The sequence below is a fragment of the Pistacia vera genome, unplaced genomic scaffold (genome assembly GCF_008641045.1).
Source record: "Pistacia vera cultivar Batoury unplaced genomic scaffold, PisVer_v2 Contig377, whole genome shotgun sequence".
NCBI classification, from domain to species: Eukaryota; Viridiplantae; Streptophyta; class Magnoliopsida; order Sapindales; family Anacardiaceae; genus Pistacia; species Pistacia vera.
In genome coordinates this window covers 452,085-513,032 of record NW_022196198.1, presented here as the reverse complement: position 1 = coordinate 513,032, position 60,948 = coordinate 452,085, and the positions used below count along the sequence as shown (strand labels likewise).

The 60,948-nt window shown below is 36.4% G+C and overlaps 6 protein-coding genes and 1 pseudogene across 9 annotated transcripts; 3 read left to right on the top strand and 4 right to left on the bottom strand.

Annotated features, from left to right (window-relative positions):
- Nucleotides 1-3,436: 3,436 nt before the first annotated feature.
- On the top strand, nucleotides 3,437-9,144 carry LOC116140756 (pyruvate dehydrogenase E1 component subunit beta-1, mitochondrial-like). 2 transcript variants are annotated; one of them, XM_031426334.1, is made up of 16 exons: nucleotides 3,437-3,596; nucleotides 3,771-3,843; nucleotides 3,942-3,995; nucleotides 4,360-4,440; nucleotides 4,531-4,557; nucleotides 4,668-4,730; nucleotides 4,931-5,017; nucleotides 6,037-6,162; nucleotides 6,361-6,494; nucleotides 6,592-6,664; nucleotides 6,810-6,875; nucleotides 7,983-8,021; nucleotides 8,109-8,233; nucleotides 8,327-8,441; nucleotides 8,668-8,773; nucleotides 8,919-9,144. In XM_031426334.1, the coding sequence occupies exons 2-15, from the start codon at nucleotides 3,793-3,795 to the stop codon at nucleotides 8,734-8,736; spliced, it is 1,110 nt and encodes a 369-aa protein (XP_031282194.1). In that variant the 5' UTR covers nucleotides 3,437-3,596; nucleotides 3,771-3,792; the 3' UTR covers nucleotides 8,737-8,773; nucleotides 8,919-9,144. The 2 variants fall into 2 exon arrangements, with proteins under 2 accessions (XP_031282194.1, XP_031282193.1); XM_031426333.1 differs by having other exon boundaries at nucleotides 3,751-3,843.
- A 1,614-nt stretch (nucleotides 9,145-10,758) lies between these two features.
- Nucleotides 10,759-17,461, top strand: LOC116140754 (uncharacterized protein At2g33490). The gene is made up of 12 exons (XM_031426330.1): nucleotides 10,759-10,797; nucleotides 11,837-12,058; nucleotides 12,430-12,502; nucleotides 12,662-12,736; nucleotides 13,425-13,486; nucleotides 13,580-13,648; nucleotides 14,200-14,228; nucleotides 14,319-14,526; nucleotides 14,620-14,850; nucleotides 15,788-15,841; nucleotides 16,333-17,311; nucleotides 17,395-17,461. The coding sequence occupies exons 1-12, from the start codon at nucleotides 10,774-10,776 to the stop codon at nucleotides 17,415-17,417; spliced, it is 2,049 nt and encodes a 682-aa protein (XP_031282190.1). The 5' UTR covers nucleotides 10,759-10,773; the 3' UTR covers nucleotides 17,418-17,461.
- A 114-nt stretch (nucleotides 17,462-17,575) lies between these two features.
- LOC116140755 (uncharacterized protein At2g33490-like) lies at nucleotides 17,576-22,057 on the top strand. The gene is made up of 6 exons (XM_031426331.1): nucleotides 17,576-18,060; nucleotides 18,151-18,358; nucleotides 18,452-18,682; nucleotides 19,621-19,674; nucleotides 20,166-21,144; nucleotides 21,696-22,057. The coding sequence occupies exons 1-6, from the start codon at nucleotides 18,020-18,022 to the stop codon at nucleotides 21,704-21,706; spliced, it is 1,524 nt and encodes a 507-aa protein (XP_031282191.1). The 5' UTR covers nucleotides 17,576-18,019; the 3' UTR covers nucleotides 21,707-22,057.
- Nucleotides 22,058-22,601: 544 nt separating this feature from the next.
- Nucleotides 22,602-24,787, bottom strand: LOC116140762 (leucine-rich repeat protein 1-like). Its single transcript, XM_031426340.1, has 7 exons — nucleotides 24,551-24,787; nucleotides 24,285-24,417; nucleotides 23,756-23,827; nucleotides 23,366-23,509; nucleotides 23,183-23,254; nucleotides 23,033-23,104; nucleotides 22,602-22,921 (listed from the first exon to the last, which is right to left on the bottom strand). The coding sequence occupies exons 1-7, from the start codon at nucleotides 24,630-24,632 to the stop codon at nucleotides 22,843-22,845; spliced, it is 654 nt and encodes a 217-aa protein (XP_031282200.1). The 5' UTR covers nucleotides 24,633-24,787; the 3' UTR covers nucleotides 22,602-22,842.
- Nucleotides 24,788-29,880: 5,093 nt separating this feature from the next.
- On the bottom strand, nucleotides 29,881-31,519 carry LOC116140770 (leucine-rich repeat protein 1-like). Of its 3 annotated transcripts, XR_004129699.1 has the most exons (7): nucleotides 31,355-31,519; nucleotides 31,067-31,199; nucleotides 30,903-30,974; nucleotides 30,608-30,751; nucleotides 30,421-30,501; nucleotides 30,291-30,343; nucleotides 30,108-30,145 (listed from the first exon to the last, which is right to left on the bottom strand). XR_004129699.1 is itself a non-coding variant. In XM_031426349.1 (6 exons), exons 1-6 carry the CDS (start codon nucleotides 31,428-31,430, stop codon nucleotides 30,096-30,098), a joined length of 528 nt encoding a protein of 175 aa, XP_031282209.1. In that variant the 5' UTR covers nucleotides 31,431-31,519; the 3' UTR covers nucleotides 29,881-30,095. The 3 variants fall into 3 exon arrangements, 1 of the variants encoding a protein (XP_031282209.1); XM_031426349.1 differs by lacking the exon at nucleotides 30,421-30,501 and having other exon boundaries at nucleotides 29,881-30,145; XR_004129698.1 differs by having other exon boundaries at nucleotides 30,100-30,145; nucleotides 30,291-30,501.
- A 2,083-nt stretch (nucleotides 31,520-33,602) lies between these two features.
- LOC116140746 (leucine-rich repeat protein 1-like) lies at nucleotides 33,603-39,706 on the bottom strand. The gene is made up of 6 exons (XM_031426325.1): nucleotides 39,538-39,706; nucleotides 34,411-34,543; nucleotides 34,223-34,294; nucleotides 33,960-34,103; nucleotides 33,804-33,881; nucleotides 33,603-33,654 (listed from the first exon to the last, which is right to left on the bottom strand). Exons 1-6 carry the CDS (start codon nucleotides 39,704-39,706, stop codon nucleotides 33,603-33,605), a joined length of 648 nt encoding a protein of 215 aa, XP_031282185.1.
- Nucleotides 39,707-53,803: 14,097 nt separating this feature from the next.
- Nucleotides 53,804-54,704, bottom strand: LOC116140745 (annotated as a pseudogene).
- Nucleotides 54,705-60,948: the final 6,244 nt, after the last annotated feature.

The window sequence follows — 60,948 nt, the reverse complement described above, 5'->3', positions numbered from 1 at the left end:
ACGGACGTAGTACCTTGTGTGAGATTAACAATCTCTTGATGGATTCCATAGATTCTTGTACCACTCACTTTATGATATTGCTCTTGTAGATCCTGCCAAACTTGATACGCATTAGTGGAATTTCCGATGCCATTGAATATCTCTTTTGATACTGCATTAAAGATCCACGCCAAGACTAGTGAATTGCATCGTTCCTACTGTGCTCCTAAGCTCAAATCGGATGGTTTCTTGCATGGACCATCAACAAAACCAAGTTTTTTGTAGCCCTAAGTGAGACTGTCATGGTTCTGCTCTAGATTCTATAATTTTCAGTAACTGTAAGTTGTTCAGTTACCAAAACAGCCCTCGGAGTATCAGATGAATGAATATACAGTGGCGAGTTCGTGTTTGAGAGATTCATCATTGATTCACTGTTGGAATTCATCATTGTAAGCTGATTGTGCATAATAGGTTTAAGCTTAAACCAGATCAGAGAAATTGATGAGCTAATCAAGATCAATTATTGACGAAAGGAAGTGAATTCTTAGGAGATCAAACCTTAAGCTCTGATACCATATAAGATTTTCGTTAGAGAGGAAAGTTGTAGAAAGAGGAGTTTTCTTCATATTATCGAATAATGTTGTACAATACACTTTAAGCAGAAATAAACTCTAACTAACTGAACCAACTCAACTAATTTAGTTAACTATAGTTACATTTAACTAAAGCAACATTAATAAGCTATACTTGATAAGTTGAGCTAAGCTGGAGTATACTGAAGTGGACTGTATCTTCAATACAATAGATTCTTTAAATTTTAAGACAGAGAATATTTTTTTTCAAGAAAGAAATTTAATAGGAGAGATAAATCATAAATAAAATGCATAGAAACTTGCAATTTATTATTTGAAATTAGGATAGAAAGTGAAATTTGACTCTCCAAACTCTCTAAATATGGAGAGTCAAATTCACTCTTTAATTTATATTTAAAGAATAAAGAGTATGTATGACTTTTATTTCTGTGAAAAAACTCTTTATAATAAAGAGTTTAGGTCATGTAAAGAGTCTTTTGAGGATGCTCTGACTCTTTAGATTTAGAGAGCCAAACTCATTCTTTGATTTATATTCAAAGGAAAAAGAGTCTATTAGACTCTTGTTTTTATGAACAAACTATTTATAATAAAGAGTTTGGGTCATATAAAGAGTCTTTTGGAGATGTTATAAGTCTCTTTCTATGCATTGGCTCTTCGCATCTAGAAAGTCTATTGGATTTGAATAAAAATTTTGTTCTTATTAAGAGCATCTCTAATGATGCTCTTTATTTTAAAGAGCATCTCTAATGGTGCTCTTTATTTTAAAGAACATCTTTCATAGAAATAAGGAGTATATTCGTTAATTTCTAAATATAAAAAACAAATTTTTTATTCAAATCCAATAGACTCACTAGATGTAGAGAGCCAATGCATAGAAATAGAGTTACTAGGAGAGAAAATTAATAAATGAAATATATTGAAACTTATAATTTATTAATTAAAACTAGGATAGAGAGTGAAATTTGACTCTCTAAATATGAAGAGTCAAACTCACTATTTAATTTAGAGCATCTCCAATGATACTCTTTATTTTAAAAAACATATTTCATATAAATAAAGAGCATCTTCATTAATTTTTAAATATAATAAACAAAATTTTCATTCAAATCCAATTGGCTCTTTAAATTTAATGAAGATGCTCTTTATTTTCAAGAAAGAGACTTAATATGAGAGATAATTAACAAATTAAATGCATAGAAACTTGTAGTTTATTAGTTAAAATTAGGATAGAGAGTGAAATTTGACTCTATAGATGTGAAAAGTCAAACTCACTCTTTAATTTATATTTAAAGGATAAAGAGTCTATTAAACTCTTATTTTTATAAATAGACTCTTTATAATAAAGAGTTTGGGTCATATAAAAAGTCATTTAAAGATGTTCTTATATTTAAAAAATAAAGAGACTACTAAACTCTTGTTTTTATAAATAAACTATTTATAATAAAGAGTTTAAGTCATATAAAGATTCATTTAGAGACGAAGACATACTCAATCTTTGTTAAGCTACACTGTATTTATTGCTTGTAAACAAGTTAATAACGAAAGTGTCGTTGACCAGCTAAGGTGTTGTAGGAGTGCCACCTAGGCGAAGTCACAAGGTAGGCATGTGGCGTAACCCAAGCTGAGTATAAAGCAACGACTTTTGGTTAAATTTAGCCAAGTAGAAAACAAAACAAAGAAGTAGATAGAAAGCATGCTTTTTCCTTACTTAACCCTCTTGAAAACACCAATGAACACTTACTAATAAGTTTATCCTTGTATAAACATATTAAATATATTATACAAGCCTTGATAGACCTAATAGGTGATCAAATTTTCAGTTTTACTTTTTCGTGATTTACCTAGCCGCCAGTAGTACTCCTACTAGCCCCTTTGACCTATGTTTGTGCTCGTAGGAAGATAGCAGGGTGAGAAGACTCCTAGAATTGGAGGCATTGAGCGTGAAAAGACCAGAGGCCCAAGCCTACGAGTTTTCAACATCAACGGTACTATTGATAAATCAACCAAAAAACAAAGTTAAAATAACATGAAGAAATTCTCCATAGAACACCAAGGTTGACAAAAAGAATTTCTAACCGTGTTTGAATGAGTTGTATGCTAAAATTATAAAAACATGAATAGACCCAAACCAAGGTTGGTTTGGTTAGTACATTCCCCAATTGGTTAGTAGTTAGGAACGTTTCGGGTGGTTGTTCGGTGCGCACACCCTACCTCACCTACTTTCACTGTTTTTTTATTCAGCGTTAAATTTCTTCATCAACGGCTGTCGTTTGTTGATTATTCTCTGCGGCACTGTGGGTCCTTCAAGTGTCACATTCAGTTTCTCATTTTTTGACCCCGCTCAGTAGTGCTCTACCAAATATGCCCTCATATACTTTCGTAAATGACCACAACGTCCCTGTTACATGTCCAAAAACTGGTATTAAACTAGCAAAAGATATTTCGAAGTGCAGGCCATTGGCGAATCCAATAGGTACACCCACCATATTCAACGAATCGGCATTGGAGGCAATTATTCTCTGCAACAGAGATCATAATAACTGTTACTTAAGATATCTTATCTTTAAAAAAATATTTGATTAGATTGGAATATTACATCTATCATCATTTTAAAAATAATTAATCAGGTTAACGGCACTGGTATGTCCAATGTATTTAGACCGTTCAAAAAATTGTTAGATCTTTATGAATGTTAACCGACTGATTGTACCCTAGGTGACGTAAGATCAAATCTTGACCGCACAATGACTAGGCAATGTAAGTGACGAAAAATGCCTACTCTAAATCTCAGCTCATGTGATAGTTATCCGCGAAAGGCAAAGCAAAACTACAAAATGCTAAAGAAAAGAAAAGATTGGTCTAAAGGCTCTAAATGGAAATATAAAATAATTAAAATAAAAAATAAAAAATAAAAATTAATATCAGTTCTAAGTAGTGGTAGGTCTGCTCATTTCATAATAACTCTTTTCGGCGATCGGATCGTTGCTAATTTTCGTCTTTAGCCATTTCAAACAACCAAACGAGGTGCGTCTGCGTTCAAATCTCTTCGTTAGATTTCATTTTTCTTGCTTTCTTTTGAGCTCGATTTTATTGCTTAATACCTAACACCAGTCATTCGTTTGATTTGCGTATTAATTAATTTCTTAATAATATTTTGTTCTAACAATTTTTAATTTATGTTGTTGTTAATTGGAGCAGCTTTTAAAGGAAAGAGATAAACATGTTGGGAATTATTAGACAGAAAATGACTGCTGGTCTTTCTCCGGCTATGGTACGCCTTTTTCAGAATTTTTTTTTTTTTTTTTTTAATTTTGTGTTATTTTATAGGCTTTAATGTTTTTATTTTTTATTTCATTTTTCTTTTATCAGAGAATACGTCCGGTGGCGTCGGCGTTGAGGAGTTATTCGTCTGCAGCTAAAGAGGTGATTGTGCCTTCTACCTTATAGTTTTTGCATTTTGTTTTGAATTTGGCATTAGGATGATATGTTTGTTTTATGTTCATATATAGTTGACATTGAGTATTATGTCTCTTTTTGTTCATATTGGTTATGGAATTTTGTTAGAGGACAGTGTTTTTTATATGGCTTTTAACTATCTGGATTTGAGAAGTTACATGTTTATTTTTTGTAATTCTTATGTATATTTCCTTTTCTTTTCGTGTTAAAAAAGTGTTAGTCTGTTTTGGGAGATGTTATTGGAGAATTCATCTTTTGTTTTAGTCTTTCTGCTTTAAGGCATGCTGTTTTACCTCCTAAAATAACTGAATTATTGATTTTGTGGGAGCAGATCAATGTTAGAGAGGCTTTGAACTCTGCACTTGATGAGGAGATGTCTGCGGATCCTAAAGTTTTCCTGATGGGTGAAGAGGTGAGGAGAAATGATCAGGAATTATGTTTTGTATAAAGTTCTTTCTTTTTTATTTATGTTATTAATTTCATTTATGCCTTTTGAGTGCAGGTTGGGGAATATCAGGGTGCTTACAAGGTTAGACTTTCTTCTTGAGCAGATAATCTTTAATTCTCTGTGTTTTTTCAAGGCCAGCAAGTGTATCTACTTTCTTCTGCTTATCAGATTTTACTTTTTGTTTTGTACAGATATCCAAAGGGCTTTTGGACAAGTATGGTCCTGAGAGGGTCCTTGATACCCCAATCACCGAGGTTATTGCTTTTATTTGACTTGATTATCGTTTGTTGTTACTAAATCAGTTGAGGAATTAGTGATGATTATCTCCCTCTCTCGGTGTAGTTTACTGCTAAAGCTTATATCAATCGTTAATAATAATGATATTGAATTTAATTGTTTCAGTTCTTGGTGACAATTGTTTGCGCATTTTAATTTTTGTTACATGGCTTTACAGGCTGGTTTCACTGGGATTGGAGTTGGGGCTGCTTACTATGGTCTCAAGCCTGTTGTGGAGTTTATGACGTTTAACTTCGCCATGCAGGTCAGTTGGTTCCATGTTAGATTGCCTATAGTTTATTAAACTGCTAGTCTATTCTCACAAAGGCTAGAATCATATATGCTTAGTTAAAGCATTTTATTTGGAAACGAATATTGGGTCCGTTTGGTTTATTATTTCATACCCTATTCCCAATCCTATTCTCAAAGTAACTATTTGTTTAATTATTTAGGAAATACTATTATATTTTGTTTAATTATTTGTAGACCCCTTAAGTTTATTAATTTAATTAAACACCCCCAGAAAAAAAGTTTAAAAATGAACAAAAACACCCCCACCCACCCATAGTTGCCAGATTCCGGCAACCACCGTCGGTGGTAGTCGGAATCTGTCACAACGGCCTACAAACGACCAGAACTGGCCTGTAATTCGCCGATCTGGCCTTTTCCGGCCAAATCCACAGTGGATCTGGCCTTTTGCGGCCGTCGATGGCCAGATCCGGAAAAGGTCAGATCGACGCACGACCGGCCAGATCAGACCGGTTTGCGTCGTAACGCCAGATTCTGACCAAATTCCGGTGGTGGTGGTCGGAATCTGGCACTGTTGGTGGGTGGGGGTGTTTTTGTCATTTTACAAAATTTTTATATATTGGGGTGTTTAGTTAAATTAGCAAACCTAGGGGTTTTTTTTGTTAATTTTTAAATTTTATCTCGTAATAATCACCCTATTCAACTACTTAATATTATTTTCAAAATCCTATCCAAAATAACAAACCAAACGACCCTTTGATGTTCTGAAATGATTAAGTAGGATATTTGTGTTTCGTGATCTTATCATTGTAATTGCAATTTTAGTAATAAAATCCTTGTAAACTATGGGATGATTGAGGCATGGGCATAGCATTTATAATTCCACTTCTATGTTGTGTCAATCTTTTACATTGGCAGTGATGGATTTTAATACCTGCTTAATATGATTTTCACTGTTTACGTTTGTAGTATTTCCTAATGATATTTCTTTTGATGAATATCTCTTGTTGATAGCTGTTATTGATTCTATTACAGGCGATTGACCACATCATAAATTCTGCTGCAAAATCAAATTACATGTCTGCTGGCCAGATAAATGTTCCCATTGTTTTCAGAGGGCCTAATGGTGCTGCTGCTGGAGTTGGTGCTCAACACTCTCACGTATGGATCCCCAAATATTCTTTTTATCCTATCACCTTATTAGTTATCTTTTCCTTCCAAATCTAAATTGTGTCTATTTATATCCTGTATGAGACCCTGTGTTCACCCTTAATTGCTTATGATTTTTCTAATGCACATTTGGTTTTCAGTTAATGGGGGCCAAGTATTCAATAATGCTTCTTTTGGCTTCCTCTACAGTGTTATGCAGCTTGGTATGCCTCTTGCCCTGGGTTGAAAGTACTGTCTCCGTATAGTTCAGAAGATGCCCGTGGACTGCTAAAAGCCGCTATAAGGGATCCCGATCCTGTTGTTTTCCTCGAAAATGAGTTGCTGTAAGTAGTTTAGCTCAGTATTCGATTATAATGTATAATTAGGAATCATCAGTTTTCTTTTACAAAGATTTTGTGAACTGGAAATTTTGTGCTTCAGATATGGCGAGTCATTCCCTGTTTCAGCTGAAGTTCTTGATTCTAGTTTTTGCCTTCCAATTGGAAAAGCTAAGGTAATGGTCCTGAACCCTTGGAGCTTCTGTTGAGTCTTGCTTGCTGTTGATGTCTCTGCCATTAGTGGTTCTTTGTTTCTCACATTTTATTATGTTGTATTGTCTTTACACTTATATTTACCTTGCAATTATCTACATCTAACAGATCGAGAGAGAAGGAAAGGATGTAACTATCACAGCTTTCTCAAAGATGGTGGGCTTTTCACTTAAGGTTTGTTTTGCCATTCTGTAGCTCTTTTAAATGCAGACTGCAGTATTATCATCTTGTATTATGTGCTGTATTTTGAGTAATTAGATTCAATCTATTGAAAGAAAATTTGTCTTCGGAGGCACGTAAGTAATATTGTGTACCTTATAATGGTTTTGACAATCGAAAGTAAAATAGGATGTTCTAAATGGTTTGGGTGAATGAGACTTTATAAGCACCCATGATGTGGCATTCTTCAGGATCCTTAACAGTAATGGAAGTGAATACGGGGAAAAGTCTGTTATGATCCACATTGGAAGGGAAAAGAGTGGGCATGTGGGTTTATAAGGCTTGGGCACCCTCCCTTGGCAAGCCAGTTTTTCAAGGAGAGCTACCCAAGCCCACAAAAGGCCCCCCGCCCAGCTTAATTGTTTGAGTTGTTAGATGGGTATCTGTCAAATTGTATCAAAACATGATCTTGTGCCTACGTGGTAGTGCATGCATGGCATGCTGACTTGTGGCAGGCTTAACTTAGGCCCGGGCTGCTACCCCAAGAAAGGGCATGGAGGCCTGAGCGAAAAGTGATCCGCGTAGTCACCCAAGGGGTAAAAAGGCTTATGGGGGGTAAAGAGGCCGACGTGGACTTTGGTTGCGGAAGCGTGGTGGTGTGTTAGGATCCTACATTAGAAGGGAAAAGGGTGGGCATGTGGGTTTATAAGGGCTTGGGCACCCTCCCTTGGCAAGCCAGTTTTTCAAAGAGAGTTTTACCCAAGCCATGAAAAGGCCCACTGCCTAGCTCAATTGTTTGAGTTGTTAGATGGGTATCTAAAAAAGCCTTAGTGCCTTTCTTTGATTTAACATTATATGAAGATTTGGGCTCAGGCTCATATCAACAACACCTTAAATAACTTTTTTGTTTCACCTGGTTTGTTTTATATTTTTATATTTTCATTTACATAAATAACTGGACCATGATACTATATATCTCATAAGCCGGTGAATATTGCTGCGCTTTTAGTTCATCTGCGATTAACTCATGCAATTCCATTGAAAAGTTTCCTTTTGAATTACGTCAGTTCGGTGATATTATTCTTTTATTCATTGGGTATATTTTTATTGCTTCTTGTTCAGGCTGCTGAGATACTGGCAAAGGAAGGAATCAGCGCTGAGGTATATTGATACCGGAATGATCAATATGTACTTCCAAATGTCTCGTTTTTAGTTCATAGGATTTGATAACTGATTCTGTTAATATAGGTAATAAACTTGCGCTCAATCAGGCCACTAGATAGAGCCACAATTAATGCTTCGGTCAGGAAAACGAACAGACTGGTAACAGTTGAAGAAGGGTTCCCTCAACATGGAGTTGGTGCTGAAATCTGGTTTGTTTTCTTCCCACTTAGATATTTAAATTCTGCTGATCAGTTTTCAGGTGCCTTGATACACTTGCTGAATATGCTTTTTTCTCCAAACAGCGCTTCTGTTGTTGAAGAGAGCTTTGGATATCTTGATGCAGCGGTTGAGAGGATTGCTGGAGCTGATGTACCCATGCCATATGCCGCCAATCTTGAGAGAATGGCTGTCCCACAGGTCATCTATGTTTCTACTATTCTTCTTGTTTGATCACTTTTACTTGCTTCTGATGCATTCAGCTACAGGCCATCTTACTGTTGGTAGATGTTTTGAAAGCATGATCTATGTCTTAGTATCTTATGGAAATTGATATATTAGATGTGTATTTAGGTTAAAGAGGTTTTTTTTAATGCCAGTTACTGTTTTTGTTATAACTTATTTTCTTGGTTCATTGTTTTTGCAGGTTGAAGATATTGTCCGTGCTGCAAAGAGAGCATGCTATCGATCTGTGCCAATGGCTGCAGTTGCATAGTTTTACTGATTGAGCCCATAAGTGGTGTCAACTCCAGGTTGGTTTTATTGTTGTCTCTTTCGTGAAGTAGTTTTGTCTAGACGCTTTTTTCTTGTAGCTGTTGATTAAAAGCTCGTAACTTGGGTTTTAGTTTATTTGTTCTTTGATATATCTGACAAACCAACAAAAAAAAACTTTTTCAGGAACAGGTAGAGGGATCGTACATTTTTTCCCCTTCTCAGCTCTTTTGGGGAGGAATTTCTTTCTAAATAATTCAGAGATTGTTGATGATGACGGGAAATTTTGTTGCTCTGTTTTGTCATGTTAATGTGGCAATCAATTTGTAACATGTTCAAATCGTGGAAGCCAAAATAAGTTTTATTTGGAATCTCTATGTATGGAGTTTCCTGTTTACTGAGCTTGTCATTACATGATACTTCGTTTCTATACAAACTGGTGATTTTGTGGCCATAAGCAATTTATTGATCTGAGGTTTTGAATGCATTTGTACTTCTTTTGGATTGTTAGAATTCTTAGGCGAGGCTGATGCAGGATTATTAAGGGGTTGCCGGTGTTTTTTAAGTTTAATAATATTGGATTAACCATTGAAAAAGAAGTATATGGTTGCGTGGTCAGGTTTCCTGACTTAATGTGTCTGATTTTCTGTAATTATACTATATGTGGATGAAAAACCAGCAGGAGTTCCAGTACTTTGATCCGGAAATTGCTAAGTGGGTAACGTTACTCCTTATTGCTGAACTTTTTGTATTTACTTAACTACCATGGATCATAACTGGTAAAAAAAAAAAAAAAAATCTAAAATCCTGTTCATGTATTTTACCCTATAATTAAAATTATGGCTAAAACGTGTGGCTTCTGTATTACTAGTATTCTAATGGAAGCCATTGAACAAAGATTGAACATGAATACAAGAGCATTCTTCTGATGTTGAAGAGCACTTATTGTTTCCCTTCTAAGTAAAATTGAAAAGATAAAGAGACTATTTTTCTTTTGAAAAATGATACAGTTACAGAAAAATGGATATTGAATTTATGCACCAATAGATGTAGCATCATTATACCCTTCAATTAATTATGAATTTTTTTTTTTAAAAAAAAAGAGATGGTGCTATGCCTGTGCTTGATTTTTTCTTTTATGTTCTTTCCTTATCTTGTCTCAAAATGTTTTGTCAATAATCATTCATTCGCCTGACGCCGTAGGCCTATGGCCCGTTATAAACGTTTTGCCTATATTTGTTTCTTTGTTTGAGAATTTAACCATTGTTTCATAAGAGCATATACGAGAAATTGCTTACTAGCTTTAGAAGCCATGTGAAAGATGCGCCGTGTGCAGCCCTTTTTTATTTGGGTCATCAGCATTCTTTTCTCCGCTTTCAGTTGTGCAATATATCCTGTTACGTTTTTCTGGTTCTCCACTAGATGCATAAAAAAAAATTATAACCACTGGGCTTCATTAATGCCAATTTTTTAGAATTGAAGTAGTCTCTGAAATTCTAGTTATTATCTTTTTTTCTTATGATGGCTTTCACTCTAAATTTAACATCTGTCCCTTTTAACCAACCAAACCCCAGAATTCAAACATTTCTTGTGCTTCTGAGATTAATTAATCATATTTTATGAGAGCTGTATCCGGAAAATCTGATGGGTATGAATAATTTTTTGATCTTTGTCTGAAAAAGCAAAATATGGATAATTCAATTAATCTCAATAGCCAACTTGTTTTCAAGCTTTTGAACTTGAAAGCTCTTGTTAGATGAGATGGTTTTAGTCTTTAGAGTTGCGGTTTCAACCTCTTGTTTTGGACCTTTTTGCTTTGGTGGTGTTGGGACCAAATGATTACCCACTTCACCACGATAGAACACACCCAAGAATAAGATATTAGACATCGAACACTGGAGTTTTGACCAATGCCCAATCTAATCAAATCTAATTGGCTGGTTGGTTTTTGTCTAGAAGCTAAAGGGTCCCATCAAGATCTACGCATACGCAATCGTCAAACCTTACAGTCCCATACTGATCATTTGCCCCTCACTACACTATGTATTATGGAAATGCGATACAGGTATTTCATAATGTTTGCCCCCCACGCTCTGTTATTGCTTTGAATTTTGGTCCAAATTTCTCAACACAAACTTCAACGGCTCCACTATTGTTGAATTTCTCGTCATAGTATAATATTAATGCCAACATGTGGATGTGGATGTGGCCAAATACACATGAAACTTCTTAAAAAGCATGCAGAAGCCCTTTTTTGTGGGCTTTTTTTTTTTTTTTTTTTCTGAATTTGAAGATGCAGAAGCATTTACATTTACAGATCCTTAATCTCCAAGAAACGCGTTTTGTTGACCGGAGAAAGTCTCCAGTCTTCCGTCTTCCCTAATTATTTCGTTCAATTCGTGTGTTCTTTTGGGCTTGATTGTTGCTCATCTAATTCCAATTAAATAATCATGGCCCCATCACACATTTGAATTTTGTGGAAAACATTTCTAATTTTATGGGAAAAAAAGCAACATCGCTTTGTTAGTTTGTCATCACCTAATACTCGGCAGTCAACTCGGTGACATTTTTTTTTTTAATCTTTTAAATTACTTAAATTATTATAAATTAAAAAGTATTATGTATGACATAAGTGAATGTTACATGAATTATTAATATATCATTTTCATTTAATTATATAATAACTTCCATATATTTTGGTCAATAAATTGCACTGTCTTAAAATATCTTCTTCTCCAATAACAAGGGAAAATTGGAGCTTGATGAAGATTAAGTGGCTATAATTACCTTTATTTGGTACAAGATAGCGACTCACATTATCTAATTAAACTTCAACTTCTCTATTAATGACGTATGACTTTTAACCAGTTTACCATAAAACAACAGAAATTATTATTATTTAAAAAAAAAAACGAAAAAAAAAAAAACCGGAGTCTAAGGTACCAAGAAGTCAAGAAACAACAAATCAATGTTACTGATAATATATTTTATTTTATTTTATGACGTAACCCTACCGGGAATGTAGTTTGAACTTTGAAAGATAGAAATTGTATCATTTCATTTAAAAGAAAAATAAAAATAAAAATAAAAATTGTGCTATCTAGATTCGCGACCAACACAACAAGAAGAGGAGAAAATTTTATCATTTTCGTTTCCCTGAGGCCTTGAAAAGAAGAAGAAAGAAAGGTGTGGAAATCAAATCAAGAATGAAGACTTCGCTGAGAAGATTTCGAGGCTTCACATTTCATCACAGGCACCATGATTCTAAGGACCGAAGAGATCTTCGCCCTCTCGCTCAATTGGACGAGTTCGCTCTGGCTTATCAGGTACACCTCTTTTCTTTGTGCAATTTGTTTTGTTCATTTGCTCCGTGAAAAAATTGAACGATACGATTTTTTTTTTCATTTCCAGTTGCCAAACGTGCGGTTAGGGTTATCTTTTGTGAAATGTGTTAATGTTCATGAATTTAGAAGAAAGTGAATCATTTATGTTCTGCTTTTATTTAATTATAAGATAATTAAACTTTTAGAGTTGGTTCTGGATCTGGATGATTGTTCAATGCTAAATTGAAGCTTTTAGCAGCATCATTATCGTTGAGGCATGTTGTGGAAAGGGGAAAAAATTGAATGGTTAATTATAATAATTTAACCATGTAAATACATATATGCTTTTATTAACTCGGATTGTGTGTTTGTAGGATATGCATGACATGAGAGACTGCTATGATAGCTTACTTTCGGCAGCTGCAGCAACGGCAAATAGTGCTTATGGTAACTAAATTCTCATATTTGTAGTATTATCTGTTTGCGTAAAGAAAGCTAGCATGATGATTTTAATCTCCGTTTAGTATATTAGCATTATCTTATAATCTCTGTTTAGTACTTTTGGGTGATCTCAAGAATTATACTATGTGTTCCTTTTTCTCTCAGAATTCTCGGAGTCATTGCAGGAAATGGGTGCCTGTCTTCTTGAGAAAACTGCGTTGAATGATAATGAAGAAAGTGGTAAGTGAATTTAACTTGCCCTTCTGCTATATTTTCATTTGATAATCCATTGTGAACATATATCCTGGGATAATTTATTTTAGTAGTTTTTCTGTTTCACCTTAAGATTTAATTTGATAGAATTTTATGAAAAGATGAATTTTTATTTGTAGGTTCATATTTAGTTCTGGTATCTGTTTGAATATACATTTTTAAATGTAGAGATTTACTCCTATTTTATTTATTTATTTGCCTTTGTTGCACTCCTCAAATCTTATAAGGAGAAGAGTTATTAGGCCTCAGAATTTAACATTTGTTTGAAGCTAGTACAAACCATAGTGCTTACCATATTTTTGTGAATTTGTACTCTGTAAACCACATCTTAACTGATGTCTCTGATTATGTAAAATAACTTCACTCTCTATTGATGATGTTTTAAGTATTCTTCAAATGGAATAATTCATTTGCTCATCCACTGTGAAGCTACATTCACAATGAAGTTGATGTTTCTCCAACATGGAAATTGCGAATTGTTTCATATTCTTGTTCTTGTTATGATTCAGACAGTTGTAATTATTTAATGACAAGTTATTACTTGGTCTTCTTACTCCAAAATAAGTTATTTCTTGGTTTTCAATTTCATATGTTGTTTCTCAGCATTCAGAAAGAGAGAAAATGAAAAGATTAAGTTCTTTGTGTTTCTGTTCAGGAAAAGTTTTGCTAATGCTGGGAAAAGTGCAGTTTGAACTCCAGAAACTTGTTGATAACTATGTGAGTCTTCTTTTTTTTTTTTTTAACTTTAAGCTGTCACAAAAATGTATATCTGACCCTACCCTGGTAATAATAATTATTTTCATATTCCAGCGCTCTCATATCTTCCAGACAATCACAGTCCCGTCAGAGTCTCTTCTTAATGAACTTCGAACAGTTGAGGTTTGTGCTTTATGGACTCTTTGGTTTTTGACCTGAGCATCCAATGGCAAGTTTGATGTATTATGCCATACTTAAAACCTGCCTGTTAACTTTTTTATCATCCTATGTTGCCAAGAAATTTGTTGTTCTTTTTCATAAGTGCTCTGGCTGCTCATGCTTTTGGTTTAATAATTTAACTAGAATTAGGCAAAGAATGCCGGCAGCTCAACCAAGGTCTTTAGTTGTGTTCAAACACCCTAAATTTTGTGGAAGATATACATATATATTCTTCAATGCATAGGAAATGATTGTTGAACATTTTTTTGTTGGAATTTACAGGCATCTCAATATTTTCTTTACGAGGGCTACTATTCCTTCCAACATTTTGGCTTACCATTTTCTTAACTAGAAAATGACATTCCCAATCAATGAATTTTCCATGGGAGATTCTATTTCATTTTTATTGTTGTTTTTTTTTTTTTTACATGTATTAAGCATTGTTTGTGTATCGCCTGTTTTAGCATTTTACTAAATTAACATAAAGATTGATTTGTTATTTTATGATGATGCAGGAGATGAAGCGACAATGTGATGAAAAAAGGTTCAAAATTTATTTTTTAAGTGCGCACTAACATGAACACAGTCAACCTTTTAGATAACCTGTTTTCTCATATTGGTAAATGATCTACAGAAGTGTATATGATTACATGGTGATGAGGCAGAGAGAAAAAGGGAGGTCAAAAAGTGGGAAAGGAGAAACTTTTTCTATGCAACAGTTGCAAACAGCTCATGATGAGTATGATGAGGAGGCAACCTTATTTGTTTTTCGTTTGAAGTCTCTGAAGCAAGGACAATCCCGGAGTCTTCTTACACAAGCCGCTAGACACCATGCTGCTCAGGTTTTTACTTTCTTTTCTTCCCATGTCTTCTTTATCAAATGTTCTTGTGTTGGATAATGTTTAATATGCTTCTTTTCCTCTGCTTGGAAGCAGATGTGTTTCTTCAAGAAGGCTCTTAAGTCTCTCGAGGCAATAGAGCCACATGTGAAAATGGTTACAGAACAACAGCACATTGATTACCAGTTCAGTGGACTTGAAGATGATGATGGGGATGATGGTGATGATGATGATGAAAGCTCTGATACACATGGTGACGGGGAATTGAGTTTTGACTATGGACAAAATGACCAGGAGAATGTTTCTACTTCGCGAAACTCAATGGAGGTGAAAACATAATGCATTCTGTATCTGGCAGAGAAAGCTAATTAATTTCGTCTCTGTTTAATCCCTTATGGATAGAACTCATCTGAATGCTTGCGATCTTAACATTCTGAATAATAGATGGGATGATATATATGCCATATCTTGATATTTTGAGTCATTGCTAGGATAACAAATATGCCCGTACTTAACATTTAGAATCATAGTTAGGATAACAAATATGCCCTGATCTTAACATTTTGGATCATAGTTACGATGATAAATATACCCATAACTTAACATTTTGAAAATCGCTAGGACAACAAATATGCTCATATCTTACATTTTGAACCATAGTTAGGATAACAAATATGCTCATAACTTAACATTTTGAATCATTGTTAGGATAACAAATATGCCTGTATCTTAACATTTTGAATCATTGTTAGGATAACAACTATGCCTTTATCTTAACATTTTGAATCATTGTTAGGATAACAACTATGGCTGTATCTTAACATTTTGAATCATTGTTAGGATAACAAATATGCCTGTATCTTAACATTTTGAATCATTGTTAGGATAACAAATATGCCTGTATGTTAACATTTTGAATCATTGTTAGGATAACTAATATGCTCATACATCAATTCTGACAAGTCTAATAATCATCTAGCACTTTCATGCCAAATGCCAAATGTTTTATTTTGCAACAAATGAGAGATCAGTTGAATGTATATGTGAAGCTAATTCATGCATGAAAAGCAGAAATTGTCTTCTTATTGATCTATCAGCATTTATTTTCAGGGTCGAGAACTACTCTACCCCTAGAATATTTATATAATTACTGTTTTGGACATCATAGAGTGATCTACCGTTACCTTGTGGATCATAGTTTATTTCTACGTCTAGAGATGAATTACATTTAACCTGTAACTTGACCATATACTGATTTATGCAGTTGGATGAGGCAGACATTACATTTCCCCAAGTTGCTCCTGTGGAGACTGCAATGGTAAAGGAATTTGCTCTATTGACAATTTTTATGTGCACAGAAATCAGGTTATGCATTGAAGATCAATATGATGCAAACATAGCCCTATGGGTCAAATCAGAAAGTTATTCGATCTTTTTCTTCATAATGTTTTTTCTAAGTTGTAATCTTATACACGATTAACCCATACAGTTGACCTAGCAAAAGATGGTTTTCTGACTTCAGATAACCTTTATTCAAGTATATTTTTTTTGCCATTTTATTAAATTATTTCATTAATCAAGTGATTTGAAAATGATATTACTACATACTTGGTTACATATGAATATATAATAAACTTCATCCACTAGAAATAGTTGAGTTACTGCTAAACAGAAAACAAGTTTTTTCTTCCCCAGTACCACAAAAAATAACGAATCTGTCTCTGTTATTTCATATTTTGTGCATCTGATCTTTAAGGTGCAGCGAAGAAGTATCAATGGTTTCATTCTTCTTTTTTGGCATATTTGCAGGAAAATCTGGATAGAGGCTATAGGAGATCCATTTCCTTTAGTAGGGATGTTAGGCTAGGAAGCCAGTCAGCGCCAATTTTTGCTGAATTCAAATCTGACCCTATTGACAAGGTTAAGCAAATGCAACCGTCATCTTCACGGAAGTTCAACACATATGTACTACCAACACCAGTAGCTACAAAGGGTTCAACTTCTTCAGGACCAGGTAGTCCAGTTCCTCACCCAGTGAAGTCAAGTTTGAGTGGATATACTCATAATGTGTGGCATTCATCCCCCTTGGACCGAACAAAATTTGATAAAAGTTTGAGTGATGAGAAAGTCTCCAGATCTTTCGCACAGTCTGTCCTCAGAGAGAACAACAATAATACTGCATCAACTCGACTACCTCCTCCTTTGGCAGATGGGTTTTTATTTTCGCGGTTTGATCCTCCAGGTGCTTCTGATTATAAAAAAATCAAAAGACAATCTTTTTCTGGTCCAATTACAAGTATACCCTCAGCTATGAAAACTGTCTCAAAGGAACATCCCCAAATGTTATCTGGACCAATTTTACGAAGTCCGATAGCTCAACCACCAACCTCATCCCCGAAAATTTCTCCAAGTGCTTCCCCTACTTTTACGTCTTCACCCAAGATAAGTGAGCTTCATGAACTTCCAAGACCCCCTGCCAATTCTATTTCCAAGTCTTCAAGATCTATGGTGGTTGGTCATTCAGCTCCCTTGAGGCCCAAAGTTCAAATGCCTTACGCTACCAATAGATCATCGGTGTCAAATGCAGCATCTCCACTGCCAACACCTCCTGAGGCAATCACTCGTAGTTTTTCCATACCCTCAAGGGATCATAAAATGACTTCCTTAGATGTTTCCAAGCCACACAATTTAGGGATGGTATCGCCTCCTCTATCACCATTAACTTTAACTAACAAGAAGTCACCATCAACTGGTTCAGAAACTGTTGCCCAGGTTGTTGAAATTACAGGTAATTTAATAACCAAGTGCTGTTATTTTTTTTTTTTTTTTTAATCAGTATAGTTTATTTCACCTAACATGTCAATGTGACAGGACTTGAGGTATCTTCTGGGTAAGCACCAGAGATGATATATTAACCAATCTCTACTGTTCTATCGGCTAGTAATCAATTTTCATAAACATATTGAAAAATAAATATGTTATTGTTAGATATGGAGATAGCAGGCAAGTTTGATGTATTATGCCATACTTAAAACCTGCCTGTTAACTTTTTTATCATCCTATGTTGCCAAGAAATTTGTTGTTCTTTTTCATAAGTGCTCTGGCTGCTCATGCTTTTGGTTTAATAATTTAACTAGAATTAGGCAAAGAATGCCGGCAGCTCAACCAAGGTCTTTAGTTGTGTTCAAACACCCTAAATTTTGTGGAAGATATACATATATATTCTTCAATGCATAGGAAATGATTGTTGAACATTTTTTTGTTGGAATTTACAGGCATCTCAATATTTTCTTTACGAGGGCTACTATTCCTTCCAACATTTTGGCTTACCATTTTCTTAACTAGAAAATGACATTCCCAATCAATGAATTTTCCATGGGAGATTCTATTTCATTTTTATTGTTGTTTTTTTTTTTTTTACATGTATTAAGCATTGTTTGTGTATCGCCTGTTTTAGCATTTTACTAAATTAACATAAAGATTGATTTGTTATTTTATGATGATGCAGGAGATGAAGCGACAATGTGATGAAAAAAGGTTCAAAATTTATTTTTTAAGTGCGCACTAACATGAACACAGTCAACCTTTTAGATAACCTGTTTTCTCATATTGGTAAATGATCTACAGAAGTGTATATGATTACATGGTGATGAGGCAGAGAGAAAAAGGGAGGTCAAAAAGTGGGAAAGGAGAAACTTTTTCTATGCAACAGTTGCAAACAGCTCATGATGAGTATGATGAGGAGGCAACCTTATTTGTTTTTCGTTTGAAGTCTCTGAAGCAAGGACAATCCCGGAGTCTTCTTACACAAGCCGCTAGACACCATGCTGCTCAGGTTTTTACTTTCTTTTCTTCCCATGTCTTCTTTATCAAATGTTCTTGTGTTGGATAATGTTTAATATGCTTCTTTTCCTCTGCTTGGAAGCAGATGTGTTTCTTCAAGAAGGCTCTTAAGTCTCTCGAGGCAATAGAGCCACATGTGAAAATGGTTACAGAACAACAGCACATTGATTACCAGTTCAGTGGACTTGAAGATGATGATGGGGATGATGGTGATGATGATGATGAAAGCTCTGATACACATGGTGACGGGGAATTGAGTTTTGACTATGGACAAAATGACCAGGAGAATGTTTCTACTTCGCGAAACTCAATGGAGGTGAAAACATAATGCATTCTGTATCTGGCAGAGAAAGCTAATTAATTTCGTCTCTGTTTAATCCCTTATGGATAGAACTCATCTGAATGCTTGCGATCTTAACATTCTGAATAATAGATGGGATGATATATATGCCATATCTTGATATTTTGAGTCATTGCTAGGATAACAAATATGCCCGTACTTAACATTTAGAATCATAGTTAGGATAACAAATATGCCCTGATCTTAACATTTTGGATCATAGTTACGATGATAAATATACCCATAACTTAACATTTTGAAAATCGCTAGGACAACAAATATGCTCATATCTTACATTTTGAACCATAGTTAGGATAACAAATATGCTCATAACTTAACATTTTGAATCATTGTTAGGATAACAAATATGCCTGTATCTTAACATTTTGAATCATTGTTAGGATAACAACTATGCCTTTATCTTAACATTTTGAATCATTGTTAGGATAACAACTATGGCTGTATCTTAACATTTTGAATCATTGTTAGGATAACAAATATGCCTGTATCTTAACATTTTGAATCATTGTTAGGATAACAAATATGCCTGTATGTTAACATTTTGAATCATTGTTAGGATAACTAATATGCTCATACATCAATTCTGACAAGTCTAATAATCATCTAGCACTTTCATGCCAAATGCCAAATGTTTTATTTTGCAGCAAATGGGAGATCAGTTGAATGTATATGTGAAGCTAATTCATGCATGAAAAGCAGAAATTGTCTTCTTATTGATCTATCAGCATTTATTTTCAGGGTCGAGAACTACTCTACCCCTAGAATATTTATATAATTACTGTTTTGGACATCATAGAGTGATCATACCGTTACCTTGTGGATCATAGTTTATTTCTACGTCTAGAGATGAATTACATTTAACCTGTAACTTGACCATATACTGATTTATGCAGTTGGATGAGGCAGACATTACATTTCCCCAAGTTGCTCCTGTGGAGACTGCAATGGTAAAGGAATTTGCTCTATTGACAATTTTTATGTGCACAGAAATCAGGTTATGCATTGAAGATCAATATGATGCAAACATAGCCCTATGGGTCAAATCAGAAAGTTATTCGATCTTTTTCTTCATAATGTTTTTTCTAAGTTGTAATCTTATACACGATTAACCCATACAGTTGACCTAGCAAAAGTTGGTTTTCTGACTTCAGATAACCTTTATTCAAGTATATTTTTTTTGCCATTTTATTAAATTATTTCATTAATCAAGTGATTTGAAAATGATATTACTAGATACTTGGTTACATATGAATATATAATAAACTTCATCCACTAGAAATAGTTGAGTTACTGCTAAACAGAAAACAAGTTTTTTCTTCCCCAGTACCACAAAAAATAACGAATCTGTCTCTGTTATTTCATATTTTGTGCATCTGATCTTTAAGGTGCAGCGAAGAAGTATCAATGGTTTCATTCTTCTTTTTTGGCATATTTGCAGGAAAATCTGGATAGAGGCTATAGGAGATCCATTTCCTTTAGTAGGGATGTTAGGCTAGGAAGCCAGTCAGCGCCAATTTTTGCTGAATTCAAATCTGACCCTATTGACAAGGTTAAGCAAATGCAACCGTCATCTTCACGGAAGTTCAACACATATGTACTACCAACACCAGTAGCTACAAAGGGTTCAACTTCTTCAGGACCAGGTAGTCCAGTTCCTCACCCAGTGAAGTCAAGTTTGAGTGGATATACTCATAATGTGTGGCATTCATCCCCCTTGGACCGAACAAAATTTGATAAAAGTTTGAGTGATGAGAAAGTCTCCAGATCTTTCGCACAGTCTGTCCTCAGAGAGAACAACAATAATACTGCATCAACTCGACTACCTCCTCCTTTGGCAGATGGGTTTTTATTTTCGCGGTTTGATCCTCCAGGTGCTTCTGATTATAAAAAAATCAAAAGACAATCTTTTTCTGGTCCAATTACAAGTATACCCTCAGCTATGAAAACTGTCTCAAAGGAACATCCCCAAATGTTATCTGGACCAATTTTACGAAGTCCGATAGCTCAACCACCAACCTCATCCCCGAAAATTTCTCCAAGTGCTTCCCCTACTTTTACGTCTTCACCCAAGATAAGTGAGCTTCATGAACTTCCAAGACCCCCTGCCAATTCTATTTCCAAGTCTTCAAGATCTATGGTGGTTGGTCATTCAGCTCCCTTGAGGCCCAAAGTTCAAATGCCTTACGCTACCAATAGATCATCGGTGTCAAATGCAGCGTCTCCACTGCCAACACCTCCTGAGGCAATCACTCGTAGTTTTTCCATACCCTCAAGGGAGCATAAAATGACTTCCTTAGATGTTTCCAAGCCACACAATTTAGGGATGGTATCGCCTCCTCTATCACCATTAACTTTAACTAACAAGAAGTCACCATCAACTGGTTCAGAAACTGTTGCCCAGGTTGTTGAAATTACAGGTAATTTAATAACCAAGTGCTGTTATTTTTTTTTTTTTTTTTAATCAGTATAGTTTATTTCACCTAACATGTCAATGTGACAGGACTTGAGGTATCTTCTGGGTAAGCACCAGAGATGATATATTAACCAATCTCTACTGTTCTATCGGCTAGTAATCAATTTTCATTAACATATTGAAAAATAAATATGTTATTGTTAGATATGGAGATAGCATAATAATCTTCTGCAATTAGGCATTTTCACTTTCCAGTTTGAAGTTGAAGATGGTTGAGTGAGAATTGAATTTGATAAGTATATTGGAGAAGTGGAACTTTTATCTTTGCAGATTTAAAATGTTAATGGTGAAGGGAACTTAGAGTAAACTATTCTTTTCGAGGCATATGTTGCAACTAAGTGATGTGGATTTTATAGAATTTGTTTTAGGACTAATAACATATGTCATCTTTTGTTTTATTTGTATAACCACGGTTCATGAAATCAAAGAGTAATATATGGTCTCGATGATGTGGCTTTTTCTGATCATAATTGTTGTTATATATGGTGGACGCAGGTGCGGAGTAATTCTTTTGGTCGGTAGGAATTTTTCCTGACTTGACAGAAACATTTATGGGGGTGAGATTGTCTCACAAAATTTCGTACAGGCAAAAATGTGTATATATCTTCTCGTCTATTCTTTCGTTTCGGTCTCTACTTTGTCATCCTTCTCCTTATTTATATCTTGAACAGTGGGCATAAGTTAATTAAATAATTGCCCATGTGTTCCATTATTCAAGGAGGAATTTTGTATCTTCACATAGGAATTAATAGCAAATTCCCTTTTTATTATTCCCAGCAATTCCTTTTAAATATTTCTAATTCTGTTGTAGCAGTGTATTGCACCTTAAGAAAATTCTATTGACACGTTGTTCACAATTTAGAATTACGAATTGTATAATGTTCTCGGTTTTTATGATTGGGGGTTATGATATCATGTAATTAGTTAACGATTTGGCTTGTTTTGATTGAGGGTTTGTTAGAAGCAACCTGTGTAGTGCCTTGGTACTTTTGAGGAAAACTTACTTAAACAGCCCATTTTAAGGGTTGAATTAAAATATGATAAACTTTTGAGGACTTTTTTTAAGAAAGGCTCTTCAAACTGAATTTGGAAAAGATCGTTTACTGTCTTCTTCACCAACTTGCCAAACGCATCTGTTGATGCTGAGAACAATAATTTCTTATCCAACCTGTTTCTGAACTGTGGCTATTACATAAAATATTGCTGGATGCGGTTAACCAGAAATTCAGCAAAAGTTCGGGTTGATGTTGCAAGGTAAACAACCAAGACTAAAAAATACGAATCATGATCAAGAAAGGACAGAAATTTACAGAAATTTGACGACTGAAACTGAATTTCTGGGTGATTGAAAGAAATAGTGGTTCTGGTTTATCAAAGACCTACTCGACTGGACATTATGAAGCAAAAGATATATACTATATTATTTATATATATATAAGAGGAAAAAAACAAATACAGATGGCTGAAACTTAATATCACATGCGTGAAGATAAGGATATCTCCGCTAAATTACAAGAACACTATCTTGTTGTAATGCCCTAATCAGTCACTAAAATTAGAAAAATATGTAGCCATTTCCATATAAAGAGACATTATTATGGAATTGGTCAAGGTGGTTGTTGCCTCTTTGTTCTTTGGTGCGTCATTTACAGTCTCCTCCTACATCGTATCTCACAAATCCCATCAATTCTGGTCCCTCTAGTCTTGGATTATTCATAAAACTGCATCCAGAAAATCAATAGTTATGCAAACCCAACTCAGGATTTAAACCAAAAAAATAGCTAGCTATCTACTCTTAAAACTAATGGATGGGTTGAAATCAAATCTGTCACCTTTCCTCTGAGAACTTTGAGAACGAGCCCGATGTCGGAATTGTTCCGCACAAATTATTGTTTGACACATCACTGTAAAATTTCCAGATTAATATGAGAATTTAGAGAGATATATAATTCATATTGTAATTATAATATGTTAAAACTCACAGGATCTTGAGGCTTCCAAGTTTGGTAAGATCCCTTGGAATCCTTCCAGTCAATCTGTTACCGTTAAGTCTCCTGCATGGGAGATCACGTGAAGCATTATAGATTGCTTCTTAACCATTTGATTCCGATCAGACGTCAATCAATCAATCAAATTAAAGATTCAGAAGGGTATTTCATGCTTACAAGAATTTGAGATTAGAGAGGCTTGAGAGTGAAGAAGGGATGGGCCCGGTAAGGTTATTGTGATAAAGATCAAAGCTAATAAGGCTCTTAAGTCCTCCAAGTGCCTCCGGTACAGGACCCACCAAGTTGTTCATGTATAGTTCCCTGTACAGTTAACACACACCAACCCAGTCATATTCTATTAAATGCTCTCTGTTTCATCAATCATGGCCGAATTTAAGACCTTAATCTATCGCTCCTCGATCTGACGGTGATGCCATCACTAAGAAAAGGACATCATTTATTGCACAACCTAATTTCATTTCTTTAATGCTTCATATTTGTCTCTTCTGTCCCAAGGAATTAAATAATAATAAAGAGGTAGAGCTTCGAAATAAAAAATATGCTTACAGATATTGCAAACGTTCTAGCTTCCCCAGCTCGGGGACTAGTCTGCCCGACAGCTTTCCATTTCCAAGGTCTCTGCAATATATATATATATATATAAATTCTATAAATTACTGGCCCGATAAATCTGAATAGACACAGTTTCACATTGCTTTTTAAGTTTAAAAATGACAGGTTCATGTACATATCTACAGTTTTGGAAGAGTAAGGTAGTCGTAAATTCAAGAATTAAATCACATGCATGCATTGAAAGCATTAACAAAGTGAAAGCCTGATTGTCCTTTTGTTTTGTCTGAATTTGACTAATTAGATTTCTCGGGTTGCTCACATGCGGATGGTTTTGAGGCAATATAACACAACCCCACTTACGTCCGGCTCATGATTTTCCATATATACATATCACTATATATGCTGTATGCATGAACAAACAAGTAGTATCAATTTTACAGGTAAGGGTTTGACTACTTGTCCATGACAAACAGTGGATAAATAAACACAAACAGAGGAGAAAAAATGATTATAAGAAACTTACAGACGGGTAACCCGATTATCAGAGTCACAAGTGACATGAAACCAAGTACAAGGATCCACCAGAGTCGGATCCCAGCTTTCAAGAACACCTTGTGGATCCTTAACAGCTCTTCTCAACGCGTATAGAGCATCCCCTTTTCATTTTACACAGCCATAAACAATGAATAATATCAACAAAAAGTCTATATATGATTGAAAAATAATTATGAAAAAATGTTAAAACAATCATTTAAAACGACACTCAGATTTTATATCATCCATGTATACCTTCTGTGTTAGCGTTTGTAGTAGCCAAAGCAGTTGATAAAAGTAAAACAAAAAGGGGACCAAGCAGAGTCGAGATCGCCATTGCAAACAAAACTTTGAAAGTTGAAGGTTATTCTGAGCTACTTTAAAAGAGTCAAGATGCTACTGGGGAATTTTGAGATGGAGACGGAGATGGAGAGAGTTGTGGTAGTTATGTTTGTTTAAAGCATGGAAGCAAGGAATCAAGCCTTTGTTGTAGGGGAATTTATAGAGCCCCATAAAAATTTAAAATTGGGACCGGCTGGCTGGCTTTATGGCTATACAACAATTACAAACCTTTAAATTTTTTTCATAAAAGGTACATTTGCCTAAGGCCTATCCTATCCTTTGTTTAGTTGTTTTCATGTTCAGACCTGCAAGTCCAAAAATATCCCTAGTCACTAATCTATAAGACGATTCTGTCCCCGTTGCCTCTATATCACCAATTTTTTTAAATAATTAAATTTATTAGCCTTTGAGAATTACTGACGTGTGAATTAGAGTATCAGAACTTAGAAATGGTAATAGGAGTTGAAAATACACAGAAAATAAAGTTGAGTTGGGGCAACATTTCCAGTAAAATTTGGACCACCCATGTTGCTCATATGGTTGCGTTACTTCACTGAGGAACAAAGATTCAGAAACCCAGTTGAAGTCATAGTATTTTCCTATAATTTTTTGTAAGATAAATTTATATTATTTAACTTGAACCATTGAAGATAATTTTGTACAGAGGGGTTGCGTGCATGTCAGCATTGACAAGGGTGATGTGGTTGGGGAAAACCAGGCAAATCTTTTGAACTCTGTTGGAGCCAAAACAGTATATGCAAGAGAATAATTGAGACCTCAGCATGTGTGGACTGACATCTGCTCATTTTTTGCAGTTTCAATGTTGTAAAAAATAATGTCTTTTATTAAAGTGTATATGTATTTTGCAGTTCGGATTGTTTTGTTGACGAGTGCTGTAAAGAGCATAGGCATAAGAGAACAATGTTTACTTTGGAAACGTGTGGTGGTCGGATACACATTTATTTTACTTCCTCCAACGAAATTTCTTTCTGTGCTAACCCTTTGTCGTATCTGGTAGTTTTTTATTTATATAAACAAGTTTATCACACTCCAGATTCGGTATTCAGTGGCCTAACTTTAAAGATGACAATTTTTTTTTTGAAGAAGTCAACTAAATGAACAAAGGAATTTACTTTCCTGGTCTGATAAGCCATTTATGCTTCGAAAGAAACTTTCATAAACTACTACTAATCAAATGAAAGCTTGAATGATACTGAAACCTGTCTAATTCTGGTTCATATTCTTTTCTCTCTTCAGATTAATAAATTCAAATCCCATTTACAATCAATATTTGACAATAAAATAACATTTTTCTCTTTTCCGGATTTGCTCGTTTTCCGCTTTCAATTTTAATTACTGTCATTATGGTTCAACGTGCTGAAGTTGATAATTTACCAGATCGCTACTGAACGGTATTTAATACGACTTTGGTAGATGCTTGGGAAGATGAGAAGCAGCTGGGCAATTAATGGGTGTGTTTGGTTTATTATTTTGGATAGGATTTTGAGAATAATATTGGATAGTTGGATAGGGGAGTATTACGAGGTAAAATTTAAAAATTTATGAAAAAGCCTCTAGGTTTGCTAATTTAATTAAACACCCTAATGTATAAAATGACAAAAATACCTTCACCACTTGTAGTGTTATATTCCGGCCACCACCGCAAGAATCTGGCTGGAAAATCGCGTTACGACACAGACCGGTCGAATCTGTGTCGTAACGCATCGTTATGGTCTTTTTCGGCCAGATCTACCACGGATCTGGTCGGAAAAGGCAAGATCCACGGCCTGTCGTGGCCGCGACGGCCGGAAAAGGCCAAAACGACAGCCAAAGATATGGCCGTCGTTGACCGTTAACGATGACCATTTCTTTGGCCATCGTTACGGTCAGATCTGGCCTTTTCCGGCCAGATCGGTGAAATTCCAGCCATTTCTGGTCGGCAAGTAGGCCGTTGTACATATTCCGGCTATCACAGACGGTGGTTGCTGGAATCTGGCAAGTATGGGTCACGGGGGTGTTTTTGCTAATTTTTAAACTTTTTTTCAGGGGGTATTTAATGAAATTAATAACCTTATGGGATCTAAAAGTAATTAAAAAATAGGGCAATATTTCTGGAATAATGTGTCAAACATTATTTGGAGAATAGGATTGAGAATATGGGTAAAAATAATAAGCCAAACATGCCCAATAATTGTTAAAGTGAAGCCCAAAATGATGTCGTTGGGCATTAGTTCAACGCTGTCGTTTTATGGGACAGCTCCAAGATTGATCGTGGCCATTGGAGACAAGCTGAATCTGACGGCCAGAATCACTCCAGTAGCACAAGTATAGAAGAAAGTTTTTTCTGTCGAATCTGGGTAGTTTTTTACTTACACTGTTTTTGCGATTAAGCATCTTCGTCTCTGTTAGTGTTTGATGTGTATCTCATAGGTTTGTAATCTTGAGCGATTGTTGTAATCGTGTTTGAGGGTTGAGTTTCCTTCATGTTTTGAGGATCTGAGTTAGTATTCTCATAGGAAAGGGTTACGATTGAGTTTTGAGAGGTTTTGCAAAGAGAGTGAACTGATTGAGCTCAATATTGATTGTANAGGGGTCTAAAAGTAATCAAAAAACTAGAATAGTATTTCCCAAATAATTAAACAAACAAGTATTTTGGGAATATGATAGAGAATAGGGTTTGAAATAATAAAACAAACAAACCCTTAATTATTTATATCTAGTAATCATCTAAATGGCATTTTAGTAAAAGGGTATTTTAGGATATCTGTTATTACTATCAACCAAACACATTAATTATTAATACATCCCAATTGAACCAAGTACAATAATAATTTAAACCCGGTAATCTACAATGTAATCTTTCTTTCCGGTAATCTTATTACTAAGACAAAAAAACATTATATGATCCAAACGGCCCCTTAAAGTAAGTTGGTTTGATTTTTGAGAATCTATCTTTATAAAGTAATGGAGTTTGTAATTTTGAATTTGTAATTTTATTTTTGTTAACAAGTTCCAGATTGGGGGGGGGGGGGGGGGGGGGTGGTATTGTAAGTTTTAAGGGTTTTTTTGCTATTTTAAAAACTTTTGGGGGTCATTGAATTTTATAGGGTACCTAGAACCAGAACCGAAATCGTTGTTACAGGTTCCGGTTCTGGGTACCTAGGAACTGTTGGTTCTGATTCCTTCAAAAAATGCAGGGTACTTGGAACCAAACAACCCTAATTGTTGTAATCGTGTTTGAGAGTTGAGTGTCCTTCATGTTTTGAAGATCTGGGTTAGTATTCTCATATGAAAGGGTTACGATTGAGTCTTGAGAGGTTTTGCAGAGAGAGTGAACTGATTGAGTTCAATATTGATTGTATTTGTGTAAAATCTTGATCTCTAGTGTAGTGAGCCCCAAGTTTACTGGAGCTTAACGTGGATGTAGCTTATCCAATTTGGGTAAGTGAATTACGATAAAAATCTTGCGTTCTTGTCTTCTTGGTTTTGTTTCAGTTTGATTCTTGATTGATTGTGTGGAATGGAGCAGTTTAAAGTTAGTGAATCTTCAGATTAACACATCAATAATATTTGATCAAAACAAGAAATCAAAATGGGCATTGCTGGGTGGGATCAGGTCCACTAAGAAGAGTGATTGACTGATTGCTTGTTGCCATGTGATACTCGTCTTTTAATGTTGGATGTAATTGTTTTGTTTTGGGGGTCCATTTGAGCTTTGACTTAACATTTATATGACAAATTTCATGTGCATATGTTTGTTTATAAGTATTAATGGAAAAAGAAATTAGTGGGTGGATGAGATATTATGATAAGTCTTTCTTCTTAAAAGGAGTGACTTGACTAAGCCAAGCACTAACATTGCATCTTTTCCTTTTTCTCTGTAAAGGCCTTGTTCTTCTTGTAAGACAAAAGCTTTCCATACGGACCATTGAGTGTATAATCAGTACCACACGAATTACTTTTCTTCATCCATTTCTTTAAAAGAACTCAATAGTTTGACCATTCTTTTCTCATTCTCCCTAATTTTGTTTTCAAAAGCACCTCTCACGTTTAAAATATACACCCACCAACTGCAAACCCGCCATTTTTGCCCATTTCATTACACTCAAGAATCCTTATAATCATCTGATGTTCTGAGTGAAAAACGAAAATGACCATGATAAGTCTGTATAAAGTTGGGAAGAAAAAAGGGTCAAAAGGATCTTTTTAGTTTGAATAATGAAAAATGATCATAATGTTAACACTAAAGGCAGCAACATCCAGCTGCTTTTCCTCCATATTCAAACTAAACTGGTCTTTAAACCTTTAACAGAAATAACTTTACTAGTTGTCTCTGGGGACATCCAAAATTTTTCAATTCAAACAAAGTCAGATAGAAAGGAACTACCATATCTAAACAAGTAATGATTATCAATGCCTTGAACAATGTGAGCTCTTGACCTGTTTTGATTTTACTTACTTCCTTCTAGATTGTTTTTAAACAAAAGAACTTCCAAGAGTTTTGGTTAAAAGCTAAATAATCAAAGCGAAATTGGGTATCTTTCACACTTTCTCCTGTTATAGGAGGGGCTTAATTGTGAAGTAAGACGACTTGGCAAAATTTTGTGAGAACAACTGCAGAGATATTAATTAGACACGGTTTCCTTTAATAATAATCTCAGGGACCATCATTACTAAAAAGAAAACATGAGTGAATTACGGTAGCAATCTTTGTTCCCTCTTTTCGGTGAACATATTCACACCAAATTTTGAAATTTAGATTCTGGAAAATGACTCTACAGAGAAATTTTGAATTTACAGGTTGCAATTTTAGCATGAAGAAATGTAGCTGTACAATCGAAAATGAAAACCCAGAAATTTATTTTACTTGTGATCTGATTCTGAAAATATTTTGGAACGACCCAGGAGCTACCGGCGAAGTTTTTTAGTTAATCCACCGGGACTCTGAAATTATTAATCGGATAAGAGTTTCAGTGAACACCCCTATTAAGGGCCATGAAAACTCAAAGTTGAAAGACCATGTTAAATCTTATTTTTGTTCTTTTACTATTAAAGAGGTTCGAATTTAAGAGATCATGTTAGATCTTCCTTTGCTCTTTTACCACCAGACCACTCGGTGGTTTCGTTTAGCAAAGTTGATTGCTGCATATGTTGCCCATTTCCATCTAAATTTTCATGCAATTGTGATTTAATAAATTTTTAGATACCAGAGAAGCACCTAAGGTGTTAAATAAAATGCCCATATTGGGGAGTCAGAAATTAGGAGTGAATAACAAATGCAGGGAGATAAAAGAACCTTCTGATCTGCATTTTTAGCCCACAAAATTGGGCTTTAAAGACATAAAAGCATCTCTGATGAACATTACATTAAGTATAGGGCCACATGCATTGCGACATAAATTTTACTCGCTATAATACAGATCACAACTAAAATCAAACAGCTATTTCAACATTCAAGTCAAAACTTTTGAGCTCTTGGGTCTTGTATGATTGTTGTAACAGCATATCCTACAAAAACGAAAACAAGAAAATCTAGTAATCAGTAGATCATTGAAATGGACTTGGCATACACGTTTGAAGTTGAAACATTTAGTAAACAATCTATCATTATTGTCCCTCCAATTAGTTTAATTTCTTGGTGATTAAAGGGTACCTGTTGAGTTAGTGGAATGAACAGTCCCTGCCAATGAATTGTTTGCTACGTTCCTGATAAACAAAACCAATCATATTTGACATTACGACTGAGTAAAAAATTATCAAGTTATGGCATTGAAAGAACTCACAGAACCCTCAAATTGCCAAACGTAATAAGGCGAATGACCTCTGCTGGTAATATGCCACTTAATTATTTATTGTTCAATCTCCTGCCACATGTCACTCGACAGAATTTGAAATAAGTATTTATAGATTATACTTCTAATTTTTGCTTAAACTAGGATAGCTCAATGGTAGTTTGAGTTATCTACTTACATAAACCTCAAAGATTTCAAGTTGCCGAGGGTGGCTGGGATTGGACCTGAAAGTTTATTATTGTACAAGTCCAAGCTGACCAGGCTTGTTAAATGACCAATCTCATCTGGAATCGATCCCGTGATGTTGTTTTCAAATACCTCCCTGCAAGAAAATTATAATGGTTGCCTTTTATTCATCGGTAACATCAATTTATTTAGTTCATAACAAGAAGCTATTTTTGGAAACATTAAGAAAGAGAATTGTGGGTGAACATGTTATGTTTGAAAACTAATAATAGTGAGGTAGATCTTACAGATATTGAAGATTAGTCAAATTTCCAAGCTGGGGGACAAGAGGTCCGTGTAGGCCAGCATTACCAAGATCCCTTCAATAAGCAAATTGAAATTTCAATTTCCTATAGAACTAAAAACAGTTCTAAAACACAATAAATTTATAAAATAATGGAGGAATACATACACCCTTGTGACACTGTTCTTACTGTTACATGTAACATGAAACCAGTTGCATGGATTAACCAAAGTTGGATCCCAGCTTTGAAGAACATTGTTCGGGTCAACCAAGGTGGCTTTCCAAGAAGAAAGAACATCCCCTGTTTGGCAAAGAACAGTAATTTGAAGAGTGTGAATGGACTAACAATGGACAAGAACTCAAGATCAAATTAATTTCATAAAAGAACGCTGATGATATCTGTATTGGCGGCAACATAAAATTATGCCGGCAAAAAGTTATTTATATTGTCCATACCTTCCGAGTTGCATCTTACAGTTGTAATTACAATGTCAAAGGCAAAGAGAAAAGAAACCAGAGCTTGAGAAGCCATACACAGTTGCGTAAATGAAATCTGAATAAAGAAGAGAATTCCCAGTTTGTTTTCTTGATCAATACTTAGGTTATATATTTGGCGTTGAATATTGATACATCTGGACAGTGAATAACCTGGGACACCTCTGTATATATTGAATTATAAAATATTAATATTTTGAAGAACTGAGCACGAAAAAGTCAATTGAAAAATTCCAAGAGTTTTAATGGATTTATTCAAGATATCTACTAAACAAAAAACACGGTTCTCTTACAGATTCTAAGTCAAAACATATAGTCCAAGGACTTGCTGATTTGAAGATAATATATTGATTAAGTCATCCATTGGAGTATCGAAATGGGTATCATTATTCACTGAAGAAAAAACTTTTATAATTTAGCCATCAAATGCCGGCAGTAGCTTGGAGGACTCTTGAGGGTGTCTGAAAAGTCGCACAAAATTTTAATAAATCATGGCATTCACCAGGAGAATGTTGATAACCGATTAGAAAAAAGCCAACAAAATTGACTAGTACAGTAGTACTTTTGAGTTGTGATAACTACAAGTAATATCCACCTGAAGAACATTCATTTCATTTTTCTGAACAGGGAGAGTCAAAACTCAAATTTCCCATCTCTACAGGACATAACAGGCTTATAATATCAGCTTATAGCAGAACAAATATGTCTCTATTAGCTGGGAATCTTACTGAGGAAAGTTATCTCCTTTGCTAATTCACAACTTCAAGCCGCTAAGTTAACCTTTCCCACCAGCCTTTGTTCCCATCAGTGAAAAAAGCACTTTGTTTGCAATCACAACAAACAGAGATAGTCTACAATTTTGTATTTAAGTTTATAATGCTTCTTTGTTTGTCATTTAGTGAAGCCGATAAAGTATCTGATATATGATTAGTATTTATTTATTTTTAATATTATAAATTATAAAGTGTTATTTTATTAAAGAAAGAGGTCAAAGTAACAAAGTTAGGAGAGGAGTTAATCTACCAAATAAAGGAGATAGAAGAAGCTTAGTAGCAAATTTAGCCATAAATGTAAGCTTTATAGACACACTGCATATATAAAGAAACCTTTTATTCTCATAAAATTTGGGCCATATACACACTCATTTTTGTTTTACAGTAAACACATACAATATTTCCCGGGTCTTATTTGATCCTGGTAACACCATAACCTACAAAAAAAGAAAAGTTTTTAACTTGTAGATCATTGGAATGGCCATAGAATGAAATTTCTATTTGAACCAATTAGTAACACTGTGAGTTAATTTCCTGACAGATCCAAACTGATTAAATTTGTTAAATTGGCCCAACTCAGCTAGAATCGATCCACTGAGTTTATTGTCAAGAATAATGCTATATATATAAATAAATTATACAAACTATTTCTTACAAAATGCTAAATCTATGACTTTCTTTTGTCTTCGTTCTAACAAACACAAAAAAATTAAACCATTGAGTCAAATATTTGAATTAGGCTGATTATGATTCTTTTGTCAGTCTAGACCATGAAGTATACTATATACAAATATTATATGCTTTTTTTTTTTTTTTTTTTTTTAAGGTCTCTAAGGTATCCAAACCCATATTAGAGCTTATCTAATCATCAGAGCCACGAAACATCATACAATTAGTCCAATGGACTATGATAATTGCACAAATGTGATAGATACATCTCCTGCGACTCAAACACAATACCCCTTGGATATGGCTAACCTTAATGGCTAAAGAGTTTGTCATCCAGCCATAAGGGGAGAGGTAATATTATATGTTTTTATGTTTAATTTATAAGAGTTAATGTGATATTTTATTAAAGAGGCAAAGTGAGCTGCATTGTTAATCCAATAAATGCAAATGCAGGGAGATATACCAAGCTTATCTGCAAATTTAGAGACAAATTTGGGTAACACAAAGCATTCAATCTTGATCAATATTCTCTCAAATAAATTATAAAGTCCGGCCGGTACATACATTCCCACTAATTTTATTTAAAGTAATACAACAATGATATTTCTTATTTCACATCATTTTACTTCTGAGATCCAGCTTCTTGTTTGATACTTGTATCAACATATCCTACAAAAACAAGGCATAGCATAAATGTTTGAACCAATTAGAAACACTTTCAACTTTCTTTCTAATTTTATAACAGTGTGAAAATTGGGTACCTTTGTTTAGCCTGTGGAGTGAAACAGAGGTCCTGACAATTGATTATTTGTAACATTCCTGATAAACCATTGAATAACAATCATCAAGATGACCTCCAAGAATCACAAGTCCAATAAAAGAAGCCAAAAGTCATAGCAGCAAATAAAAACAATAGGAAATAAGTAAGAAGACTAAACATGAAACAAAATAAAGAATGGGAAACTCACAGGATCCTCAAATTTCCATTTGTAAGGGCTTTGACACTCTCTGGTACTGTGCCCGTTAGCTTGTTATCGTTCAATCTCCTGTTCGAGGAACAAAACATGAAATGAATACAAATGCATTGTGGATAATTCAAGGATACAGGAGATATATACACTTACATAAACACTAAAGCTTTCAAGTTGCCAAGCGAATCTGGAATTGGACCTGAGAGTTGATTTTCGTACAGGTCCAAGCTGAGCAAGTTTGCTAAATTTCCGAGCTCGGCTGGAATCGATCCACTGATTTGATTCCTATATATCTCCCTGCCAGTAAAGTGTCAACTCATTTAATAAAACTGTACTTGTCTAATTTATTTACCATAAGCATAAATTCATTGAGTTCACAAAACAAAAAGACAAAAGGAAAAACAAAATGTTGTTACAGATATTGAAGATTAGCCAAAGATCCAAGCTGAGGGACAAGAGATCCCTGGAGTCCATAAGCGCCAAGATCCCTTCAAGAAGCAAATTGAAATATTCCACTTTCAAGTTAGAAAAAATGAGTTCTCAAACAGCCAAATCTAAACTCAATAATCTTTAAATAAACTAATGAAAGGTGGAATATACATACAGCCTTGTGACTTTGTTATCATCATTGCATGTAACGTGAAACCAGGTGCATGGATCAACCAAATTTGGATCCCAGCTTTGAAGCGCACCTTGTGGATCAACCAAGGCGGATTTCAAAGCAGAAAGAGCGTCCACTATTTGGCAAACAATTTAACAAACGCTTAAGCAAATATCATTAAATTCATCGCAAATTATTAAAGAGCTGAAGATCAAACTTCAGAGAAAAAGGGAACATGATTGAATTGAACTGCTAAGAAAACTTCAGTTTGCGAAAGAATTATAATTTACAGTGAGCTCCATACCTTCTACGTTACATTTTACAGTCGCAATTGCAACGGCAAACACAAAGAGAAAATGTACCAGCAATTGAGATGCCATATCAAGAGAAGAAGTTGAAGAGAAGAAGGTGAAAATAATTTAGAGGAGATGATAATAGAACAAATAAAATCACGTATTTATAGAATAGGATACAGCTAAATATTTCTTAAAATTGACTTACTAAATTTAATCTTAACAAAAATATACTTAATTGGGCAGAAAATTAAATAATAATAAAAAAAGTTACTAGAAAATAATATATAAATCAATTTTAAAGTTTCAATAAGTAGTGGTTGTGGGAGTGTAGATATCTAGTAACATGTAATCTGATTCTGCATATAATTTAGCATTTAAGAAGAGATTTTTGTTTTTGAATAAAATCACTTAACTTTTTTTTATATGGTAAAAAATTACAAATAATACTATATATTCAAACTTACCATACAAACTCATTCATAGAATCTAGTGTGTTTTAATGTGATTGGATGACTTTAAATTAGAAATAAATTTAACCAATTAGAGAAGATGATTTGTCAAACATGTAAGGTTACCACATTAGTTTATAGGGAATAATTTATATAATTAACTTATATATATGTAACATTACTCAATAATTAATATCAAATCTAGAGTCAACATTTGAATTGTGAGGTGATGGAATATATAAAAGGAATTCAAAATGTATTTAAGCCAATAAAATTGTTTTAGTTTTAATTTTGATGAAAAAAAACACTTAATTTTTGACAATTAAGTCTAATACTTAATTTGCATATTAAAAAATTGTAATTTTAAATTTTAAATAAATTTATATAAAAAGAAATACTATTAAATTAAAACTCTAAAAGTATAAAAGCCGCAAACCTAAAATTATTTTTGCCTTTTTTTTTTTTTAAATTCAAAAGATAAGTTATTTTCTTTTTATAGGTTGGACAAAGTAATTTATTAGTAAGTGAGAAAATAATAAAAGCATTTATAGAAAGCTTTGACTATCTTTCATTAATTACTTGGCTTTAATTTAAGGCAGAAACCTTTCTTCATGCACCTAAACCATTGACCAAGTAAATTATATTTAGTCATTTATTTTGAGCAAATAAATTAATGGATCTTTTGAATTATTTTCCATAAACCCAATTTCCAAAATCTCCTTTTATATTATTGGCAGAGCTGGAAAGTCTGCTCAAGAAATGGTAAGAGGGCTTTGACAGTCTCTGGTACTCTGCTTTTAAAGAGAGCAAATAAATTAATGGATCTTTTGAATTATTTTCCATAAACCCAATTTCCAAAATCTCCTTTTATATTATTGGCAGAGCTAGAAAGTCTGCTCAAGAAATGGTAAGACTTGAAAAGGCTTTTAAAGAGGGCTTTGACACTCTCTGGTACTCTGCTTGTTAGTTTGTTAATCGTTCAATCTCCTGTTAAGAGAGACAAAACATGTAATGAATACAGATATAACTAGACGCTGTATAATCTAGGATAATTCAAGGTTACAAGATACCTACTTACATAAACCGTATAGATTTCAAGTTGCCAAGAGATGCTGGAATTGGACCTGAGAGTTGATTTTTTGTAGAGATTGATTAATTTTGTTAATTTTCGCAACTCAGTTGGAATGGATCCAGTGATGCTATTGCTGTATGCCTCCCTGCCAGTAAAGTGTTGAGGTTTAAGTCATTAAGGTAAGTGCATGAAGTAGTTATGGAGGATGTTCTATCACAGAATAGTTAGACAAATTGAAGATTACAGAAATTCAAGATTAGTCAAATTTTCAAGCTCAAGGGAAAGAGGTCCCTGCACTCCAATATTGCCAAGATCACTTCTATTGATGCTTGATTTTGACACTAACGACTCACGCGTGCAAAGTGCTAAGCGGACTTAGAAATTACACGTGATATGAAAATATGTAGCGAGAGAATAAATAAAAAAATAATTTTTAAAATGGTTCGGATGCTCAAAAGCGAATCCTATGTCCATTGTAGTTGTATTAATAGATGATTACAGTCAGGTCGCGTGCAGTGAATTGAATTACAATCTAGAAAGAATATAGAGAGAGAAAGAGAGAATGTATGATGTTTAAGACTAAAGATGAGCCAATCTCGTAAATGAGAAAGGAGCCCTCTATTTATAGTTAGAGGATTCAAGGTAATAATCATGAGTCTGCAGTCTGGCAGATGTGGTACAATTCCTAACTCGCTTCCCATTGGTTGTCTGTAAGAGAAACATCCTTAAATCGCGTAGGGCTTGGGCAGGTGGATGATATCTAGCCACTCGCAAGCCTGACATTCACCTGTTACACTAGCGAGAACCATACCTCTTTCGTCATTGCGCGATATGGCAGCGTCTAGACGGCACAAAGCCTCCCTGAATTCTGATTGGCCCTTGTTGACGAGAGTCCATGTCAGCCTTGACTTTTTAGGCATAACAGAAGCCCCCGAGTTTTTAAGGTTTAAGGATTAAACCTTGAGAACTTCATGATTTTACCGCGACTTGACTTGTCCCGAATGACGCTTGATCGAGCTAATTGAGTCGTAAGGACGTCTCAACATAGGTCTCTATGAATAGCACACGCGACCTGAGGCAGCCTTCTCCCATAGGTTCAGCGACTTGGTTTAGACCCTACTCAGTGCCATATCGACATGCTTTGAATCTCATCCATAGCTCGCGACCTGAGAATATTTATCACATATTACCGAAAGTAAGGAATCACATCATCTCGAAATCGATACACAGCGAAGAGTGTTTTACTCGAACGACCTCTTCAGATGTTATCCATTACACTTGACAGCTAGTCTGGTCAATAAAATAATCTTTATTTTGACAGACGTGTCTATTGAGCAATAAGTGCCAGCCATGCGCATTAAATGCAAGCCATGCTGAAACGACATTCTCTTTCAGAGCATTAAATGCGGATAAGGGCACATTTAATGTGGAGAAGGTAGCCGCGCCGACGCTTGGTTGCTCTAATGGAGGGAAGCGTCGATTGACATTCATGAAGCGTGGAGGTTACTTTTTCTCGCGGATTAACGACATGTGGTCACAATTAATGGCGAGAAACATATCTCGCCCAAGCGTCGGTTGCCTAGGGAAACCAATCTTCGTTTTTCCCCCAATAAAACCCCGGGCTCACCTCAAGTTTTGTCACATAACTCATATTTTCAGAGAAAAAACAAAACTCTCGCGAAATCAGTTTGCCCTTCTTCCAGTTGATGCGCACTCTCTATTACGACAGGAAGTTCATTCCCAGTAGCCAAGAGGTAAGGAAGATTTCTTCTTCATTTTCTTCTATTATTTTGTTAATTACTTGACTTTTGCGATAATGGTGGGTATGAACTGTCTGGCAATCTTTTATGGCACGTATTTCTAGACAATGGTGAGAAGAGAGCTTTTTTCTTCATAAAGAGTGAGAACTTGGGGCACGAATCCTTGGGGATTCATTCCCAAGGGTTTTTAGGGTTTTTCTAGGGGTTAAGGAAGGTACATTAGGGTTTCTTTTTCTTTTCCATGTTATCGTACGGAACACTGTACAGAGACTAAGTTATCTCTGTATGTCGCCCTTTTTTCAGACTTTAGGAGCAATGGATACCTCAGCGACCAGAGCAGCCGAGGGGACGAGCTCATAGGCGTCGGGCGCCCCAGCAAGCCCCGTGCAAGAGACCTTATCAGTGGCCACCTAGGACGAGATATAGAAAGTAGTGGACCAGTACGCGTTTCGCGTGGATGTCTACCAGCATAGGACATATATAGCTCGGAATCCTTCAAAGGGAATGGCTGCGATCTCTGAGGCGATCTTTAAATGTAGGGCGTTGATACCTTTTCACCCCTTCATTAGATCGATCCGCGACTACTTCGAGGTTGTGCCATTACAATTGACGCCTAATGCGTAAATGATAGCTGTTGCTATGTATATCGCATATGGCGAAAATGGCCTTGGGGAGCAAACAATGATGGAGCTCGCATGCACTTACTATCTGAAGAAGAGCAAGGATAAAGACTCGTTTTTACCTCTCAAAGCGATCTACAATCGAGGGAGGAATATTTGGTTACCCCAGTAACGTCAGGGCTTATGAGACCAGATTTTCTTTTTTGAGTATGATGGTGTTTGCCAGTTTAGGGAGCCAAGTAGGTTTTCCTTTCCTTCAATTTTTGAACTGTTCCTTTTTCTTCAGCTCTTATTTTTAACGAACTTTTATCTCTTTGCAGGAAATAAGACGACCAGATTGACAGCTCTGACAGATTTTAACCAAATTGTGACATTCAGTCATCTACCCGAGCATAGTCACGACGTGAGACTGCTCGTGACTACTGCCAACCTAAGAAAGTATGGTTTTTTCAATCCGGAAGCATCTCTGGAACCCTTGGTCTTTCTTTTGTCTGTGGTGACCTTTTGGTTAACATGCTTTCATGGTGCACAGCGACCATGCCACCCAGGGTTCCAAGGCCGACAACGAAGACTAGGGGGTTCGTATTTTCTCGGGTTGCCCCGACTGAGCCAGCCAGGGCGATCCCTAGCGATATCCCCATAGGAGGGATACAGATTGGCGCGCAAACACCCACAGAGCGACATGGGGAAGCTTCTCGGCCTGCGGCTGTTCGCGCCGCTAAGTAGAAAACCAAGAAAATGAAGCAGTTGCTAGTTGAGGAGGAATCAGAGTCTGAGCCAGAGGATTAGGGGTGTATCTGGGGGGATCGCAACCTTACCAGGCTTTTCACTCGAGGGTGGCCCCGAGGGGCACGCCAGGCACCTCTGCGTCCCCCGAGAGCTCATGCAGAGGAGTGGGGAAGGTCGCGGTTACCCAAAGGAGAGCGGGCAAACAGCTGGTCGATGAGATGCCAGTTCCTCCGGGGTCAGACACGCCTGTGCTAGATTCCATGGGGCAACTCCCGGAGCATCTACAACCAGTGGTGTATGCCCTGCTAGAGTGCCAACTGGCTACAGCCTTTGAGGAGTTCGTGGCTTCTTGACCTGCAGACTTGGTGGCCATTGCGCTTCAACTGCAAAGTCGGCTAAAACAACTCGTTCTTGCTTGGGATTTTCTAATTTTTATGATTCTCGAGAAAATGGAAGTTAACTCTTATTTCTTTTCTTATGCAATCCTTGCTCACCTTGCATATGGGCTAACAGAAGATCGATCTTGACTTTGTTTGAGGGTTCCACAAGCTGAGGGAAGAGAATACCAAGTTGAAACAGGACTTCGTAACTCTGGACGCAAAGGCGAAGGCAATCCATACTCAGGCGAACCAATATTTGGTAGAGAGAAATTCTGCCCTTTGCACAGTGGACTTCCAGAAGGCCAACCTCAAGAAGAGAGATGAGGAGAATAAAGAGCTCCAAAGGACAATGGCCAGACTCACCAAAGAGTGTGGCGGGAAAGAGAATGAGCTGAAGGTAAACTCTGAGCGTGCCATGAAGGCGGAGGAAGACATAGCTCAACTATGGGAAAATTCTAAGAAGTGGAAGAGAGCTTTGGAAATGGACCTCGAGCTATCCCAATGGCGGGTTGCTTCATTAACTGATCACATGACGCGGCAAAATCTTGAACTCGAGAGGAAGGCCGCTGACTGGGCAATACAGGCCATCTACAGCTTGCGACCAAGGAATCCGGGGATGGACCTTTCCGACCTCCCGAATGAATATCAGGACATCTTTGCTTCCAGGGCCTAGGCTGATGATGCCGAGGAGGAAGAGGGACAAGAGCCTCCTCTAGAGGATGACCAGCCGGAGGCACACGTCCCCGAGGACCCAGCAGCTGATCGGATGGTCGGCAACCATCTCGGGGATACAGAGGTCGCGCTGGCAGAGCCTGGAGCGGGGACCAATGATGGCTCTTTTTTTTTTTTTTTTTGGCTGCCCACTGTACTTATACGAGTCACACACACACACACACACACTATATATATATATATATTAGGAGTATTTTCGGCCATTTTTTATAGCACTTTTATAATTCAAACACTTCACAAGACTAATGTTACATATCTGATCAGGAAACTTATAAAATATCGTAACGAACAAGATCATACAAGACACAAATATTTGTTCAAGATAAAGTGGAACAATCTTCTTCATAAAGGTTACAAGGAAAACTTTACAAGTAAAAGAAATGGAAAATTAAGAGCGAGTTTGGAATTACTGGTAATAGGGGCGAAGATGCTGTAACAACTTCTTTTCTTCTATCATACTCATAAAATATGTTAATAAGAAGACAAGTATACTTATCAAAATAGTTTGGCCCAAAAAATCTTCTTTACTTAATATATACATTCTTTATATACTACAGTATCATTTGTACAAAAAGACTCTTAAAAATAGTGGACAGTGCAGCCAAGTCTCCCCGCTTGCCGACGTCCATCCGACCACGTCCTCACCTATGTCCTGTAAAAACATAGAAAACAACGGGGTGAGCACAAAGATGCTCAGTAAGTAAATCCTCTACTCCATAGTCCCCGTGTATTACTCTTCAATTCTTTTCTTACTCTTGTCACTTTCTCTTATTTAATCTCTCTCGTTCTTTCTCTATCTCTAGCTCTCACTATTCTTTTCTTTCTTTCTATTCTCCTCACCCATGGAAAATATCATAATAACATGCATGGATGAGATGCATATGCACTAAAGCATAACAATGCATTTTCTCTCTTTTCTTTTCTTTCTATTCTTTTCTTATTCTTTGCCGATCGGTCTTGGTTGATGCATGGATTCGGAACCCTTAGCCGTGTGAGTGTACTCTCTCTCTCGTATATAGCCCTCACCCGCATGTATTCTCACGGCTATATAAATTCTTTTTCTCATTCTCATTCCGCTCTCTCATGGCGGAAACCGCTCTCTCATGGAAGTTACACGCGGATAATTTCTACACTCACGGGCTCCCCATCGCACAACCTATTCTCTTTTCTCTTCTTTAGCACTTATTATTCATTTTATTCTCTAGTGCTAACTCTTTCTTTCTTTTTATTCTAAGAGAATTAGTTCTTTTCTTTATCTCTATTCTTAGAGTGTTTCTTTCTCATTTCTCATAATTCTTTCTTTGGTGATTACTCAAATAAACATATGCATATGAATGGCTCATGCCTAGAATCTTTATTATATGCACTCATGAAATGCAAATATGCTATGTTGCATAAAGTAAGGTTCTCTACTTCTACTCATGCTTCTCTTAGACATTTCATCAAACAATATGTGTGCATACAAAAACCCTACTCTAACTATAGTTCTACTTCTTTATTAACCATCCAAAATTGGAGTTCAACTCCTTCAAATCATCACACACCTTGCAAAGAAAACACACTTCAAATATTCCTCTCAAATTCTTCTAATTCTATCCATACTTCTACCAAATTTTATCTACACAATCCACCCTTCTCATGGTGGAAATCTCTTCATAAATCAACATTGAACTCATTCATAACTTCATCAATTCGTTTCAAACATAAAAATCCAAGCATTAATCATATATAAATTTCTACACATCATTCAATCATGCAAATCACAACTTAGGTGGATTTACTTACCTTATACTCAAGTAGAATCCACTTAAGCTCTTTACTCTTGATGGCTTGATACTTTCTCTTAAACCTTAAACACAAACTCAATAAGGATCCTACTCTTACACCAATAAAATTCACATCTAGAGTAAGGATTCTTACCTTTAAGTGCTTAGGATCAACTTGTATCAATATCTAGCCAAAAGCCCTCCAAAAATCCTTGGAAAGTTGAATGAAAGTTTGAGAGAATTGAAGGATGAAAGAGGCGATGGAAAGGAAGGAATGAAAAGGTTTCTAAAGCTAAACCCTTAATATCTCATATTTTCTCCACTCTTTCCCATTTTACCCTTACTCTTTCTTAGAAATTCTACCTTTGCCCTTGAATTCTTTGCAAAAACACCCCCAACAAACTATTCTCCATGCAATGTCCTTGCATTACACTCCCCACTTTTCCTGCTAATTAGGGGTAGAATGGTCATTGTGCCCTAAAAGGAAAAATTCTCTAAAAACTCAAGGGAAATTTCAACCGAGTCTTCGTCGCGGCGAAGCTCTTTCTTCGCCCCAGCGAAAACTTATAGTAGCTACACGGGGGTTGTAGAACTTCATCGCCATGGCAAAGCTTCTTCTTCGCACTGGCGAAGACTGTAACATCAAGATTTCGCCAAGTCTTACAATTTTCAAGGCAACCACTCAACCAAACCAATACACCCATTCAACCAAGGGCCAACCAAACAATATTAACAACATATAAACTCAAATCAGGATAAATCAATAAACATTCAAGCCATTCATAAGATCTTAACTACGTACCTCAAGTGGGGCGTTACAAACGCTTAGCATTCCAAGCTCGCGGTACTTTGGAATCGTTAAGCCTTTTGAGTGATACTTTTCAGGTCATATTACCTTGACGATTTGGTATGGACCTTCCTAGTTAGGTCTTAGTACCCCCACACTCGGTTCCCTTGTATCGAGAAGGACTTCTTTTAGAATCAAGTCGTCGACCTGAAAGTCTTTTCTCCTAACCTTAGAGTCGAAGAACCTTTCGCACGCTGCTGGTAGGATGCTATCCTTAACCGAGCCTTATCGCGGTGTTCTTCAACTAGGTCCAGACTGGCACATAGAAGTGCTTCATTGTCTGTTTCATTGAATAGGCCTCTCTGGAGTGAACCAGTCCCTACTTCCATTGGGATCATAGCCTTGCAGCCATATGCTAGCGAGAAAGGCGTTTCTGAAGTTGGGGTTCTCGAAGTTGTTCTATGTGCTCATAGAACTTCTGGGAGGTCATCGACCCAATTGCCCTTGGCAGCGCCAAGGTTGGCCTTCAGTGTGTGCTTGGTGGTTTGGTTGACAGTTTCAACTTAACCATTGGCTTGTGATCTTGCGACTGAGGCGAAATTTTTATGGATCCCAAGCTCATCGCAAAACTATTTGAATTTCTCATTATCGAACTACTTCCCATTATCAGAGATGAGTGTCACGCCCCCTCCCAAGTATCCCTATCCCACCGGATCCGGGCGCTCCAGGAGACTCAAGATCCCGAAAGGAAGGTGAATACTCTTTAAAAAAAAAACATTCATAAAAACAATTCCGTTTATAGGCGAAAGTGAAAAGTAGTGCATTTGCATGTTTAAGGTTTAGAAGGTGGAAATACACAATAATTATTCTAAAACAGGAACGAAATCTAGTTACAAAAGAAACGTAGTATCAGAGTCCCTAAAGTTTGTAAAAGATGCAAATCATCATGCGTCAAGGCCAACCTGATCGTAAGTATGCTCCACACGAACCCGATCTACGGTCCTGGGGGAGGAAACATAAAACAGTGAGCTGGAGAGCCCAGTGAGTGGATAATAGATTTATCGAAAATAACTTTACCTTTGAAAACATTGGAATATTGTATGCCACACAACACTAGTGTACTTACATGATAAGGCAACAACAATATATATATTATTCTCGGATGCCATGAAATCACACACCACTATCATTAAAATAATCAATTATCACCACCCTACTAGCCCTTAGGGGCCAAGATTTAACTATCTAACCAGTCCCTAACTCAACATGAGCTACACCACCACAGTCCCCTTGGGTGGCACCATCCGCATCTACCCTCGGGATGGTACGAACATCATTGGATACCATGCTCAACCCACAGTCTACCCTCGGGGGTCATGATATGGTATCAAATATATCTGCCACAGTCTACCCTCGGGGCGTCCAAAATCCCACACCGGCCAATAACCGCCTGGTTTAATCCCGCCTGGAGCTCGTCAGGCATCCGTCTTGTTCTAGTAGGATATACCAATGTTCGTAGACGGACCATCTCAATCGCGCATGAGGATAATGTCAAATACTAGCTTATTTGGAGGGGGATGGGTACGGTTTCCAATCCGGAGTCAACATAACAATAATCATGCATCCACTTTCATTCCAATTGCATCATGCATGCCTTATGCATATATAAATATAATATGAATAATTCCATAAAAGGCATGTAATCATGAATCAATCTCACCACGTAAAATACAAAAGTATGTAAAATTCTATTTACACCCTATATTTATCACATTTCTAAGGTCCCAAAACTTCTAAACATGACAATTAACCCCCTGCTGCCAAGAGCCTAGTGCCCATAAGAAAATCTCACATTTTTATTCAACACTCTTTCCGCATTTCCAAAATAAAAATGGACCATTTGTACTATTTAATTCTCATTACTTCATACCATTCTACCTTAATTCAATTCTACCTTTTTACCAACTTCAAGCACTCATTCCCACCAACAATCACGTTTAAGTCAAGTCTGCAGTTATGAAAATGCACCAATTACTACTGATGCTCCACACTATCAAGCCAACAATGCAACAACAATACACAAATATATATATATATATATAATATTAACACACACACACACACACTTTAAATAACCTCCAGCTCATGATTTCATACCCATTGCCTCCAAAAATCAGCCAATCTCTGACCTTTTACAAAGTAAACGTCCACATTCTATACAATATAGGCCACAGTTTCATGCCCATTATTTCCCAATTTTCCAGCCATCCACTCATCACAAGTTTAACAGAACATTCAAAATAAAATTCAAAATTCATTTAGTATCCACCATATTCATGTTTCTAATCAAAGTCAATTTTATAACTAACCCACCCTTCCAATTCATTCTACACCATTTGTTTTCAAAACCAATAAATACTCCCATTGTAAACAATAATGAGCCCAATAGCCAATCAAATCAACCAACCATAGCATGCATTTCCGTATAATCCAAAGGAAGATTAAAAAATTACATAACACACATTTTATAACCTCCATATTAGAAATTCACTGGCCCAATCTTACACCTTCTTAATATAATCTTTCTCTTCCACTTCCACTCTAGCACATAATTAAACCATTTCATTAATTAAAAGAAACATTCAGCAGGTCAGCACCCATATGAACAAAATAGAATCCAAACGGAGATGAAATTTTAGATGCATGAATTCTTTTATGCAATACTATTCCACTCACACTTTCTCCTTTGCTTTTAACTCAAGTGCTCGGTCCTCCTATCTTCTTCACCTATTTGATCCAAAATTATTATAGGAATAGATCTAAACAAGAGAAGGGGAAAGATTGATTAAAAGGATTGAAAATGCATGCATAACCTTATTCCTTTACCCAAATTTCTCTGAAAACTCTTCTCCTACAAGCACCACTCGGTTCTCCTCTATTCAACTCAAATGTTATTTTTTCCTCCTTTTCAATGTGCGTAGGAGAATGATGTAAATGTGAAAGACAAAGAATAAACAATCGTCTCCTCACACTTTATTCTTTTGTTTCTCTCGGCCATCTCTTCTCCACTCCACCATTCCTCATCTCAAATTATAAAATTTCACACCCATCAATGGCAAACAATGTGCCAAAACCTGGGCTAATTCCCCTAAGAAATTGCCTTTAATCCATCTTGCAATGGCCATTATGCATGCATCCCTTATCTTTGATTCTTACATCTTGCACCCCAAAATCCTTTAAATAAAGTTAGTTTTATCATGATCTCACCCCTGGAGAATTATGCATGTACCCTTGCATGACACAATATTAAAAGGACCCCTCATCTTAATCAATTTCATAAGTTGTTAAAAGATTTTTCACACTTCCAATTTCACACAAGTGCTCTTGCAAAACTACTTAATAAACCCACCATGCCTTATTTCTTACTAAAACATCTCTAAAAAGTTTCAATTCTTACATATTACCCCCTAGATTCACATAAATAAAATTAAATAAAACCCACAAAGAGAATACGGAGTATTACAATCTTCCCCCTTAAGGAAATTTCGTCCTCGAAATTTGTTTTTTTTTAATGCACGTGGTTAAAAAACTCGGGATATTGTGCTCGCATATCTTCTTCGCGCTCCCAAGTTGCTTCCTCTTTTGAATGATTACTCCACTTAACCTTTACCCAAGGGATGGTCTTGGTGCGCAACTCTTGCCGCTTCCAATCTATAATCCCTCTGGACACTCCTCATAAGTTAAGTCACCCCTAACTTGGATCGTTTGTTACTGTAACACATGGGATGGGTCATGTATATATTTGCGAAGCATGGAGACATGGAATACATCATGGATCCTGGATAACTCCGGTGGCAATGCCAACTGATATGCTACAGCTCCAATCCTCTCCAGAATCTCATATGGACCAATGTACCTCGGACTTAACTTGCCCCGTTTCCCGAATCTTAAGGAACCCTTCCATGGTGAAACTCGTAAAAATACCATGTCCCCAACTTGAAATTCCAAATCTCTCCTACGCTTATTAGCATAGCTTTTCTGCCGATCCTGGGCTACCTTTAACTTTTCCTTGATAAATTTGATTGAATTGTTAGTGGTTTGGACTATTTCTGGGCCTACTAATTTCCTTTCACCTACCTCGCTCCAGCATATCGGAGTTCTGCACTTCCTGCCATATAGAACCTCGTATGGCGGCATTCCAATGCTGGCTTGGTAACTATTATTATAAGCAAACTCCGCTAAGGGTAAAAACAAATCCCAACTCTTTTTAAACTGCATCACCACGGCCCTTAACATATCTTCCAATGTCTAAATAGTCCTCTCAGATTGTCCATCAGTTTGAGGATGGAAGGCCGTACTAAAACTTAATCTTGTTCCCAAAGCATTCTGTAAGCTAGGCCAAAATTGGGATGTAAACCTTGGATCTCTGTCTAATACTATAGATACTGGGGCACCATGAAGTCTAATTATTTCAGACACATAAAGACTTGCTAATCTGTCCAGAGAATATGTCGTTTTTATTGGCAAGAAATGAGCGGACTTAGTCAATCGATCCACGATTACCCAAATGCTGTCGTGGCCGTTTCTGGTGCGAGGGAGGCCTATCACAATATCCATAGTAATATGTTCCCACTTCCACTTAGGAACAGGAAGGGGTTGCAAGGGTCCTACTGGTCTTTGATGTTCGGCCTTAACTTGTTGACATATCAAACATCTAGAAACAAACTCTACTATTTCTCTCTTCATACCAGACCACCAATAATGCTCTCGGAGAGTTCTATACATCTTGGTACTCCCTGGGTGCAAAGCATATGCTGAGGAATGAGCTTCCTCTAATAATTCTTGTTTTAACTCCTTTTGATCTGGTACACACATCCTATTTCCCAACATCAAGGTCCCATCGCTTGCTATCCAAAAGTCTGTCCATGACCTAGTACTAACTTCAGATTTTAACTTTTCCAATTAAGGGTCTGATTTTTACATCCCCTGTATCTTATCGACTATAGTCGGCCTCACTTGAAAATTGGCCAATAACCCACCAGATTCGCCTAGAAACAGATCAACTCCCAAAGTCCTCAACTCTTGTAGTAATTCATAACGGTTCACTCCTAGGTGAGCTATCACACATTGGGACTTCCTATTGAGGGCATCAGCTACCACATTAGCTTTTCGGGGGTGGTAGTCTATTACACAATCATAATCCTTAATCAACTCAATCCATCGGCGTTGTCGCATATTTAACTCCCTCTGAGTGAATAAGTATTTCAGACTCTTGTGATCAGTATAGATCCGACAGGTTACTCCATACAAATAATGCCTCCAAATCTTTAAGGCAAAAACCACTGTTGCCAACTCTAAATCGTGAACTGGGTAATTATGCTCGTGTTTCTTTAACTGCATAGAAGCATAGGCAATTACCCTCCCATTCTGCATTAGCACACATCCTAACCCTTGCTTAGATGCATCACTATAAATTTCAAATCCCTCCACACCCGAGGGCAAAGTGAGGATAGGAGTTGTTGTTAATCTCTGCTTTAATTCTTGAAAACTCTGCTCACATTCATGGGACCAATTAAACTTCACACCTTTCTGAGTTAACTTGGTCAGCAGGGTGGCAATCTTGGAAAACCCTTCCACAAACCTCCTATAATACCCTGCCAATCCTAGAAAACTCCTAATCTCGGTAACACTAGTAGGTCTCTCCCAATTCAAAACTGCTTCCACTTTTTGTGGGTCTACATAAACACCCTCAGCTGAAATAACATGCTCCAGAAATGTGACCTCTCGTAGCCAGAATTGACACTTACTAAACTTGGCATATAATCGTTGATCACAGAGCGTTTGTAAAACCATCCTGAGGTGTTCTGCATGCTCGCTCTTACTCCGTGAATAGACTAATATATCATCAATAAACACTACCATAAAATGGTCCAAAAAAGGATGGAACACCCTATTCATCAGATCCATGAAAACTGCTGGGGCATTTGTCAAACCAAACGGCATCACCAAAAATTCATAATGCCCATAACGGGTTCGAAAAGCTGTCCTAGGGATATCAGACTCCTTGATCCTTGGTTGAAGATACCCTGGCCTTAGATCTACCTTAGAGAAAACCTTGGAACCTTGTAACTGGTCAAATAAATCATCAGTACGTGGCAGTGGGTATTTGTTACGCACTGTCATCTTATTGAACTGCCTGTAGTCAATACATAATCTCAAAGTCCCATCCTTCTTTTTCACAAACATCACCAACGCTCCCCACGGAGACACACTCGGTCAGATAAACCCCTTGTCCACTAGTTCTTGCCGTTGAATCTTCAATTCTTTCAACTCTAGGGGTGCCATCCTATATGGGGCCTTAGAAACTGGAACCGCACCAGGCAAAAGCTCAATAGTAAAATTGATCTCCCTTTCCAGAGGTAGTCTTGGAAGATCTTCAGGAAATACATCTGGGAAGTCCTTAACCACTGGAATATCTTCCAATCTACATCCATCCGCCTTCGTATCCACTACATGTGCCAAGTACGCTTGACATCCCTTCTGGAGATATTTCCTAGCAGTCATGGCTGAAATCAAACAAAAGGGAAGTACTCGTCGTTCTCCATAAAACACTAACTCTGGTATATCAGGCTTTCTAAAAGTGATCTCCTTTCGAAAACAATCCACTGTAGCCCTATGGATGGCTAACCAGTGCATGCCTAAAATCACATCAAAATCATGTTTGTTCAACATAATCAAGTTTGCCTTCAATACATACCCATCAACCATTACTCCACAACCATTAAACCTATACTCTGCTAATAAGGTCTCGCCAATGGGGGTAGCCACAACTAATTTATACTCCAAGGGTTCTAAAACACGATTTGAATATTCCGCAAATGCATATGATATGAAAGAATGAGTGGAACTAGGGTCAATAAAAACACGGGCCTCATGGCTAAAGATAAATAACATACCAGTCACCACCTCGGGGGTAGCCTGGGCCTCTTGCTAGGTCATGACAAAAACTCGAGCCTGAGTATAAGGTTGTCCAGATCCTCTTTGTCTACCTCTGCTACCACGATCGGTACTAGACTCGCCTCTGTTGCTTGTAGTGGACCTTCCTATAGGTTGGGACCTCTGCTGTCCCTGAACACGACTACCCTTTCCCTGAAAGCATTGCTGGATGGTCCTATGCGATACACTCCCACTCGAGATAAACTAGGGCACTCCCTTTTAAAATGCCCAGGCCGTCCACAATGATAACAAATTGGGGTCATTCCCCAACATTACCTCGCATGAGATCAGCCACACTGATTACACAACTGTCGTTGGTTTCCACCAAAATTTTCGCTAACTGATTGTTTGCCACCAAATTGTCCCTGCCTCTGGTTGGTCCCGAAACCCTAGCTACTGGATATACCAAAGAAACTACCCTCTCATCTCGGCATACGGTTTCTCGAACCACCAATTCCCCAATCTCGATTACCACGTTTCTGTTTGCGTGGTTCCTCTCTCTCTCTCTCACTGCTAGACTCTGCTCTATCCTCATAGCGGATTCCACTAATCTAACAAAATCTAAATGGGCATATCCAACCACCGCTGTTCTGATCGTCTCTCTAAGGCCATGCTCAAATTTTCTACATTTATCTTCCTCACTATCTACAATACCCAAAGCGAACCTAGCAAGTTCTATAAATCTGTTTCTGCAGTCCTCGATGGTCATATTCCCTTGAGTCAACATCAAGAACTCTCTCCTTTTGTTTTCCCGATAAACCCTAGGTTGATAACGATCTAGGAACTCCTGTCTAAAATCAGTCCAGGTGGGGTTGTGGTACTTTCCTCGAGCGGACTGCCACCAGCAATCAGCTCCCCCTATTAACAGAAATTCAACAAATCTCACTCTTTCCTCATCAGTACACACCATAACCCTGAATACTTTTTCAGTACCCTCTAACCATCTCATTGCTACCATAGGATCACCATCTCCATTAAATTTCTCTGCCCCTAAATTCCCAACCCTCTCTATGGTATTCATGTTCCTCAGATTCTCTTGTGCCCGACCGCTAGTGGCACGAGTAAACAACCAAGCCAGTCTCCCAATGGCTCTCTCTATCCCAGACTCACTACTAGAAGAATGGATCTCTTGCTCCATCTCCTGTTCCATCCCCTAACCCCCTTCGGGTGCTTCTATATGGGGTCCCTGTTCGTGGACCGCAAAAGCCTCACCCTCTAATCCCGCATTCTGATCCTTTTCTTGCCCTTGAGGATCACTTATTGCTCTCATAGATCGTGTGTGCAATCGGCCTTGTTTATGCATGATGATATCTATAAAATCAATTTAACTTGTTAGAATACAAAATATGTATGCATACTTGTGCAAATGCACTCAAAATCCAAAACCTAGGCTCTGATACCAATCTGTCACGCCCCCTCCCGAGTATCCCTATCCCACCAGATCTGGGCGCTCCAGGAGACTCAGGATCCCGAAAGGAAGGTGAATGCTCGATATAAAAAAAAAAAAAAAAAAAAAAAAAAAACATTCATAAAACAATTCCGTTTATAGACGAAAGTGAAAAGTAGTGCATTTGCATGTTTAAGGTTTAGAAGGTGGAAATACACAAATAATTATTTTAAAAGCGGGAACTGAAATCCAGTTACAAAAGAAACGTAGTATCAGAGTCCACTAAAGTTTGTAAAAGATGCAGATCATCATGCGTCAAGGCCAACCTAAAGTGTAGAGTATGCTCCACACGAACCCGATCTACGATCCTGGGGGAGAAAACATAAAGCAGTGAGCTGGGAAGTCCAGTGAGCGGATAATATATTTTATGCGAAAATAACTTTAACTTTGAAAACATGCATGAATAATCCAGTTGTATGCCACACAACACTAATGCACTTACATGATAAGGCAACAAACATTATATATTATTCTTGGATGCCATGAAATCACACACCACTATCATATAAAATAAATTAATTATCACCACCCTACTAGCACTTGGGGGCCTAGATCATAACTATCTGAACCAGTCCCTAACTCAGACATGAAGCTACACCACCCGCAATATACCCTCGGGGTGGCACCATCCACAGTCTACCCTCGGGGTGTCATGATATGGTATCAAATATAATCTCACCCATGGTCTACCCTCGGGGCATCCAAAATCCCACACCGGCCAATAACCGCCTGGTGTAACCCGCCCGAAGCTCGTCAGGCATCCGTCTTGTCCTAATAGGATATCCCAATCGTTCGGTAGGACGGACCATCTCAATGTACGCATGAGGATAAAAATCAAATACTAGCTTATGTCTAGAGGGGGACGGTTACAGTTTCCAATCCGGGAGTCAAACATAATAATAATCATGCATCCACAATTTCATTCCAAATATGCATCATGGATGTCTTACGCATATATAAAGTATAATATGATATAAAATTCCAATAAAAAGGCATGAAATCATGAATGCAATGCTCACCACATCAAAATACAAAAGTATGTAAAAATTCTATTTACACCCTATATTTATCATCAATTTCACTAAAATCCCAAAACTTTTAATCTTTGCAGTCAACCCCCAAACTGACTTTCAACCTTGACAGTTACACACCCATAACCGAGAACACAATGCCTCACCAAAATTTTCTTTTCCCATAATAACCTCCCCACTAATTATCATCAAAGCCTAAACCCAACAAAAATAATATTAACACTCAAGATAAACTTTCGGCAACTCCAATTGCAAAATTCATAAACTAAACCCATAACAATAAATCATTAATATGACAGTACCATAACAAAAATGCTGCCTATTATTAAATTTCATTGTGTCAAACCAACTTAACCAATCAATTATCGATTGCATGTCTTCTCCTCATTACAATACATTGCTTAGCATTCCCGGCCCATAAACCAACACTATTGAAGAATGACAACATGCATAACATCCAAATTGTCCACAACCACACATGTATATATAAACCAAACCAAACCAGGCCAAGAAGGCAGCCCAATACATGTAACATAGTTCCAGCAAAAATTTAAATTCACATAACAATTACAAGCATGCAATAGGGCTCCACACCACCCATTACCAAATCCCATATTTTAGCAAAACATTCCACGCACATAACCCAAAATACCCAACACTTTCTCCTTCGCTTTTAACTCAAGTGCTCGGTCCTCCTATCTTCTTCACCCCAAAATTTCTCTGAAAATTCTTCTCCTACAAGTACCTCTCGGCTCTCTTCTATTTTAACTCAAATGTTATTTTTCTCTCTTTTAATGTACATAGGAAAATGAATGTGAAATGAGAAAGAGAAAAAGAATAAACAAGCTTCTCCTCTCTCACTTTATTTTTTTGTTTCTCTCCGCTATCTCTTTCTCCACTCCACCATTCCTCATCTCAATTTAATAAAATTTCACAACCATCAATGGCAAAACAATGTGCCAAAACCGTGGGCTAATTCTCCAAAAGAAATTAAATTACCTTTAATCCATCTTGCAATGGCCAATTATGCATGCATCCCTTAGTCTTTGATTCTTAAATCTTGCACCCCAAAATCCTTTAAATAAAGTTATGTTTTATCATGATCTCACCCCTTGGAAAATTATGCATGTACCCTTGCATGACACAATATTAAAAAGAACCCTCATCTTTAATCAATTTCCTAATGTTGTTGAAAGATTTTCACACTTCCAATTTCACACAAGTGCTCTTGCAAAACTACTTAATAAACCCACCATGCCTTATTTCTTACTAAAACATCTCTAAAAAGTTTTAATTCTTACATATTATCCCCTAGATTCACATAAATAAATTTAAATAAAACCCACAAAGAGAATACGGAGTATTGCAGCTTCATCCACATCTTCTGGTTTAAGAATAGCCCTATTAAGATAGCAATGGAAAACACGCATTGCCTCATCATACATTTTGAAGAATTCCGTCGCCAATGGAGAAAGAACTACATAGGGTGACACATACAATTTACCTGAATGCCATACTGTCCAAGCTCTACAGCAGTATTTCTCATTAGCCCTACCATGCCATGCTTTGAACTTGTATTAGCATGTGTGGCAACTCCTCCGATTCTTGCACAAACAGTTGCCATTGTTATTATGCTTCCCTGGCGAGCAGGGATCATCACTCGAGCTGCATGTTTAGTGCCTAGAAATGCCCCTATTATGTTAATACTTAGGATCTTCTCGAAATCAGACTTGGTATTGTCGAGCATAGATGGTTTTGGTTGATCGATTGTACCAGCGTTATTGAACATGATACCTAGCTTTCCATACTTGAAACTGCTGTGTTAACAGCATTTTCAATATCTTCTTCTTTGGTCACATCACAATGGACAAAAGAGGTCGTCCCTCCAATGGAATCAAAGTCATCTTTGATATCTGCAATCAGTAGTTTAGCCCCATGCTTGGAGAAGAGTCTTGCAGTGGATTCCCCGATGCCTCTGGATCCTCCAGTGATTAATGCCACTTTGCCTTCTAGCCTACAATTGTATATTAGCTCAGAAATTAGTTGAACACCAAGACCACAAAAAAATTGAATGCCTGTAAACTCATACAGAGAAATAGTTGATTAGCATTATTTTTTTCTTTTATAATAGAAGCAAAATATTGTGCAAACCTTCTTGCAGGTGCTGAGGCTATCAATGTGGTGGCCCTTCCCATGATCGCAAGGACAGCGAATCTCGAACTATTATCCCTAATGAATGAAAACAAGCGCTGCATACTCTTCTTAAAATTCAGCTTCTTATAGAAATTGTATTATAGCTTTTAAAAAAGTCAAAATTTCCATGCAACGATGTTACATTTCTTTCATAAACTAATAGCAACGACAAGAAAACAAATCTACGTGGTCAATCTTCTTCTAGACACACATGTTTATACATGTTTTAAATAATAAATACCTGCAAAATTCACAAGATAAAACAAGTGGCAATGATGATAAGCACGTCACAATAAATAAGGATAGATGAAAAAAATTAAAAACACTAAAATCGCAATACATGCTTTAAGTATATGTTTTTTTTTTTTTTTCTTAAATCAGAACAATAATCCTCCATCTAAGAATTTGATTGCTAGCCAAAATCAAGCAAAACTTGATCAATGGCTTGAATCAAATAAAGCTTGATTTTAGCCATTAGCATAACTCATTAGCATGATTCTAGCATGTATTGTAATGTATAAATAGAGGGCTATTGTACATTGGAAACCACACACTTGAATATACAATTTCATTCTTTGCCTTTCTCTCTAGAATTCTAAAATGGTATCAAAGCTTAGGTTTAGGACACTGAGTTGCTATTTCTATGGTTATATGCATGTTTAGGACAATTTTGTCACCAAGACGATAATAGTCTAAGAAAGCTAAGTTTTCAGTGGGACCGTTTTCGACCCCTCCAATATCCTAGGAATTTTCCTAGTGCATATTAAATCATACCAATGTAGCAGTTACTACTATCTTGGGTTACTGCTCTACACCATTTAGGACCTTTACCTTTGCCATTACGATCCTCTACCTTTGCCACGCTTCTACACGCATCCATATGCACCTTGCCTTGTCAGCATTGCCACGTGAGCATTGACCCTACAGTGTCAGTCGCTTATTTGCCAGGTCATCATTGACACATCAACAACTTCTTGCTAAGTCAGCAACGCCACTTCAACAACATTTTTGCCACATCACCATTAACTTTTTACCACTTCATCGTTGATGTTTGCCACGCCATTATTGACTTTTCTTGTCAGCACTAACTCTGTTTTGCCTTATTCCAATTTCCAACATAAGCTATTTTGAGTAATTCCAACTTCTTATATCAACTATGTCTTAGGCTAGTCCTACCAAGTAGTCTGATTCACTTGTTTACAAATACAATCACCAGAATGGACATCTCATTCTTTATTTCCCAAGCATTCAATGCAATTAATGCAAAAAAATAAAAATAAAAATAATAAATGGTCACACCAAGTTTCGTTGTCCTCAACTTGGAAAATCCATATCGTCTTCACACGTTGCTGCTGTTATCACTGAGACATCCTTAGCTTCATCACAGCCTACCTTTCATGATATATAGTCTTTCCTTAAATAGATTTTGTCTGATTCTTCTAGTCCTCACACTACCTTGTCCACCACTTTAGGTACTATTCCGTGGCATATTGATTCTGCCTGTTGTAATTATATGACTCCTGATTCATCTATCCTATTTGATACATCTCTTAATTCAAATACACATGTCATTCATATTGTAGATGGTTCTCATATGCATGTTAGTCATATGGGAACAGTCTCTACTCCAACAATGTCTCTACCTGATACTTTTCTCATTCCAAAACTCACATATAATCTTGTTTCTATCGATTAACTACGTGAACTCAGTCTTGACATTACCTTTTCTTCTCATGGTTGTCATGTGTAGGATTCTCAGATAAGTCAGATTCTTGGGATAGGGTGTAAAATTGGATGCTTGTTTGAGCTCACCTCCCTCCAGCTTCCACCTTCTAAAACATCTCCTTCCTTGTCAGCCACACCTACCTTATCCACTTCTAACTTATGGCATCTTCATTTAGGTCACATTTCTCTGAATAAATTACGTTCATTTGTTTCCAGTGGTCATCTTGGTTCTAATAAACTTGAAACATTTGATTATGTGTCATGTCATTTGTCTAAACAACCTGTTTTGCCTTTTAGTAGTAGTGATTCTGTTTCTTACGCTCCCTTTGATTTGATTCACATTGATGTTTAGGGTCTTACACCAACCCGTATTATGGAGGTTCACGATACTTCATCATTTTTATATATGATTTTTCTCGTTTTACTTTGATATATCTCTTGAAAAACAGGTTTGAAGTCTCTCAAGCTTACAAAAACTTTGTGACCATGTACTAATGCAATATTCCAAGAAAACAAAAATGCTCCGTATTGATAATGCCATGGAGTATTGTGATTCTACTTTGAATGACTTTCTTCTTGCCAATGGAACCATCATTCACTGATCTTGTCCTGGAACCTCTCAACAGAATGGTCAACCTGAACGCAAACTTCGGTATATCTTGGATTCTACTTGGGCCATGCTTCTATCATCTTCTTGTCCTGAATCTTTCTAGGGAAAGGCTGCCCTCACTACTGTCTTTCTCATCAATCGCATGCCTTCTACTGTCATAAATAATCAAACTCTTTATAAGCGTCTTCTTGGCTGTTCTTCCAACTACAATATCTTAAAAGTGTTTGGGTTTGTTTGTTTCGTTCTTTTGTAGCCTCGTGAGTAGTCCAAACTTGAATTGCGAGCACATTTGTGTTGTTTCTAGGGATATGGTATAGAACATAAGGGATATCGATGTTAGAATCCTATCTCCCAATGCTTACATGTCTCCCGTTATGTATTATTCTGGGAACATATCATGTTCTCTTCTTTGTCAAAATTTCATATCTCTTCTCTTTCTTCCCATATTACTCACTCTTTTGCAAAAAATTATTTCCATCGAATGTAGAGACCTTTTCTAAGCTTGACCATGTCATTCCCCTTATGTCTGCTCCTGATGATTTTACACCTTCTGAGGATTTTGCACCTATGGCACATTATGATCTCCTTGATGAGTCACATATTTTGGCTCTTCATCGCTCTACTCGTGTAAGAGAACGCTTTTCGCGTCTTATTGATTTTTATTGTTTCTCAGCTATAGTCTCCTTGCATGAGCCTCACACTTATCACGAGGCTCGCTCTAACCCTCTTTGGCGGCAAGCAATGGACGAAGAGATCAAAGCTCTAGAGAAGACGAGGACATGGGAGTTGATAGTTCATCCGCCAAATAAAACTCTTGTGGGTTGTAAATGGGTCTACAAGATCATACTCTTTCAAATGGGTTTATGGAACATTACAAAGCACGTCTAGTGGCCAGGGGTTCTACTCAAGAGTATGGAATCGATTATGAAGAGACATTTTCTCCTGTTGCACGTCTCACTTTAGTTCAAAGCTTATTGGCAATTGTTACAGTTCAGAAATGACATTTATTTCAGATGGATGTCAAAAATGGTGAGCTTAAGGAAGAAGTCTATGTGTAACCACCACCTAGTTATGAACATCTACCCAACAAAGTGTGTAGATTGCGTCAGGCCTTATATGGGCTCAAACAATCGCCTCGGGCCTGGTATGCAAAGTTCAGTATAACTATGAACTCCTTTGGATTTTCTTCAAGTCCCCGAAGTCTGCCTTATTTATTCATAAAACTGACCAGGGCCTTATTCTTCTTTTGCTCTATGTGGATGATATGATTATCACTAGTGGCAATCTATCAGACATCACCAAGCTTAAAAAGCTCCCTTAGCCAACACTTTGAGATGAAATAACTTGGTTCCCTTACTTACTTTTTGGGACTCGATGTCTCTTCCACTCTTGATGGTATTTCTCTTTTCCAGGCAAAGTATGAATTTGACTTGCTCTCTCGTGCTGGCATTACTGACGCGAAGGTCGCCTCTACTCCTCTAGAATCAAATGCTCGCCTTACTCCCATAAATGGCACACCCATTTCAAATCCAACCCTATACTGGCAGTTAGTGGGTAGTTTAGTCTATCTCTCTATCACTCGGCCCACCATCGCTTATGTTGTTCATATTGTTAGTCAATTCATGTCTGCTCCACACTCCGCCTATTATATTACTATCCTATGGATTTTGCGATACATCAAAGACACTCTCTTTATGGGTCTTTCATTTTCTGCTCACTCCTCACTACAGTTGTGTGTTTATTCTGATGTTGACTGGGTAAAGGATCCTATTGATCGACGCTCCACCACTGGGTATTGTTTTTTCCTTGGTGACTCACTCATATCCAAGTGAAGTAAGAAACAATCAGTTATAGCTCGATCTAGCACAAAAGCCGAATACCGTGCCTTTAGTTGATACCACTACTAAACTGCTTTGACTCCGATGGCTCCTAAAAGATATGGGTTTTGCTCATTCCTCTGTCATTCCTATTCATTGTGACAATCAGAGTGCCATACATATTGCTCATAACGATGTCTTCCATGAACACACTAAACATATTGAGATTGACTGTCACTTCATTCGCCACCACATTGCACAAGGCACTATTAAGTTGTTATGTGTTCGCTCCATTGATCAACTTGTCGATGTCTTCACAATGCTCATCACCTCGGACAATCCACGGAGTTAGTTTCCAATCCCAAGCTAGAATTTGCATTACCACCTTGAGCTTGAGGGGGGCTATTAGCCAAAATCAAGCAAAAGCTTGATTTTGGCCATTAGCATAACTCATTAACATGATTCTAGCATGTATTGTAATGTATAAATGGGGGCTCTTGTACATTGGAAACCACAAATTTGAATATGCAATTTCATTCTTTGCCTTTCTCTCTAGAATTCTTTGCCTTTCTATCTAGAATTCTAACGTTGATAAAGCAAAAAAAAAAAAAAAAAAAAAATTGCTAAAGACTTTCTAGTCTTTTGTTTTTTTAATGGAACATGATAATTCTTGCAAAATCGATTTCTTGTCTCTTAAAATCTTTAATCAAGGAATACTTATGATTAATATATCTAATGAACAATCATATATTGTGCTCTTACCAGACAAATGTTATCTTTTTTATTCTTTTGGAAAAGAAGAGTATAAAGTCTAGAATTTTATGATCAACCATGATAATTTTTCTCAAGAATAGATAAATTAAGTGTTTTAATAATGTATTTAATATAGAGGAAAAGTTGACATTAATTTATAAACAATTGATAGCTTCTTTGATTCGATTCGGCTGACACTAACTTCTCAAATACCTTAAGATTAAAGAATGTTAGGCAGGGGCGGATCCAGAAATTTCTATTAGGGTGGGCCAAAATAAAAATTAATTGCACGTTAATATTTTTGTCTATTAATATTTTTGTTAGGGTGGGCCAAAATCCAAAAAATATACATATTAATATATATTTTTTGTTTTTAAATTTGAGGGTGGGTCACTAGAGTAGCATCCGCCTCTGATGTCAGGTAGAAAGATTTATCCATGATTTTTCTGCCTCTTAGTCTTTTCTTTTAGGTATGCACAATTATCATGTTAATTTTTTTTTTTTTCCTTTTACCTATTATTGACTTGCTAGCTTTGGCTTTGAGCAAAAGATTCTATCATATTTTCATCATGCATTATGTTTAGTTAATTGATGAAGCTTCCTTATGGATCTCATATAATTTTTTTTTTTTTTTTTTAGTAATACTACACTGACAAACGAATCTCACAAACTTTTTTTGACAAACCCAAGGTGACACTCTCACCACACCCCTAAGCAACATCAGCAAGTGGGAAAATTCATCAGAAAACAAAAATCAGCTGTCATGTTGGGGTTGTGAGAGAAAATTTATGAAATTCGTTTGTCAACCTATCTTTTTTTGTTTTTTCCTTCTAGCAAGGATACAAACGGATGTTGAGCCTATGACTCTTTTATAATGTCAAATATTACATTCACGAAAACTTTATACTCATTAAATTCAATAAATACAATGCAGAAGGCTTTGATTAAAAATTAAATTCTTCTAACGAATACTTATTACAACATTTGTAGTTACCCCTTATGCGTACCAGACACCTTGCACTTGTGATTTGTGAAGTGCACTAGTGTGCATTAAACTCTAATTTTGTTAGGGATGTTTATTAATTAGTGTACCAACTTTTCAAAACTTTTGGTTAGGGACATCTAAAGCTGATTTTTCTTTTCACTTTAACGGAAAATGATAAAAAGACTTAGATGTCCTTGACTTCATTTATTTATTTATTTTTTCTATCTAAATTTAGTTCTTAAATTGAAAAATTTAAAGAAACTAAAAAAGGACCAAAAATATAAATTTTCAAAAAAAAAAATTAAATCTAATTTTTTTTTTTTTTACTATTTTATAATTTTAGTTTATTTAAAAAAAAAAACTTTAAGTGTATACTATTTTTTCTTTTTGAGT

Coding starts and splice junctions, on each gene's coding strand:
- LOC116140755 (XM_031426331.1), top strand. CDS start 18,020: ATGATGATGCAGGAGATGAAGCGACAATGTGATGAAAAAAG. Junction 18,061..18,150: donor CGACAATGTGATGAAAAAAG/GTTCAAAATTTA, acceptor AATGATCTACAG/AAGTGTATATGATTACATGG. Junction 18,359..18,451: donor CTAGACACCATGCTGCTCAG/GTTTTTACTTTC, acceptor GCTTGGAAGCAG/ATGTGTTTCTTCAAGAAGGC.
- LOC116140762 (XM_031426340.1), bottom strand. CDS start 24,632: ATGGCGATCTCGACTCTGCTTGGTCCCCTTTTTGTTTTACTTTTATCA. Junction 23,828..24,284: donor GATAATCGGGTTACCCGTCT/GTAAGTTTCTTA, acceptor TATATATTGCAG/AGACCTTGGAAATGGAAAGC. Junction 23,510..23,755: donor CTAGAACGTTTGCAATATCT/GTAAGCATATTT, acceptor TTAACTGTACAG/GGAACTATACATGAACAACT.
- LOC116140756 (XM_031426334.1), top strand. CDS start 3,793: ATGTTGGGAATTATTAGACAGAAAATGACTGCTGGTCTTTCTCCGGCT. Junction 4,731..4,930: donor TTGATACCCCAATCACCGAG/GTTATTGCTTTT, acceptor ATGGCTTTACAG/GCTGGTTTCACTGGGATTGG. Junction 6,665..6,809: donor TTCCAATTGGAAAAGCTAAG/GTAATGGTCCTG, acceptor TACATCTAACAG/ATCGAGAGAGAAGGAAAGGA.
- LOC116140770 (XM_031426349.1), bottom strand. CDS start 31,430: ATGGCTTCTCAAGCTCTGGTTTCTTTTCTCTTTGCCTTTGACATTGTA. Junction 30,752..30,902: donor TTGACTAATCTTCAATATCT/GTAAGATCTACC, acceptor ATTTTCTTGCAG/GGAGGTATTTGAAAACAACA. Junction 30,344..30,607: donor TTGAAATCTTTGAGGTTTAT/GTAAGTAGATAA, acceptor TTTGTTTATCAG/GAACGTAGCAAACAATTCAT.
- LOC116140746 (XM_031426325.1), bottom strand. CDS start 39,706: ATGGCCACCAAGTCTGCAGGTCAAGAAGCCACGAACTCCTCAAAGGCT. Junction 34,295..34,410: donor GATAACAAAGTCACAAGGCT/GTATGTATATTC, acceptor TGCTTCTTGAAG/GGATCTTGGCGCTTATGGAC. Junction 33,882..33,959: donor TTGAAAGCTTTAGTGTTTAT/GTAAGTGTATAT, acceptor TTCCTCGAACAG/GAGATTGAACGATAACAAGC.
- LOC116140754 (XM_031426330.1), top strand. CDS start 10,774: ATGTATTATGGAAATGCGATACAG. Junction 10,798..11,836: donor ATTATGGAAATGCGATACAG/GTATTTCATAAT, acceptor TGTGCTATCTAG/ATTCGCGACCAACACAACAA. Junction 12,059..12,429: donor AGTTCGCTCTGGCTTATCAG/GTACACCTCTTT, acceptor GTGTGTTTGTAG/GATATGCATGACATGAGAGA.